Source organism: Centrocercus urophasianus, unplaced genomic scaffold (assembly GCF_019232065.1).
Source record: "Centrocercus urophasianus isolate 14NV4802_14NV808 unplaced genomic scaffold, USGS_Curo_1.0 seq_10, whole genome shotgun sequence".
NCBI classification, from domain to species: Eukaryota; Metazoa; Chordata; class Aves; order Galliformes; family Phasianidae; genus Centrocercus; species Centrocercus urophasianus.
The window spans coordinates 64137455-64203051 of record NW_024884142.1 but is presented as its reverse complement, the minus strand read 5'-3'; the positions used below and the strand labels follow the sequence as shown (position 1 = coordinate 64203051).

The 65597-nt window shown below is 44.0% G+C and overlaps 3 protein-coding genes across 4 annotated transcripts in view; 1 reads left to right on the top strand and 2 right to left on the bottom strand.

Moving 5' to 3' along the window:
• The window catches only part of ABCB10 (ATP binding cassette subfamily B member 10), a 26799-nt gene extending 26697 nt beyond the window's left edge, over positions 1-102 (bottom strand). The window contains exon 1 of the mRNA XM_042820844.1: positions 1-102. This exon is cut by the window's left edge and continues 262 nt beyond it. Within this exon, the coding sequence (XP_042676778.1) occupies positions 1-102 (102 nt within the window).
• Positions 103-4994: 4892 nt separating this feature from the next.
• TAF5L (TATA-box binding protein associated factor 5 like) lies at positions 4995-24319 on the bottom strand. Its single transcript, XM_042820033.1, has 5 exons — positions 24286-24319; positions 21001-21145; positions 16290-16394; positions 13828-14552; positions 4995-8280 (listed from the first exon to the last, which is right to left on the bottom strand). The coding sequence occupies exons 2-5, from the start codon at positions 21140-21142 to the stop codon at positions 7483-7485; spliced, it is 1770 nt and encodes a 589-aa protein (XP_042675967.1). The 5' UTR covers positions 21143-21145; positions 24286-24319; the 3' UTR covers positions 4995-7482.
• A 307-nt stretch (positions 24320-24626) lies between these two features.
• On the top strand, positions 24627-42959 carry URB2 (URB2 ribosome biogenesis homolog). 2 transcript variants are annotated; one of them, XM_042823002.1, is made up of 9 exons: positions 24627-24873; positions 25708-25884; positions 27771-31146; positions 32220-32380; positions 35428-35538; positions 36465-36707; positions 37361-37451; positions 38817-38956; positions 42338-42959. In XM_042823002.1, the coding sequence occupies exons 1-9, from the start codon at positions 24748-24750 to the stop codon at positions 42533-42535; spliced, it is 4623 nt and encodes a 1540-aa protein (XP_042678936.1). In that variant the 5' UTR covers positions 24627-24747; the 3' UTR covers positions 42536-42959. The 2 variants fall into 2 exon arrangements, with proteins under 2 accessions (XP_042678936.1, XP_042678945.1); XM_042823011.1 differs by lacking the exons at positions 35428-35538; positions 36465-36707; positions 37361-37451; positions 38817-38956; positions 42338-42959 and adding an exon at positions 33943-35418.
• Positions 42960-65597: the final 22638 nt, after the last annotated feature.

Genomic DNA, 65597 nt, shown 5'->3' with positions numbered 1-65597 from the left:
GCGGAGCCCGGCGGGCCCGCAGGCGGCCCGCACCCAGGGGGGCGGCACCGCACGGTGCAGCAGCGGCAGCAGCCAGGGCAGGCGCGGCGCGTAGCCCGCCATGCGGCCGGAGCGGCGAAGCCCAAGCGGCAGCGGAGCTGCTGCTGCGGCCGGTCCGCGCCGCGCGGCTGTGCGGCAGGAGGAGGCGCCTCAGAGCTGCCGCTGCCGCCGCCCATGAACCGACACCCAGGGCCCCGCGGCCGCCCGGGCAGCGGACAGCGTGCGGCGCACCGATAAGGCTGCGGGCGCCTCCTCCATTCGCCAGCAGCTTCTGCCACGGCCCGGCTCTGGGAGGGAGCTGGGGCCGGGTGAAATGGCGGCCGAGCCTGCCTTGCCTTGCCTTGCCCTGCGGCGGGGTCCCGCCTGAGAGAGCGGCCAGAGGATAAGAAGGAAAGTGGTTCTGCTCCGCTCGCCCAGGACCCACCTCGGGCACGGCGGCCCGGGGCAGGAGGACTGCCCCTCTTCGCTAGAACATCCCTATGGACAGGCGTCCCATGCCCGTACTAGAAGCTACGGGATCCATACAACGAAGCCTTCAATATCGTTATTTTATTACTGTTTTTGCTTATGGACGCCGCACCGCGTGGTACCGCCGATCAGCACGCACCGCTGCGGGGAGATGGACCCCGGGAGAGCTCCCGTCCGGGCCCGGCCCAGAGCCTGCGCGGCACGGCGCGACAGGCGCTTTTTCACGCCGCTTTTTCTCAACAGGCGCCCGGGTGACGTTTCTGGCGCTCGCGGTCTCCTCGCACAGAAAGGCACGACTAATCGATCCCGAGGAGAGGAGAGGCGGGCGGGACGGGGCGGGGCAGCGGGCCGCAATTCTGCCCTGCTCCCCAGTCGTGTGCTGTGCTGCCTGCCCCCGGGGCGGCCTGGGCCCTGCGTAGTGATGATCTTTCATGTTTCATGAGCATCTTTAACAACCTGAGCAATTCTGTGATTCTCCTGCTGTACAGAACCCCGCTGCCTCCATGAGCGGGAAATATTGACCTAACTGCCCTAATCACCAGTTTGGAGTGGAACCAGGCCTTTCTAATTCTTCTCCCCTGTGCACATTGCCTTAGGTGATAAGGCACGGCTGACGCCCTTGTCTCGAGGAGAAAACTCGGCTTCCTGAGCAAAAAGTGAAACAATGTACATCACCTTATAGCAGTGGGGGAAAGGCTCTGTTAAATAACACGCTCTTGTTAGCATGATGGAACCCACCACAGCCACCTGACCAGCAAAGTGTGTGGCAGGCTGTGGCCACCAGCCCAAAGGACTGCAGGCCAGAGAGGAAATACGGGGCCAGGGCTGCTCTTACAGCCCCATGGGGCTCTAGGGTGGGGAAATAGGAGACAGTGGTGACAGGGAGGTGATGTCTTGTTATACTGTTGCAGGTAAACACCATGTGCTTGCTCCCAATGTAGACAGAAGCAGTGCTTCAAGTATGCGGATTCTCTTCCTCTGTGTGCTAGCTGCAGCATGAAGGCTGTTGGAGCACTTCGGCTGCTTTCTCGAGAGACTTTGGAGAAGTAATTATCAGTTACAGCTAAGTGAGCACCAAACTGAAAAAAAGCACCCTCTGCCACCCACAGCAAGGAGATCTGATGGGCAAAGGTGACAGGAAGTTTAAAGCTATACTGCATCTATGTTTGAGTCTTCTTAGGCTTCAGTTCTAAAAACAGTGTTTAACAAAAACAAAACAAAACAAAAACAGCACAACAATCCCCAAGCTCACAGATGGTTACTCAGTCATCCTAAGCAGTCACATTTACTTTTGCTAGTGGAGTGGAATTGACAGAGGGAAAGAGAGCCTAAAATCTTGGTTATTCTTTTCCAGTTTACCACATACAGATTCCCCTGCTATTACCTTCAGCAAGAGTGGCAAAAGCAACAGCAGTCCAGCACATAAATCTCCAGCTAAGCTACTCATCAATACAAAAAAAAAAAAAAAAAAAAAAAAAAAAAAAAAAAAAAGAGCAAAAGCTGTGCAAATATGCCTTGGTTCAATGCCAGCAAGGAACTGAAGTTAGGGTTTAAACATCATAAGTACCACAAAGTTGGGTGCACTCACAACTCCAGATCTCAAGATGTCCAAGCTAATAGCTTGAGATGGTTGATTTCTACTTCTGAACTATGTGCAGCTCAGGAAGGATTTGTGTAAGTTCTAAGGAACAAATTATCATCATGTGGCTTCAGCTGTGCTTTCCTGGATGCTGGACAAACGGCCACTCTCTGCATGCAGTCAGCACCAGTTTTTGACTGAGTTTCTTATGGTGTGACTCCAGTTTCAGTTTCTGCACTTACTTGTACCATGGCTCCCTCTCTATTAACTACAGAGCAACACTGACTATTCCAAAGCTAGGTCTGGGGCTGGCCCAAGGCAGATATCAGAGGCTGTGACTGTGGATATGGTGAATGTTTGGGTGAACAATCCACCCTCTGCACACAGTGGTGGTGGAGCAGTAGGAGGAAGAACAACCTTTGGTCTCTGGTTCCTCAGAAGCTTAAAAGATCAGCTGCCTTTTATCTACTTCCCCTCTACCCATCACTTACAGGAATTTGCTGGGACACATGTTGACCCCAACCTCCGGATGCACCAGTGAGAGCAGTGCTGTGCCACTGAGCAGAAATAGCAAGCACTATGGATCTTGTCTAGGCAACTTGCTCAAGTGAGAAAGAAAAAAAGGAAGAGTCTGAAGTAAAGCTTTCCAAATTAAGTTTGGAGGGCTCAGGATATCCCCTGAATACCCCAAAGAATGCCACAAATCAAAGGCTTCTCTCAGCTGTAAACCAGGCATGTTACAGCCCATCCGTGTTAAACAATTTTAAGCCACTGGAAGAAAACAAAATACACTGTATTGCTTTAATCAAATGTATAAGAAAGAAAAAGGCTTGATTATTTCAGCAAGCTGCCTGACCAGCCCTGCTACACACCAAAGCTGCTGGAGTTGGCACTGCATGATGTGCAGTGGGCACAGAAGCACCACTGCTAGGTGGGGACAAGAAGCGATGGTAAAGAAACAGGAATGGACACCATGATGGTGCAAGTTTTGTTCCCTGCTACTCATATAGTTTGAACCTTCCTTCCCATTCTTGAGAGCTGTAGTGACACTTGCATACTCTCCTCTCCTTTGACAGGGATAGAGGAATTCAGGGTTCCTCCCTTCCATCAGAAAAGTGCTGCCCATGGCCTTGTTGAGTCCTGGGGAAGAGGCCAGCTGAGGTTGGTAGTGGCATGCTGGGCTCTCCTCCACAAAGCAGTTTCTCAGAGACCAGCTTCCCATAAAATTTGAGATCTACAGCAGGTAAAGGGCACAGAGAAAAGAGAGCCTGGGTCTCCCCGCTCATACATGCAAAACCTTGATAGCAATTCCAAAAACATCACAGCACTGTGAAAAAGTGAGGCAGTATTGCCTATTTGAAAGATAGTGTGAATTAGCCCATTCTTCTTCTTGTTGTTTTCTCTCCAATTCAATCCTGAAGCACACTGACAATGTGAGCTATTACATTCACCCCGCTGAGTTCTGCTCTTGGGAACCGTTGTAACCAACATGCTTATGCAGCACCAAGCATCATAAAGACCTGTTCTTAGTTGATGTCCCAGCTGTACACGCTAAAAGGAGTTTTGTCACCACTTCTTATAAATGGAGGCTCAGTGACTTCACAGAAGATTACAAACCCACACAAAGATAAGACAATTTTACTTCAAACTGAACCGTGAAGATCTAAACCAGACAAGAAAGCAGGGCTGCTGAAAACGAAAGTCTTCCTTGTCTAACTCTCAGCTTAAATGCAGCGTGGTGCGCATTGTGGAGTTATTTCAGTTAGTCTTGGCTCCTACCCAGTACTTAAAAAAAAATAATATAAATCATAGCTAACGTGCAGCATGATGGGATAGTCTTTGGCTAGGGACATTCAGGCTGTTAATTTAACTGTCACATCAGTGTCCTGTAATAGTACAGTTTTAGAGGCTGGCTCACTGCAAACAACTCGACACCACTCACAAGGAAAGCCATTTCAGGATTTAGCTGTAGAACATACTGAGCCTGGAGGACTAAGTCAGAAGCAGTTAAAACAAGGTTAGCAGAATCGCTTGAAGCCCTCTCTCATTTTTCTTGGCAAACCCAGAGGATCTGTTAATAGAAATATCATTTTGGCAAAATGTTCTTAGACTCAAAAGGCATTTATCAGACAGCTTATTAACAAAGGAAGCTGAATGGGGAGAAATGCAATGAATTTCTCTGTTAGGGAGGCTAAAACTTCTGAACGGTGTGCCAGCATGCTAATCAGGAGATGCAACTGTTAAAAATGGGAAGGGCAACTCTAACAGAGCTGTGAATGGGCACAGCACTTCGTTTACCAGAGCAAATACTCTTTTTCTTCATCAGCAGTGACTAAGCATGGACTTGTACCTCAGCTTTGTCTATATTTATTGTGGCCTGGACTACCTGACACCACTGTCAATAGCCTTTATTAGTTCAAAGGGCTAGTGAATAGAATGAAAACATCAATCAACAGAGGTTAAAAAAACAAACAGGGAAATAAATTGAGCCACCATCTGATACTGCACAGCGCCTCATGCACCATCCAGGCCACAAATGGAGAGGCACAAAACTTACACAGGCTCACAAGCAGCAGCAGTCCCTGCTATTTAACATCTGAGCACTTAACTGTGCTAGCTTAAGTGTCTTAATGTGTTCTACCGTATATTTAAAACGGAATAAGGAAGGGGTCTCTGCAAATGCACTTGAAATACACAGCTAACGAATTGCTATCCAAATTCTGCCAGACTTAACCAGTATTTCTTCCTTCCACTCATACTTTCTTTCCAGTTCTGCCCTGAAATTCATGCTGTCAATCAGTTGCAAACATTTCTTACAGTCTAGATTTTTTCCTGGCTTTCTAGCCTCAAAGATTTGCATTTTGTGAGCACCAAAACAAACACTATCCACACAGTACCCCAAAGTTGATGGTTTTGAAGCACCTTGTTAGTGGTATCATTTTATTAACACCTTAGAAAGACAGTTTTGCTTCTTTTGCATATACAATGATTATCTTTCTAAGCATCTTTACCTGCATATCTCTTTTGTAGGGAAAATACTTAGAATAACTAATCAAAAGCCCAATTCCATTAGAGAAGATGTTAAAATGAAGCTTTGTTTTGGTCACTGCCCACCTCACCTGCTTTTTTTTTTTTTTTTTGGTTGCTGTTCAACCTACTTCAGGACTCCAGTCCAACTGCTTTAAAACTCAACTCAGGATACAAGGCAACAAACAGCAAATGAATTCCAGTAAAGACTGATGAGCCTCATGCTTTTTAGGTATGCACGCAAGCATTGCAGCAAGCACTTTGACACTTCCCTAAGACACATTTAATAATGAGATGTTTGGACTGGAATCTACAGAATCTATCAAAAACGCTCAAAACCACTACTGAGATTTCTGCAGGTTCAAGAATAGAATGCATTTCATCTGGTGAGCAGCTCAGTAAATCTGAAAGAAACCCTTCTAAAAGACCTGTATTGCACAGCACACGAGCAATTTACCTGTCTCCCATGCTGTATTTTCAAAATGCCTGATCCTGGACTGGGATCCTCGAGCTACTTCATACTTGATTCACAACTAGAAGATTAGCAATGCCATTCAACTTGTGGTACACACAACTGTTTCTGGTCCTCTTCGAGCAGAGCTGCAGCACACAGTTACTCATCTCAGAAAGGTCAAACATATTTCTGATAGAAGGTTATGGTCATTTACCAATCTAAGTAGGTATGGAGAAAAGAAAGCAGTTGCGAGCTGTCCTGTCATCTCAACTCTTACTCTGCTTTGACGTTCTTGAAAGAATTCTCTCAGACAGGTCCAGAAAAGCCTGAGGGAAGCCAAAAGGGAATTATCATTTAATTCTGACAATCTGTCTGGAAGACATTAGGAATGTGCCTCCGCTCTAAAGAGGAATTTCAGAACGTTAAGCCAAGAACCAAAAATGCAGTCCTGTACAGTGAGACCTTCCAGTGCACAGTGTGCACCTTAAGCAGTACCTCAGTCCTTCGCTCACACTTCAGCTGGCCTACAAAATCAGTATGCTGTGCCATGACCTACTGGGTCACCTCTGTGGAAAGCAAACAGGAAGGTATCAATACAGTGAACTCCAAGCCACCAAACCACCATATTCAAACCCCGAGTGCCAAGCAGACCCTGGCTCAAGCAGTGTAGAAGCATGCTCCTGCCATCTCCTTCCCATGCAAGTTAGAGCAAGTTTCCCAGAAAGGGACCAAACCAATTTTATTTTATTTTTTTTTTAAACTAAATGCTTTTAATAGAAAACAAAATACAAAATAACTCTTTCCAGAAAGCAGAAATATTCAATCTCTCTAAGTGACAAATTAGAACGTGCTTTTTCTGCAGATCCTTGTTTTAAATGCTGATGATTTATTTCACAAAGTGTTCATGAAACTGATATTGCAACATTTGGAGAAAAATCCAACACTGGCAAAGCTGCCTCTGCGTCTGCACAATAATTTAGTAATACTATTTTTCCCTCTCGTCACTTTGTGTGTATGTCTCTCTCCCCGTCCCCTTCTTCCTAGATTGCCAACTTCCTTTTACGGAAATATTTCTGTGAGGTGCAGTGGTAGACTGACATGTCTTGCTTCAATTAGGAGTCCAAACATAGCCTCTTCAGTTCCATCGTGCCCTCCTCCAGCCAAAGCAAGTCTTGTATTACCCTTTAAGCCACCGCCCTCACTGTTCTCCCATCCTCAAAACACAGTGCAACCAGATTCAGAAAGATCCCTCATCATGGAACATAAATACAAATATCACAGCTAGTACCAGGAATCAAACTCAAACAACAATGCAGAGACAGGCCTCTACTAAGGTCAGACTTCCATCCTCTTATTAAAAAGAAAGAAGGTATTTTCTGCATAGCTAGTCCAAAATATTGCAGAAGTGCAATAAGGAGCTGTAATATTTGGGACCGCAATGAGTGTAGAAAATACATAATGTTCTTTTAATATAAGGGTCTTAAAATGCTGGTACTCTGCAATACCAAGAAAAGAAAACAAAACACACTGGGCCAGTAGTTCTCCACACGCTCAAGCCTCAGTTAGCAGTAGATAAGATGTGCCCATCAATCAACGCAGGACATTTAAGTGCAGGTCAGCAGCTTATCTGGCTGGCAGTTTCACTTGTCTGGATCACACTTTTGGTTTCCCCTTTTCCTCTCCTACAAATACAGGATTAGAACACACGTGTATTTTCATCACTCCTCCTTTTTCTTTACTCCATTTAACAGCACAGGCCTTTTTATGGGCATGAAATTTTAAAGCATTTGCATCGCTCTGAACGCGCCTTTCAAGGGGACAGAGGCAGAAAAGTGTTTCACAGTCAGTAATCTCAGCTTGTAATGGACTCTGGCATTCAACACCCCCACCCACTTCCCTAAGGAAAAGAAAAAAATTAATGTTCCTGATTTTCTTGTGCAATTCCAGTCACTAGAAGAAGATTACAGGCCATAAACTGTACGCTCAGTACATTATTCATTTGTCCGGTATATACACCAACCAGTTCACTGGAAGACCCATCGGCAGGGGCATTGCAGTACGTGTTACGGATGTCCCACACCCGGACAGAATTGTCCATCGAGGCTGAAGCAATTAAACTACTGTCAGGGCTAAAAGTAAGGCTGGTTATGTTGTCCGTGTGCCCCCTCAGTTCTTTGTAGAGAGTTCCTGAAGCCAAGTCCCACAGCTTTAGCCGCTGGTCTTCACCCGCCGAGGCCAGGTACTTACCATTGGGAGAAAATGCAAGTGCCAGCACGGGGCCACGATGCCCGGTGAACAGGCGCACCGAGTTGCCTTGCTGAGTGCTCCATAAGCGCACAGTCTTGTCTGTGGAGCCTGTCGCTAAGTAGTTGGAATTGGGGTGGAACTTGACACAGTCTACATCCAGTAAATGGCCTGCATATATTCGCAGAGGGTACGTCCGATCAAACGACCAGAGTCTTGCGGTGCGATCATGGGAGGCGCTGGCAAAGTACAGGCTGCAGGGACTGATGTCCAAATCCCAGACAGGGTAGGCATGTCCTTGGTACAACACAGTGTTTGTGAAACTTCCGAGGTCCCAGTATCTGATGGACATGTCCTCAGAACAAGACAAAAGTCCTGAGCTGTCTGAAAGGAACCTGGTGCTATACACAGGCCCACAGTGTCCTCTCAGGATTTTCATTTCTGTGCCTGCGCTGTCATCCTCTTCCTCCTGGTTGGGAAGAGGAAAAAAAAAAAACAACAACAAACAGAGAAAAGCATGTTTATCTGTTCAGCACATACAGGAAAATAAGCTGGCATTGACACAGAAGAATTTATTTCAGATGCAGCACATTCTGCACAACCCCAAGACACAAATGCTGCTAGTGCATTTGGTATCAGTGCTAAAAGAGCTGCTGAGATCAGACTTATGTAAGAGGTTTCACCCCTACTTTGCATAGCCTCACGCCTGCTCTAGAAGGCAGTTAACCCAGAATCATATGAAAAATAAAGAAAAAAATAAGCATTTTAGGAAAGCTTTCCAAATGCCTGTTGCTTTAAAATGCTTGTTAAAAACATCTGCTAATTCCCTCTCCACTCCCTGCTAAAATTTTGGCTAGATGTTAAAACAGATCTTGGCATCTGCTCTTTTGGTGTGGTCATTCTTGGAAGTAAAACTCTCAGTAGAGAAAAAGAAGCCCAGATGTCTTAAACAAAAGGCAGGAGGCAGAAGGACAAGGCCAATGTGACAAGCTGTGTACTGGACATTCCTTCTCAGCCCCACACTTTAGCAGAGATCCAGCAGAGATCATAGTATCTATTTTCCTGTGCCAGCACCATCAGGATGCTTTACACCCCCACCTTTCAAGACCAGCAAATGCATCTTATTTAGGCCAAATAATCTATTTTGGGGTAGGAGAAGATAAGTAATCACAAAAAGGATTGTAGTGGAAACCTTTTTATCCTGCAGTTCTCCAATTCAAGCACCACAGCAGATCATCAACAATTAAAGGCTTTTACATTTTAAAAACCTCAATGAGCTGTGCTAAAGGAATCCGAGCATTTTACTCCTTCTCAACGGAGGCCATCTACGGGAGTCCGCTCAAGCAGCGCCTCGATAACCAAAGGCTACAGACTGCACAGGCTGCAACAAATTTCAACTCCAAACAGTGTCCTTGTCCAGCAAGTTGCACTCTCGCCTCAGTGAGAGCACAAGAAGAGAACCACAGCTTGGGATGCATCTGCTTGAGACCATCCTTCCTTGGGATACTCTTGCAGATGCTTTCGATCACTAGTGAATCAGAAACGCTTGCCTATGGACAAGTCTGCATGTGCAATTCAACACGATGCCCCTTTGTTTGTGAGCAGCCTCATGTACTTTTATCACTGCACACCGGTTTCTGTTTCCTGCAGAACAAGCACTTCCTGCCCTGAGAGGAAACTCAGCTCCCCAGGGCTGTTGCTGACCAGCAGAAGCCAGCGCACAGCAAGCGGCTCTCAGCTCTCACAGTCACCTCTCAGGGCTGCAGGACCTCAGGAACCACAGTTTGGCAGCATTTACCTACAGCCCTCAAAGCCCTTCTCATCCAACAGTTTCAAATCCCACTCACAAAAGTGAGCACGCTGTAACTGCTGGCTTGCTGTCTTCCTCCATCCCGGCTTTGTGCTCAGTGGTAGGTGGCAAGCAATGTTTAATAATGCTAATTCTCTTCAGAGTAGTGGCGCCCATGGGAGTTTTATGATGTGGCTGGGAGCCAATCCCATCTCTCATGGAAGGTGAGGCACAAAGAAATTACAGGCTCTAGCAGGCAAAGCTCTGTTCGTATTCAAATTGCTTTTTCTACTTCAGACAGAGCACTGCTTGCTGGAATCCACAGCATCTCTTTTAATATGGTAACGGCCTAGAATGCTGATACCTACACTGTTTTACCCTATTTAATTATGACCAAAAGATCCCTAACAAATTTCCAACAGAAGTCTGCTCAAGTGCCCTATACTGCATTACAGTTTTGGTAAATTCTGCAAGTCCAGGTACTTAATTCTATGCTTTCAAATTCATACAGAGCTACTTCAGCTACCTGCAAGAGCGTGCACTTTTGCTATTACAAGCACATGCTCTTCTTCTCTTATACTAAAGCTGCAGCTGATTTGAAAATGCCTGCCTAAGAATTCAAAAACCACACTTCTGTATGAGCACAGGTAGCAATTATTATCTTCCTCTTCTGTTTGATACTCAGTGAAACAACTGCACATTTCTGTTACAGTTCACTGAAAATGGGATACCTGTAATGCTTCTGAGTCACTACATTCTTCCTTTTCCTCCCTGTAAGTTAGCCTGCTAGCCAGAGCGGGCTAAATTTACAAGCTATTTACATCTAATTTAAACAATACCCTACAGATACAGTAAAAGCTACCTTTTATTATTTGCACTCTCCATTTTCAAAAGAATAACTATCAAAATATTTACAGTAATGGGACAAAACTGGAAAATTGACACTACTGAACATTAAAAAAAAAAAAAAACAACAAAATAACTGCTCATCAATAGTGAGTAAGAAATCATCCTGAGCTAGTACAAGACACCCCAAAACTACTTTGTTTTGTTCTTTTCAGTTTGTTAATGTGTTGGCATGTTTTATTATATTGCACACCTTTCAAATGAGACACTTGTAGATAAGACTGCCCAACATTTCAGTTATTGCTTAAATCAATAAATGAGTTTGACAGGACAGTCATCTGAATTCAGAAAACGCAAATGTTTCACTGCATTTAACCTTGTGAGCAGCAAGCCTTACCTAGCCCTCTGTGCAGCATAAGCATCAACGGAATGTCTGACCCTCAAAAAACCAAACAGAACAAAAAGCCATCCTCCGCCACCCCAGAAAGACTTCCTTTTATCTAAGCACTATCAAGTTTCTCTATCATTCTTCTCTCTCATCCTGTCAGGATGGAAGATCTCTCATCTGCCTACAGTAGGGATCTCTAGCAGGGGAACTCAAGGAGGTAGACACCAAGGCTCTCCTTGCAGGACATTTTTACTGCTTCTTCCTGCACTGCCTCCTCTGTCTGCCACCCATCAAGGTGTCAGTGCCATCCCTGCTCACTGCCATCTCAAGGACCGCTGCCACTCACTGTCTTAAAAGTAGAGTCAAACAGGGTCAAGTCTTAGCCTTCACAGAATTTAAAGGCTTGTCACTCTTATGGCTATTTGGGATAAAGAGCATAATTTTCTGCTGATGATTGATGTAGCACCAGTGATGAGCATGGCAAACAGTAAGGCCATTCGCACTGCTGCAAAATTGCATTTTGTACAGGGACTACGGAGTGACATCTGTGAAACAACACTATAAATAAAATGGAATTTCTTTATCCCTAAATGCTGAGCCTCCCCTGTTTCCAAGAACCAAGCTGACACTGGCAAAGTGTATTCGGGCATCACACTGAGCAAAATTCACTAAAACTACAGCTAATAGAAAACTGACTTTAAAGCCTTTGTGTCGGTAAGAGACTTGGAAAAACTATTGATCTCTTCTGCCAAATGGCAACTTCACACATATACACACGCAAAAGGAGTTAATAAACCAGTAGTGTCACTTCAGTGCCATCCTGAAAGAGATCCACTGAAGCTATCACAGCCCCAGACCTCTATAACTTCTTAAACTGCACGACTAATGTGCTTGCAGCAGACCAGAAACCAAGCTGAAGGCTGATTATTTTGAGCACTACTTACATACAACAGTGCATCCCAGTCCAATTACTCTATACAGAAATCAAACAGAACAAAATGAAGAAACCCTACAAAAACCAGCCAAGTGTCACATCCTATACAGGTTACAGAACTCGATGCAGTAATGTCAGTGCACTTCAGCCTTTTCTGTTGCCAAAGTTTCCATCAGATTTATTGCTACGAACTCTTGCTGATCAGACTGCCATGACGGTCTGAAACACAGCTTCCACTCACTGAGCTACATGCTGGTGACTGCAGCCCAGCAAGGGTAGTCTCATTCAAGTTGGCTTGATATCTGTGCCTTCCACCTCAGTGGCACACATGTGGATAGTGGTCTGTTTTTACCTTTGATCCTGTCAGTACTTCTGTGGGCATGCACTTGCTGCTCTCTGACACAGGCATTTGCTTCCTTTGCAGTCCTTAGGCTTTCATTGGCATTCAAAGATATGGAACCAATGATCTGCTCAGGCTGATGTTTGCCCTCAACTCTGAACTCCAGATCAGGTCACTATTTGTTTTGTCAGTGATGAAATGATTCAGGGCAATGATGACTTTAATTTGTGCTGGTCTTTGACCAGTTTTTTAGACCTGTGCATAAATACTGCAGGATACACAAGATCTTAAAACAAACAATGCCATTTGTTTGTAATTAAGCTTCTGTGGCCATTTCATAATATATGTAAGAAAAAGCAAATACATGCCAACAAAAAGCTAACGTATACTCCTGACAGCTTGGCAATATACCACTTGTCTAAAGCCTGGAGTCAAAGAAGGTGATCTGCTAATTTACCAGATAAATTTTCCTCGTCACAGGCTATTTTCATTTATTTTTCCTGAAAGGCAATCCATAGCCAAATGTCCTAGGAACTTCTGCAGCTTATCATGACAACAAACCCACAGCTCCACCCTGGGTTAGTGTGACCTGCTCACTCAGCAGAATGGCTTAACCAGAGAAGTGGTGAACACACTGCTGTGCTATTTCACCTGGACACCTGCCTCTAGATCTCAAGCTAACTAACAAAGCAATCTTGACTCATACACCTCATCATATACCAAACTATGCACTCTTTAAAAATAAACAGAACCTTGCCACCAGGTATTTTTTTATGAGCAGAAAATAAAACAGCGGGGGAAAAGAAAAAAGGATGCTTCTGCTAAATGCACAACAGAAGAACAATTGAATGCTTCCCCCTCCCTGCCCCCCCTTCAAGAGGAGTGATTAAACAAAAGAAGAGTTACAAACTGATCTCTAACCAGATATAAGATGCTACAGGGGCAGTTGTGGTGAGAGGGGAGGGAGGGTGTGACTAGAAGTTAAAAGAAAAAGAAAAAAAAACTGGAAGACGTTATCTAGCCTGGCATGCAAAGGCACAGATATCCCAGTCCTCATCTTTAGCACTCCAGCACAAGTGAGAATTGTCTGAAGCTCCTACACTACTGATTCTTTAATGCAGACTCGCTGTATAATTTTTCAACTCCTCACCTCTTGCTAGAATGACTCTTTATTTTTTAAGTTTTTCACTTAAACATACTTTTCACATCTGAGGCCTCAGACCAACTTTCTCTGGTTCTTTTTTTACTTTATCCTTCCCAATTCTGCCTCCCTTTCACCACTTTTCTGATTGCATTTTGAACCACTTCTAGTTTTCACTACAGTGCGTTTTTACTTTCCGTATTTCCTCGTTTCATCTTCCCACCCACAGAAGAAGGCTCCGTGCTACACAGCAAAGAGCGTTCTCCAGTGACCTGTCTGTACCGGGCTGCCTCTGTACTGTGATCTCTTCAAGGACAATAAGAAGAGGGAGATCTGCACCTAGGACTCATGAACTGTGACCTGAGCACACTGTCATTACACCTCAGTGCAGCATTTCAGAAGCAAGGCAAGAAAGAACAGGGATAAGAGGAGGCTGTAAGAGGAAGTGAGTCAAGGCAGACAGGAGGCAAAGAGACTCACAGTTTCCTATAACACTATTAGATACTCAACATAAAGCCCGAATATACCTCAATAGAAAGGGTATTGAGGAGGGAAAAAAAAAAAAGAGGTATTCAAACCTCCTCATCCAGGATATCACAAGCCAGGCGGATGCGGGACACATCAACAAGATGGGGCTCAGATTTTAACTTCTTGGAACGCAGGCTCCACAGCTTAACGCATGAATTATCAAACCCAGCAGCAAGCAGCTTGCTATTTGGTGAAATCTCTGCCGTGTTCAGCAATTGCTCTGTGTTATAGAAGGCATAGAAGCAGATGGTTGTTAAGGAAGGGGGCCCATCCTTGACGCGTTTAATGCTGTCCTGCAGTAATTCCAGCGCTGCCTCATTCTGCAAGATGGAAGCTGGTACCTCGCTGGGCTCCAGCCCGTTGCTCTCATTACGCGAGGAGCTCCCACTGGCGTAGAGCTGGTAGTCGGTCCTCTTGGAGGGCTGCACATCCAGGTGGATGTGCAAGGTCAGGACTTTGCACAGGGCGTTGTTGTTGTCACTTTGGAGGTAGCGAAGAAGGTAGTTGTAGCTGTCCTCTTGAAGGCGGATGACGTACTTGTTGTCCAGAAAAGCCCGGAGCTTCAAGTTGGACAGGATATCTTGAATAGTCATGGTAGTCTGTAACTGCTCAATGATATCCTTCTGGCTGGCATTCTGCAAGAACATGCCATGGAAGCGGCTGTAAAAACTGTCCACTGTGCTTTTGAGGCCATTCTGGACCATGTTCAGATGGAGGTAGACAAAGAGGGGATACAGAAGAGGCATCACTTCATGGCTGTGCTGAGAATCTGAATCTACAGAGAAAAGAGCGACAAACTTTGAACAATTTCTCAATCCACTTTCTAAACGGAACAAAGCAGAGCAAGGACAACTATTGCAAAAAGCCTCAGGAATAGGACTCTGTTAGTTTCTGGCATTTAAGTGGACCTTTTCAGCCACTTAAAGGGGATACAGAGCATCTACTGAAGATTTAAGCAGAGATTTCAAGTTGATGAAGTATATTATCAGGAAAAAAAAAAAGGGCAGATTTCAAAACTCCTTTTAGGAGTGGTCAGTTATTAAAATACTACCTTGCTACATGACAGTCAGATTTTTTCACTCTGTATTTCAGAAAATACATACATTGTCCATTGAGATAAACTCTAAAATTTACTTGTTACATTTAAAATAACATTTAATACAGTTTCAGTAAAAAATATTTATGTAGTTTGTGTTGGCCTGAACTTAGTTGGCTTTTTTTAATTTCCCCCTAGGCTTCAATAAAACTTGTACATGATGCTTTGGGTGGAACTGATTTGATTTATCCCAAGCTACAGTTGTCAGAATGTACTGCAATATTCTGGGCTTGTTCCATTTCTGTGCCAGCTTGTGTGCATGCTTTCTGTCTCTCACCCTGACAAGGCAAATCCCAGCAGTAATTCCTAGTGCACTGTGCAAACAGCTCCCGATTAGGCTATGCTGTACCTTGCAGAGACTGATCTGTGCAGCAGCTTCTTGGAGCTGTGTCCCTCCCACCAGCTGCAGGGAGCTGTGAGGAGCAGAGCACTGCTACCGGGTATCAATAATCCCACGCAGGGCACAACAGTGACTTATTGGAGGCCCAAATGCATCTCCCACTGTGTACCACCCTTTCTAACTTCCCCTTCAATCACTACCAGTAATATCAACCAACATTGCACACTGGGATCAAGGCTCACTGGAAAAACGTAGACATGTCACAAAGTGGGGAGAGTGGCAACCTCCATCTTCAAGGCACTATTATAAAAGACCTTATCCATTTTTTGGCTTTTTGTTGTTGTTGTTGATGCTTTTTTCTTTTAAATCTCCCCACCTTTGGGACTCTAGGAGAAATATGAACCATTGCAGGAATACCTGGAATTATGGATGCCCTATGCACCCCACTATAGCATAAAAATATTTTTCCCATCATGTATTTGCAGTTTCTAAGTCCGTACAAGTAAATGAAAGGATATAAATTATCTCTTAGTAGCCTTGACGATTGAAAAAGAAATCAGTTATGAACAAAATTCAAAATTCCTAGGCTAGGGGACAGAAATTAGTGCAGTAATCTACTAAGCTATCTGCCATTCATATAAAGCATTGCCATCTTCCTTTTTGTCTTGTATACATACAATGCTTTTCAGAAGATCTACAGATATAGAGGTCAAATCTATATTAACAAGATAAGTTCAACAGACAGCTAACAGACAAAGCTACTCAGCCATCAGGTAAAAAAAAAAAAAAAATTTAAATATATATATATTTTTATATATATTTATATATATATATATATATATATATATATATATTCAGTTGTAGTAACTGAAATCTCATAGCTTGGAATCAAAAGATTCAGACAGAAACATAACTTGAAGTCCTAAGACTTTCTCTAGTCCACACCACGCCTCTCCCATTCCTGTACTAATTAACCACACTGTATGTCAGGATCTTGAATTTTGCTATACTGTCATTTATTTGTTGAAATGGCACAGATCCAGCTGGCTTCCTCTTCCTCGCTTCCTGATATTTACCTGTGAGAAAATTGCGTAGTCGTCCAAATTGTACTTCATATTGCTGTGGCTCCGGCAGGCAGGGAGCTGCAGACACAACGTTGGCACAACCAGATTCAGATTGGACTGTGAAGTAAAATAAATAAAATTAGGATTTAAGGAGTTTTGCATGTGTGCCTGGAAATAAAACTTCTCATAAGATCCAAGGTAATTCAGCCACCGGGGTGACATTTTTTACTTCATACTGTCCAGGGAGGACACTGTCTTAAGCACCAAAACAAGGCATTTATTAAATTTAATCTAAAGAGTTACACAACTGAGACAGATCATGAATGAAAAACTAAACTGATTTTTTTTAATTTAAAAAAAGCTTAGCAACTCTTCTGCTTGCTCTCCACCACCCCAAATACATTTTTAAGCTTTCAGATAGGTTGAGTTCAGAAGGAACAGTGTAATGTTGTCACAGATCCCTTTAGAGGTTTACAAGACACTGGATGGTTTTACAACTTTGCACTCAGAAAGAGGAAAGCAATTCCTAACTTTCTCCAAAACAAAGTCTCTCCATCTGCTAAAGCCAGCACCCTTCAAGACACGAGGCCTGCAGTAACCCTACCACAGAGCATCAAGGTCATCTCAGAGGGTATTAAACTGATTTTGGAATCAGCATCAGCTCTTATAAATGTGGTTCTCTTCCATCTAGAAAGGAAATGACTTATTTCTCTGGCACAAAACCCTTCCTCTTCTGCTAATGCCCTAGAATCTGCCTTGAGGCTTTGTGCAGGTTTATAGACATTCGCCTATATAACCTAGGCAAATAAAAATACTGGTAATTAGAAACAAAATCTGCATTCCTAAATTTTAACTGATGTATTTAATTCTTCTGTTCTTGCAAGAGCAGGACAAGTCAAAGAGCTTTGTTTTCCTCTTTATTTTTTTTTTTAAATAAACATTCATAACTGTTTTGCCCTCCATAATACTTATTCTCATTATTTTCCCTTTCAACTTCTTTTGGCCTTTCCGCCTCCCAGTCCCTTTCATTCCTGTCTCTTTTCCTTCCTGTCCTTGATCGATCACTTTTTTTGTTCAAGCATTTGGCTCACGCAGAGGCACAGATAGCCTTGGAAGTCTATAAACAACAACATCAAATTTTCACGTGCTCAAGAGAGAGGCCAGCCTGCAGCTCATCTCAATGCATCTAATTAGAAAGAGATCAGCTCATGGTATGCACACAGCCTGTCACTATTCCTCCCCTCACTCTGTATCCCTGGCTCTTAGAGAAATACAGAAGATGCATTTACTGCAGGGAAAGCTGAATTCACCTTCAGCAACAGAGAGTTAAGCAATGCTTGTCTTCTCCCCATGGGAAACACAACTAAAGACTCCAGTACCAATAGCCTATCTTCTAGCAAGTCAGTCTCAAAACAAACAAATACAAGCTGTTAACAGATACACAAACACTGTACTTTCTACAGCCTGGTTGCTTCACAGGCTCCATGTTGATAAGAATTCCAGGCTTAGAGCTTTGCATCAAAACTCAGAGCATCAGTTTATAAAGAAAACAACTTCAAAAACAAAGCAAAACATTTATGTAACGCTACTTATTGGTATTAAAGCCTAAATTAAAAAATACCTTCTACTTGGGCTCATAATTTAATATAATCAATATTAATCATGAGGAAATAAACTCACGCTTAACAATTCAGAAACAATCAGCAACAGTTTTCAGTGTCACCCATGCCACTTGTGGCAAAAGCAAAGGACACCAGAAAAATAGAAATAGGGCCTTTCTTTCAAATGTAAATCTGTGGCACTGCATAAGAGTCAGCTCTGCAGAGCTTCAGTGGCCTTGTTTCAGCAGGAAGGGGCATGACTTTTCATCCAGCTTGTGCCACAAAGCACAGTGTCTGTCCTCAGCTTAATGAAGCGCTCCCTCCATGTCACCTACTTAACTTTCTTTCTGTAAGTAACATAATTCCAAAATGAAGATGCCCTTCCTGCTTTAGAAAGGAGAAACTGATCTTCAGCTGCCTATTCTAAAGCAGGCTGACTGGATGACCATCAGGCTCTGCACTTCACTCAATAAAGATGCTAGAGCTTGATCCTACCAAGCACACAGCAAACAAGCCCTAACCTAGCAGCCAGTGACAGCAAGTTCTAATCTTTTTCCTTCTCCAAACTCTTGCCCAGTTAACGCTGCTAAAAGGGATCAAGAGCTCAACAGCTCCCAAAACAAAAAAGCAGATATTCAGGTATTTTTTTCTCCCGGTGGAAGAAAAATACATTAAGAGATCTACACTGTTTTCTTCTCCACTTTCCCGAGTGGCCGTAAGTGCAGCTATTGGAAACATCTGCTCCCTGCCTTCACTTCCTGTAATTGCAGCCAGTTAAGCAACCCGCCAGCAAATTCCAAGGAACCCATTCCTGTTTCAGGGACACCAGCAGCACCCCTCTGGTCTCCTGTTTCTGCTAAGAAGGAACAAATGCAGGGCCGTTTCATAGCAGCTGGTTCTCCTTCGATGAAAGTGCAATTAAGTACAATTTTACATTAATTCTGACAGTCTTAAGTATTGATAGGATACTGTGGACAATATTGGAGAAACCTGTTCTTCAGTTGCTTTTTCTATCCCTCAAACACTCTTCTAGTTCATTAAGAAATATGAAACAGTCAAAAGGAAGCTCTGAGCTGTATTTTAGTGCAAAAACCAGAACTGTGTAACTATAGCAAGTATGGAGAAAGGCTGAAGAGGCTCTGGAGGATGACAAAAAGAAACGTCAAGGCAAAACAGAGAAACAAAACTATTTAAAACCAAAACCAGTGGACACTTCACTCAGAAAGGAGAAATCAGAATTGAAGACAGCAGTAGGCAACTCTCCCATTTCTAGAGACCACCTAATTTACAATGCAAACAAAGGAAAGAGTTGAACAGAAAAAGTAAGGTGAGTTTTATTAAGGACGAAACAAAATCATCTCCAGAAAAAAATATTTTATTGCTTTCTCTGAAATAAAGCTGTGCTAGCTTCAGAACCTGGCCAGCTTTTATTCAGCTTACAAAACTAAAATGACTGTAGCAGAAGTATTTTGAGCTTGTTTTGTCAGGATAAATACATGCTAGGATTTTCTCTTTCAACAGTCATTTGCAGAACTGCAGCATATTCACTGATAGCTTACTACCAGCATGTTTGACATGGAGAAATAGTAAGCAGCAGAATACATGATAGCAGACCATTTTCAGTTCTAACGAAAATTGATGACTAAGTTCTGAATCATTAGCCACAAAACCCTTGCGCTGGCAAGAAGATACAAACTAGTAAGAAACTTAGTAATAATATTTGGTAGAAGATTAGTAAAGAGACAAAAAAAAAAAATCAATCACAGTCATGCTTTACTGAGGTCTTTTTGCATGATGCCATGTGGGAATGCAAGGACTTGCAGTCCAATTCAGCTCTGTTTGTCCTTCAGATACTCTGCACCCTCCCAGTATCAATTAGTTCCAACTTCTAATCCCATTCCAACCGACCTTTCTACTCTTCTTTTCCCTAAAACATCTCATCAAAACCAACCAAAACCAATTTGCATCTCACTTCGGTTTCATTTCTTCCCCATCCTTCCAGTATTACTTCAGAGAGTTGCAGCAAGCATCTGCCAACTTTAAAAACAGCAAGGAAATGAAAAATACTGAGAAGGTGCAAGTCCATTTTAATAACAAAGCATTACCCAATTTCCTTCAGGCTCCTACAAGAGTCAGCCTACACATTTACCCATACATCGCTCATCTTAGGACTAAAATAAATACAGCAAAATAGTTGAGAGGTGGAAAGAGCCATTTTGGCATTCATCTTTACCCAGGTACAAGCACAGAGTTATACAACAACCGATGTTTTGTCAAATTAAGCTGTATCACAAGTAAATTATACTCTTGCCACTCTCAGCTGGGAATATCATTACATCCTAAACAGATCAACTAAAAAAGACCCACTCTTCTACTTGTGCTTTCACCCCAAGTTCAACCTTGTATTTTTCATTACTTTTAAATGTAAATAAAGTGTTTACAACCTCCATATCACTTGCATCTTTTCAACATTTGTACCCGCACAAATACTAGCCAGTTTATTTTAACATAAAAAAAGATAAAAATATAAATAGTCTGCCTGGTCACAGAAAAGACTGGGAACAGCAAATAGCATAACAGAATCCAAAAGCCTTTAAGAAAAAGGAGACAGTTTATTTCTGTGCCTCATCAACTGAAGGGTTTCTTTCCCCTCTAAACCCCCCCCCCGCCCCCCCCAAGTGACACATAGGAGCTTTCACAGTTTGAAATACGACAAGGCCAGAGAGAAAAAACCAGCCTGTATCACTTCCATTTCACATGACATAGCCCTCCTGGAGTACAAAGGTACAATAGATTTTCCTACTCCAACTTAATCCCTCCTGCAGGCTCTTCTAATTTTGGTATCAAAGTACCACTACTCACCACACTTCATGTTTTCTAAGATACAGTGCATGTATTTACCACTATCCAAGCCCAATGCTCCACGGCCCATGCATCTCAATTTTTTATGCTTCTAACTATAGTTTCATTCTCTGAAATCACTTAACTCACTCCAGCTTCATACTGGCAAATTTCCTTCGAAAGGGCAGCTCTCCATACATACAGGTGAATTCATTTAGCTTTACCAAGATGCACGATCATGCGTGCTGGCAAGAAGCACTCATGGAAAATAGCAGGATTACCTGTGAGATTAGCTGCCATCTCTTCAGCAGTCTGACACAGCCTCAGCCCTTGTTTTAGGGGACCTTCTGAGTCCACATACTGACGGCGCTTGAGGTAGCAGGACACTGCCATCTGAATCTGTTCTGTGCGTACGCGTTTCATGACCTGGAAAGAAAAGAAAGATGATGGACTGCTACTGTGGAGGCATCTGCTGAGACCAACACGCACCATAGCTGTACTGCAAGTGATAGGGAACAAATGGCATTTTCATTGCTGAAGTTAAACAGCTCCATTACTGAAGCATGAAATAAAGCTTGTGGGCACCTGTCACAGTACCAAGGCATAACCTTCATGCTTTGAATCAGCTCCCTGAAGATATTTTGCTGCTCAATTCTACTGATTTCACTAGGAAATCCACAATACCATTGAGGAGTGCACACTGAAGCTGCAGTGATCAGTCAAAGTATTTGATTTTGTTAAAGTAACTCACAAAAAGGAAAAGTTTCTCCTCCTTGCTTTTTACAGTAACTCCAGTTGTGTGCTGATTCTTCTGCTTAAACAACCAACAAAATGATACCAGAAGAGTCAGGGGAATAAGAAATTAATATAAAAAGGTGGGAATTTCAGAATAGTCATGCTTTAAATAGCCTACCTGTCTCACTTATTTGGGGAATCAAAGAAACAACAGCTTATAGCCTGAATTTACAGGTCAGGGCCAGCGTTCTGGTGCCTCAGTCAGGTACGTTTCCAGAAAAAAAAAAAAAAAAAAAAAAAAAAGAAAAAGCCAAAGCCTTTTACACCTGCTCCCATCCACGTAGACTTACCACACAAATTAAAAAAAGATCCTCCGAAGTTTCCCCTAAGTAAATTTTGAAAGCCATCCTCACAAGCACTACCTGGTTGTATCTCGAACCCAAAAGGAGACTGATGCTCACTTTTAACCTCTGGCTTTTCACAAAAGCCTCAAGAAGGGGAATGGAACAGCTCACTTCTATCTGAGTAGTTACCAGCTGCCACCAACCTTTAGACAATAGCCACAGAGCAGCTAAATCTGATGAAACGCAGCTTTGCAGAGAGTCAGGCACATACGACCTTTCTTCCCAGTTCCAAGAACTGTGCTCCTAACAAAATGCCAACTCAAGAAGCAGGCCATAGCCCAGCCTTCTCAGTATCCACACACATCTGTGCTTATCGCAGCTGTCAGAGCAATGAGCTGAGAAGTCCCAAGTAGACAGAGATGCAAGGTTTTAGCATAAGTCACTTCAAACACATAGTGAAAGTGCATAGTGGAACTGCAAGCCCTAATGCTAGGGAGAAAACTTTAAAGGGATTTCCATTTGCTCTCAAAGGTGAAGTAACGGCTGATGGTGGGGAAGGGCCACTGACACCTGTAAGTTTTGAAAGCATTCTCAGATAGATCTATTAAAATCAACTACAACTTATTCCATGCCAAAAACAAATTTCCTTTTAACCTTCAATTAAATAAATCACCTTGATTTACGCTGCTACAAATGCACCCTCAGCAAGTCCACTGATGATATGAAGCTGGGAGGAGTGGCTGACGCACCAGAATGCTGTACTGCCATTCAATGAGATCCAGACAGGCTGGAGATATGGGAAGGGAAGAACCTGATGAGGTTAAACAAGGGCAAGTGCAAAGTCTTGCACCTCAAGAGGAACAATCACACTCATCAGTATAGTTAGGGGCTGAGCTGCTGGAGATCTGCTCTGCAGGGAAGGATCTGCCGGTGGACAGCAGGTTGGCCACGAGCCAGCAGAGAGCCCTTATGGCCAAGAAGGCCAATGGGATCCTGGGATGCATTATAAAGAGTGTGGTCAGCAGGTTGAGGGAGATGATCCTCCCCCACTGCTCTGCCTGGTGAGGCTCCTCAGTTCAAGAAAGACTGGGTCTTTCTTACTTTCAAGTGACAGTGCAGCAGGACAGAAGTCTTCCCCAGGAAACCCCTTCGGGCACCAAGCTCAGGCCTCTTACTTTGCCATCATCCCTCACCCTTAGCACCAGAAAAAGCAATGCCACAAGCAGGGAAAGCTTCATAGTGAAAAATGGATTGACAATGCAAGAAAAGAAAAACAACACTCCTATGAATATTCTTCTCCAAGCCCTAAAAAACAGGGTTTATCATAAAACAAACGTAAGAAAGGGCTGCCAAAATGCCTTGAGCTGGGCTCAAATTGAGCACATTCACAACAGGTCAATGATGCAGAACTGAAGGGCAAAAAGAACACATTTGTTCCCCCTGGACCTTCGCATCATGTCCTCGCCTGGCTCTCAGAGCTGAAGAGGATCTTCAGGACATGCACACATCAACCCTATGTTGCTTCCGTGCCTGCAGGAAGCCTGGAGCACTCTTTCATTAGTCTCAGCTGCCTTGCTCCACCCAAACACCCCAAGAACGATAAATACTAGTGCCATTAATTATTTTGACTGATAAGCAAAATACACAAGGAAAGAGAACGATCACCTCAGGAGCCTACACAGCTACAGTGCAGCCTCTTTTGCACAGTCACCAGTACGAGGGCACAAAAGAGACACTGAGCTGCTGCTCTTTGAGGAACCAGAACACAGAAACCCAGAGAATACATCGTAGGTTCCTCTTTCTTAGAAGAGCTGGAAGTTGGCTGTGTGTTGAGCACTGGGTCGGGAGAATTCACTTCCTCCCACCGAGGTGCAGGTTTAGGCAGATTCCGCAGCCCTTTAGTATCACAGCATGGACGGAGAGAAGCTGGAGGACTACCGCTGCTCTGCCCTCCGTCCTGCCCGGGGATGAGGCACCAAGGATCCAAAACACCTCCCACAAACTCTGAAGTATTCAACTCATCCAAGATTCACAAAAGTTTCAAAAGAAACAAGATAAAGGCCCACTTGGGGTAGGAAAACCGCGGCCCCAGGTGGCCGTGGGCAGGGCGCTGCGGGCAGAAAGCAGACAGCCGGGATGCTAAGCGGGGTGCAGGTCCGGCTCCCTCCCTGCCCGCGGGCTCACACCGCCAGCCCCACAGAGCTGCTTTCACTCCCCTCCCCGCCCCCACGGCACGATCCCCAGTCCCCACACTCACCCCTGGCGCCCGCCCCTCCTCTTGTGCCGGCCCCCGGCGCTCTCCCGCCGCAGCCCCGTCCGCGCCCGAGGGTCACCCCGCGGCCTCCCCGGGGCCTGCGGGGCCTCCGCCACGAGGCGGCCTCCCCACGCTCGCTCCCGCCGCCGGGCGGCGCCGCTCCGCTCCGCTCCGCTCCCGGCCCGCCCGCCCGCTCGCTCCCCCCCCCCGGCGCGGCGCGGGCCGCCACTTACTGAGCATCGCAGGCGGCGGAGGCGGGGGGAGGCGGGAGCCCGCCGGCGCCGCCGGGAACGCTGTCAGTGCGCCCAGCCGCACTGGGCGGGGGCACCGCCGCTGCCGCCTCCGCTGTGCGCCGCGGGCGCAGCGGCCGGGGTTGCCTGCGGGCCGGCGGCCGGCGGCGGCCTCTCCATGGCTGCCTGACACACGCCGCGGCGGGGTGGGGGCGAGCGGGGCCGGAGAGGCCCGCGCGCAGGCGCCCTCCGGCCGCCAATGGGAGCCGACCGCCCCGTGCCGCCTCCCCGCGCTCGGCGCTCGGCTAGCGGGGCCTGGAGGGCCGGAAGCGGCGTGGGTCCGCTGGCCGGCGGCGTGCGGTGTGGCGAGTGCCGGGCGGAGGTTGGGGGGCTCTTATCTCCGCCGGACGTTTCGCCCGGCCGCGTTTCTTTTCCGTTCAGCCTCGGGGCCCGTGAGGTGTCCTCATGGCGGCCATCTACTCCGGGGTTCACCTGAAGCTGAAGAGCGCCAGGACCCCATGGGAGGACAAGCTGAAGCTCGCTCGCTTCGCCTGGGTTTCCCACCAGTGCTTTCTCCCCAACAAGGAGCAAGTAAGCGTGGTTTGGTAGCAAACGCGGGCAGAACCAGCGTCCCCGGCGGTGATGGGGACGGAGCTGATCTTGAAGGTCTTTACAACTTCGGTGATTCTGTAGTTGTATGAGTCACTAAACCCAGAGCTCGCTGCTTAGAGTGCTCCTGAGTGGTAGTGCGGGCCTAGCTCTACGTGTCCCATGTGCAGAGACTTGCCCTCTCCTTAATTTTTTTTTCCCTTGGGCTGAAGTTCTGGTTTCCCTGTGTGAGGGCTGCCTCATGCTGCCCCTCCAGCGCAGAAGCTCGGTGGGAACTGTGCTTTGCACCGCCTGAGAGCAGCTTGAATTCTTTTTATTTCGATTCCTTATAAATTATGGTGTAGCCCTACACCACATTTTGAAATCAGCATTTTAAGTCAGTAGTCTTCAGCCTCTTCCAATTTGTAGATCCAAATTCCTAGGCTTCAGTTTTGATGTAGTAAATTTAAACCTGCCAGGAAGAGGATATCAAAGTTACCCCATGTATTATCTGTGTTTGCAAGTCTGTAGTTTAAAAGATTACCTTTGTTTCTTAGTGTCACCCGTTAGCATTGTTGTCTCAGTTGAAGAAGCTGATGAAAGGACTTCAGAGTGTTAACTGTCCCGTGAGCACAGGGCCAGCACTGGATTTAGAATTAAATGTCCTAGGATTTAGGTGGTGTCTGAAACCTTCAAAAATAGACTTTTCTGCCCATTCAAATTCTTTCTGCTTGGATATAGAGCTCTTCTCAGGGACTGAGTGCTGTAATTGTGATTAGATACTAGTTTTGTCATATTTTCACATTTGTGATTTTTTTTTTCTCCATTTGTTAACAGGTATTACTTGATTGGGTAAGCCATACGTTGGTTTCATACTACAATAAGAAACTTGAATTGGAGGATGAAGTTGTTGAGAAGCTTTGGGCATATCTAGACAATGTTATCCATAGTAGAAGGCTACAGAATCTTTTGAAGAGTGGGAAGACTATCACTCTCAGCTTTTCAATTGCACAGGTAATGAAAATGATGGGTATTTTGTAATGTACTGAATAGCAATGCCTGTCTTCTACAATATGTGACCTTTCCTCACGGGATAGAGTGTTACATGAAATAAATAATAATTAACCTGATGTTTTTTAGGACCTCTATTAAAAACTCTTCTATTTCTGTTCTGCAATATGGTTTGTATTTGTGTGGAACTAAGACTGAAAAAGGCAGGGGATTCTAATAATAACCTCCAAGTTAATCTGCTCCTCTGTCTTTCACGTCTTCAAACTGTCTGAGTGGGCACTGAATTAAGTATTTAATTCAGGTAAGTAAAGGTTTGTTTCTGTATGGTTTTCTTGTATGTTATTTAATGTTTATATTACCGTTTTGCCTAGGAGTCTTAGGAGTGATTTTCCCCTAAATGAGGGGCTCCTCTGTGCAATTGGCATGAGTACTCATGCACTGCTCTGTGCTGTTCAGCAGACCCAGTCTCAGATCTTGCAGCTTTTCGTGATGAATCTGAATGAGTTGTCCTTATGATTTCCCCTTCCACTGGGAGCTTAGGGCCCTCTCTCAGCCCAATAGACCAGCTTGCAGTGCTGTCATGTCCCTGTCTGTGCATCTCTGGGAGATCTATGTATGCCTGCAGGAGCTTTAACCAGCATTCTTTGGTGTCTGTCTCACCTGTGTTGTGCTTCTAGCCCAGTTCTCCCCAGTTTCTCTTCACTGGAGGAACCTTGCCTGCTAGATACATGAATCTGGATGCAAATTATTGTGCCGTGCTGTTTGTCTCACAGCTTTCCCAAATTAATTTTTAGTTTGCTCACTGTGAATTGCATTAAACCGATTTAGTGGTGGCATCAAATCATTATTTAACTTAATCACTTTGTTATTTTAGCCTCAGATGAAAATCTATGGAGGAGACTTCAGTTACAATTTAACTAAGTTCAGAACTGAACCAGAAAGTCTAACTTATTATTTCAGCATCCTGGTTACAAAAATGATAGAACTCATGGACGGCTGTAGGAGACAGTCAAAGTGGCTGAAAAAATGACCTCTTCAGTTGTACACTAGTTGGAAGGAAGCGTGGGAAAGCAGTCGTTACCTGCTGGAATTGAGTTGTGAAGTACAGAAAATTGTTTGAATGAGAGGGGGAGTGGAGAAAGTGTACTGATTTAACCATCTACTGAGTGTGAAGATGTCTGACTGAAGATTGGTTAAGAACTGTAGGCCAGGATGCTATTAAAACTATTTGGAGGTCACAAAAGCGAGCAGATATAAAGGGGAACAAAGGAGAAAACGGGGAGATCAACACAAAGTTTAAGAAAAGAAAGGGAAATGGAAGTTCAAGTTAAACTTGTTTAAGTAAACTTAAGTAAAGTTATTTGGAATTGTGTATCTCTTAAAGAAAAGAGAAGACACTTCTTCAGTTTCCAGGTATTAGCACTGGAAGCTTTGGCTTCTATTGCAATGCAATGATGATATTTAGTCATAGACATTTTTGCTTGTGGTAGACTTCTTGAACCGAAGAAAGTGTGTTATGTATGCTTTTTTGTTTGTTTGTTTGGAACATGATTTGGGGGACTTAGCAAGAAGAGAGGAAATTTTCTCTCCCCTCTCTTTCTGCAGGATTACTGTTAGGATGAAATAGTGTATAGCATAGTGTATGCTGTTTCTGGTAACATCTGTACTAAATGAGGGGTTCCTGTGTTGCAAACAAAGCTCACAGTTCTGGCTAGATGAGCTTCTAGTCTGAGACCTCTATGAGAGGCCCAGCAGCAGCTGTTGGCAAGTCCCTGTTCCTTTTTTCTTGCTTCCAGAGCTCACAGAAGAAGTTGTTGGTTTATTATGATGAGCTTTGTCTTTGTGTACAAAATTGATTGTTTTTTTTTTCTTTTTCTTTGAACATTCAGGTCATAAATGAAAGATTATCGGAGGCCTGCTCTCAAAAAAACCAGCAAAACCTTGGCTCGGTGCTGAGTTGCTCCAGCGGCATCCTTTCTACTCCTTCACTCTCCATCATTTACACAGCAAAGAGTGAGCTCTTAGTTGACCTCCTCAGCAAGCTCTCTGAGCTGGCATGTCAGCAGCTGGCTTCAGAAGATGCTGTGGGCTCCCAGTTGTTCAGCATCCTCCACCTTACCTTTGTACAGTACCTCCTGATCCAGAGGCAGCAAACCAACCCAAACCGTGTGTTTGGGCAGGTGACAAGCCACTTGTTCCAGCCATGTCTGCTACTGAGGCACTTGCTGACCACACGGAGCTGGACACAGTCAGATGACAACCACGTGCGTCAGTACTTGAGCAGGGAAATCCGAAATCAAGTAGAGACATTGTTGCAGGCTGGTTTATTCCAGCCTGAGCTCTTCTCCTCCTACAAAGAGGAGTTGCTGCCAGAAGGGGAACCTCAGGAGAAGAAGAAAGGAGCTTTGAAAAATCTCTTGCTTCCAGTAAACACTGTGCAGACCAAGTTGAGGAGTGGCTTTTGTGAACCTGCCATTCATGGACCAGTTGTGGCTAGTGCAGTGTCCCTGCTATATAAACTCTTTCTGGACTCATACTGCAAGGCAGAAAACCACCTTGTGTGTTTCCACATGCTTACCAGGCTTTTTGACTGTCTCAGGCTCTCTGGCCTACAGCAGAGCGTGGGACAGGACACGCTTTCCCCTGCAGACTGGAGCACAGAGCTCCTTGCTTTGGAACAGCTTCTGAACTTGGTGCTTAACAATGATATCTATAACATTGCCAGTGACCGCATACGGCACAAGGAGGTACAGTTTGGGTTTTACTGCAAGCTGGCGCAGATGTTGTTGAGTCACTCCCAGGCTTCCATCCCAGCTTGGTTCAGGTGCCTCAAAGTTTTACTGTCATTAAACCACCTTATAATAGAGCCCGACCTGCTTGATTTAGTGGCCTCTGCTTGGGTTGATGCAAAGGTGTCTGAGCAACGTGCAAAGAAGCCCCAGGAGGCTCTGATCAACACCATGTTTCAGACATACTCCAAGCTGCGGCAGTTCCCACGGCTTTTTGAGGAGGTTCTGACAGTCATTTGCTGGCCAGCTGTCGATGAGCTGAGGCTGCCTGTCTTGTCTGCTGGATTGACAGTGAAACTTCGCGAGTGCCTCCTTGAGCTGCCACCCAACCAGATTCTGGACATTGTGTGTCTCTTAGTGGAGAAATGCCAGCTCCTTATTCCTGCAGTTGAAAGGTCTGTTGACATGGCCTTGAAACTGATGTCATTGAGCTCAGTGCTGCACGCTTTTCTGTTCAACATGAGGAGTTTAGATGATGTCACTCCTTCCCCTGTGGTTCTTCGTATGCAGAATCTGCTGGCCAAGATGCAGCAAGAAGTAATTTGTCCGCTGATAGAGCTGCTGAAGGCTCCTAGGAGAGAGGAAGAAAAGTCAGACCTTTGGCTAAGAAAGGCCAGTGACTCTGCTCTCCTCCTTGTTTACACTTGGGTTGAGGTAGACACTTTGTTTAATATTAGCTGCTGTAAATATGTGTCTCCATCAGCTGAAACTGGTGGTGCTACTACTGCCTCTGCTGCAAAGCCCTGGGACATTTCGACTTTCATTCCTGGTGTGGAGGAGCAGTGTTGGGAGAGAGTCATGGAACTTGCAAGTAGTTTTACCTCCACTAGTAAATACTGCTTAGAACTGCTTGCACTTCAGAAAATGAAGATGATTCTAATGCAGACTCAGGCTGACGTACAGGCCCTGCAGCAAGCTGCAGCTTTCATCATAGAGTCTGGGAGAGCTAGCATGAGCAGAGGAGAATCTGAACCATGGGATGGAGATATCTGCGCAATAAATGATCTCACCTACCCCACGGCACACTGTCACCTCGTCATCTCCAACCTGACTATCCTGTTGCCATATATTTCCCTGAAAAATGTACAGGACATTGCAGATGTGCTTTTGGAGACGTTAGTATTGACCAGATCACAGGAAACTGCCACAGACCAGGAGCCTTCCATCAGCATTGGAAAGATCTGTCTCAGTTTGATGCGCAGTTCCTTTCTCCCTGAGATGAAGGTTCTACACTGTGCTTTTCTGACCAGCCTTATTCATCAGTTCGCGAAGGTGCTGCCCTCTGCTGCTCAGGATTCGGTAGATCTGCCGCTTCTGCAGCTGTCTGCAAATGATATCTCTTGGCATGAAGAAATTCTGGGTCCTTGCAAAACGACTGACGCACTGTCAGAAAACAAACAACCGAAAGATGAGCCCAGTTTATCTTGGAAAACTCTGGAGAAGGTTGCCCAGTGTATATTACTGTTAGCAAAAAATAGTTCCCCTGTCATCCTGAAGGAAAGTCAAGTAGAAAGCTTTCTGACTTTGCTGGAAATTACTTCTCTTCTGAAATTAGACAGTCTTCTTCCCTCTGACTGTATCCGGTGTTTTTTATTGTTGCTGTCCCTGATAGCAAATACCAGGACTAGTGCCTCCTGCAGCAAGCTGTTATCACTGAAGTTTTTAAGTACCTGCTTCCATCTCCTCAGATGTCTGCAAGCTGGCAGGAATGCCAGCTCTGTTTTTAAAGTTTTTCATGCCAGTGATATTCTTGAGGCCATCTTAATGTCCCAGCTTACAGCTAGTAAATCCTTTACTGATACTTTGACTGTTCCTGTTTGGACAGAATATCTCCAGGAAGTCCAAGCCTCTTTGGAACACTTTCTTCAGATGATTGTTGAGAGAAGGCAAAGTGTGAGGCTTAACTTGGAAAAGTTTGTCTCTTTCCTCTCAAGCTGCAAGCCAGATGTTGGTGCAGTGAAAAGCAAATGCAGGAAAAACTGGAATCCCGCAGCTGAGCAATTACTGCTCTTGTCATTCACCACACTGTGTCACGTCCTCACGCTCTATCTTCAGCAGCAACCAGAAAAGAAGCTGCAGTCTACAGACATACTGTCTGCTTTGTTGGAGCCAGTAGTTCAGCAGATGGGGAAAGCTATTGAGCATGGTCTTCAGAGTAACACCCCAAACCACCATTTGCCTGTAGCGTTTATACCATCTGTCATGACTCTTCTCAAGGCAGATTTGAGCCACGCTGTCAGAAAGGGCTGGCAAAAGAATCCTGAGGAGTCCTGTGCATTTTTGGAGCAATCTCGTGTTAAACTGTACCGAAAGTTTTACTCTCAGATACTGAGAGAGCTGCCCTCTGCAGGAGGTCATCTGCAGTTCCTTCAGTCTGCCTTGCGGTTTTTAGCAGTCTTCTGCTCAGTGCCAGAGCTGTATCCTGGAAAAGAAAATGCAGTCACTGTTGTTTTTGCTATCCAAAAGCTTCTCACTGGTATGAAATCTCCCTTTCTTCGCTTCCCTCACTAATTTTGCATGGCAGAAGCAAGTTTAAAGCTGCTTATGTAAAATACACAGCTTTTTAAAAAATTCTGTACCTGTTTACGTGAGTGAAAGCAGTAGGCTATCCTTTTTTAAAAATGCTGAGTAGAAAAATTATCAGGAAGGCCATGTTGTGGTACCTGGACCACAACAGCCGTCTGATCTGATAAGGATCTTCTGGAAATTGTAAACACCTATGGCTTATTCATCTTTTAGTTCTTTATTGCATATTGCACCGAAAGGGAGTATAGCTTATTTGAAAATGTTGTGGAGTTGAGTGCAGGGCACTGTGAGGGCGGGGATTTCATGTTAGGACTAGGAACTATCAGGAGATGGCTATCATTATAACTTTTTTGCTGACTTCTCCTCAATCTGTGCCTAGCTTTCCTAGTGTTAGATTGCTGAAGTGCTTTAACCTGAGGAGATGATTAATCACTGTAAAAAGCTTTTTTTTCTCTCATTTTTTTTAATGAATAGATAAGGTATTACATAAATTGAAATATAGATTCCTGTTAAGGAAGACTTTTTTGTCATTGACACAAATCCAGTGGATACTTGTGGAACTGAGAAGCAAGCCTTCACAGTAGTCTAAGATGTAAACTCAGGACTGTCTATGTAGTAATAATTGAGCAAGTGAAGAGTATGACTGGTGATCAGTAGAGATCTGAACTTTCTCAGCTTAATGCCCTTGACTTGTGATGGCTTTTTGCCCAACACTTGTAGTACAGCCTGACAGCTTGTGTAGCCCATTTTCTTGGCTTCTGCACAAGCTTTATTGTAGCATTTCCATGTTTCTGAGAGCTTTTTATCAGTATGGTGACTGCTCTGTAAACTCTAGGGTAGTGAATACTTGAGAACAGCAATTCATTGCAATAATGGTGGTGGTGGGGATAAAGGGAATACTTGGGGCCCATTATAAATGGGTTGAAAAAGTACCCACATTGCTGTTTGAAGTTTTGATTCACCTTGTTTCTCCCTGTGGAAGTCTCTGTCTTAGAAACTGAAACTTGCTTGTTCAACGTGCAGGTCCTGTGATCACAATTCAGGTGATTCAAAGTATAGAGGTGGAGCTGACAGAGGTGGTTGTACAGCTACTGGGAAACTGCTCTGCTGAAGAATTTTATGCCATAATGAGGCTTTTGCTGCAGGGACTTGAAATGAGGAACACTTGGCAACAGAAGGCTAAAGTAAGGAATGAGCTCAGTTTATTGTCAAGTTCTTTCTTCAGTTTTCTATAACTTGAAAAAATGTGTTAACTGGATGGCATCTGCTTAAATATTTTTTCCTCTTTCTGCTTTATGGTTTGGTCAAATTAATTTGTGTGGTTAAAGAGTTTGGTAACTGTGTTGAGGTATGTTATGGACGTGAACTGAGAGAGGTGGAGTGTTCATGGAAACTTACTGGAAAAACTTTCTGACCATTTTCATAGAACTATAGAATACTTTGGATTGGAAGGGTCTTTAAAGATCTTCTAGTTCCAACCCACTTCATGGGCAGGGCTGCCACCCACCAGCTCAGGCTGCCCAAAGCCCCATCCAACCTGGCCTTGAATGCCTCTAGGGATGGGGCATCCACAACTTCTCTGGGCATCCTGTTCTAGTACTTCACATTTCCCCCCTATCATCTTACCTAAATCTCTTTTAGTTTAAAACCATTCCCCTTGTCCTGTCATTATCCATCCATGTAAAAAGTTGGTGTTTCTCCTGTTTATAAGCTCCCCTGAAGTACTGGGAGATTGCAATGTGGTCTCCCCAGAGCCTTCTTTTCTCTAAACTGAACAAGCTCAGCTTTCTCAACCTTTCTACATAGGAGGGGTGTTCCAGCCGTCTGATAATCTTCATGGCCCTTCTCTGGACCTTCCTACAGCTCATATGTTTCTTGTATCTGGGGCCCTGTACTCCTGATGGGGCCTCATGAGGGCAGAGTAGAAGGGGATAATCCCCTCCCTCTCTCTTCTGGCCACTCTGGATGCAGCCCAGGATACTGTTGCTTTTCTGGGCTGCACACTGTTGGCTTATGACAAACTTTCCATCCACCAAGTTCTTCTCTGCAGGGCTGCTGTCTATGAATTCTTTTCCCAGTCTGTATACGTATCTGGGATTGCTTCAACCCAAGTGCAATACCTTGCACTTCACCCTGTTGAATCTCATTAGATTCACATAGGCCCGCTTCTCAGGTTTGTCCAGGTCCCTCTGGATGGCATTCCTTAGTTCTGTTGTGTCAACTGCACCACTCAGCTTGGTGTCGAGAGTACACTCAATCCCACTGTCTCTATCATTGATAAAGAACACTTGTGTGTTGAAGAACACTTGTGCCAAGATGGACTCATGGAGGGCACCACTTGTGACTGGCCTCCAGATAAACATAGAGCTGTTGACCACAAGCTTCTGGCTGCAACAATCCAATCTTTATCCACTGAATAGTACAGCCTTCAAATCTATCTCTCTACAATTTAGAGAGAAGGTGCGGGATGACGTCAAAGGCAGATGATATCAGGTGCCCTTCCTTTGTCTGCTACTACCATAATTTCATTAAAGGAGACTACTAGATTGATCAGGTATGATCTCCCTTTGTGAAGCTATGCTGGCTGTCTTGGATCACCTCTTCATCTTGTGTATGCCATTATCTCTCTTCTAGGAGGATCTGCTCCATGATTTTCCCAGACACAGACATGAGGTTCACCAGCCAGTAGTTTCCTGGGTCTTTTCTCCCTTTCTTAAAAATGGGAGTGTTATTTCCTTTTTTCCAGTCACTGGGGACTTCACCTGGCAACCATGACTCCCAAATATGACGGAGAGTGACTCGGTGTCCATATCAGCCAGCTCCTTCAGGACTTTGGGGTGCATGTCATCCAGACTCATATGGACTTGTTCATGTTCAGCCTCAACAGGTGGTCTTGAACTTGCTCTTTGCTTACATTAGGAAGGATTTTTCTCCTCCAGCTGCTGCCTAGAAGTTCAGGGACACAAGAAATTTGGGTAGCCTGACTGCCAGGAGTGACTGAGGCAAAGAACTCGTTGAGTCCCTCAGCCTTCTCCATATCTGTTGTAACAAATTCTCCCTTGTCATTTATCAGAGAGGGTACGCTCTCCTTGGACTGACTCTTCTGATCAGTGTACCTGTAGAATCCCTACTTGTTATTTTTTTCCTTGCTTAAGTGTGGTTCCACTTTAACGACTCAGTAGCCTTAATTCCATGTATTGTCAACAGAAATCACGTCTGTGATGCTGAAGATTTCTGCCATGCTGAATCTTTTCTTTTACTTGCTGATTAGAGCTCTTCTAGAACAGGCATTTAGCAGTCCGTGAGGTTAACTACTGCTTGTCTGTGATTCTCCTTAACAGGTTTAAAGACATTATTTTTTGAAATGATAGTAGTTTTAAATAAAACAAAGGCTGCGCTCATGCCTTTGGTATTTGTCTCTAAAATGACTTTTACTTTGTAATAGTAATATTACTACTCAAAAAATACTACTCAGTAGCTTTTTACTGTGCCTTTCTCCACAAAAGCTTAAGCAGCAGTGGTAACACATGGAATACTTCAGGCTAAAAAGCCAGCTGCACCCTCCATAGAAAGCTCAGTGATTTGAGATGAAGACTTGAATTAAACTTGGGAGTTATCTGATTGTCTTTTTTCTCAGAAGTAGACATGAATATGCCACTTCAATTCTTGATGGCTGTTTGAAAGTACATCTGGAATTATATGGATGTGAGTCTACCCACCTGAGTGCATATAAGCACTGGAATACATATGTAAGTGCTCCAAGGTTGATATACAGTGATAAGGCCATTTTGGTTTGTAGTGTGTTTCTTCATTCAGTTTGTCAAAACCAGATTTCTTTTTTTTACACAAACAAAAGTCTTGCTGTGAAATGCAGCATTCTTGGTATATCTTAGTATACCATTGTCCCTATACTCCTCTGGCTTCCTTCTGCTATGTAGTCGCTGCTAAGAAAGACTTTCCTTTCATAAAAATCACTTCAACCTTTTCATATAGTAAGTTGATTCTGAATGTAGTAGGCTGTACATTTGGGCTTGTGCTGCTCAGCACACTGAATTTCATTGAGCTGGTAATTATTTTGCTATTTCCAGAGGGCTGTGCTGGTGGAAGGACTTCCATGTGTCAAGGCTCTGGTGATGCTCAAAACTGTCACAGCCCTTGAAAGAGCTCTTTTGTGCTTGAAAGGAACCAGTGCACCTTGTACCATGACTGATTGTCAATCTGCTTTCTGCAGGAAGTATTGTCAGCTATTACGCTAATCAAATTGTTGCTGAGCTGCCCATTAAGTGGAGACAAAGAGAAAGCTTTCTGGTTTGCCAGCCCACAGATAATCACAGCTTTAGCCGTAAGTATCTATTTATTGTAACTTCATTACCTATCCCTTTTATTTGTTGGAGTCCATAGTAATTGCATCTGTAACATGCACAAAGGAATACTGGAACAAAAAGGTATTCATACCACATTCGCTGGTACTGTCTTGTGTAAATCTTTTCTCACTGCTGTCTGGTAAACCTCCTCCTGTGTGTAAGTCATCCACTTCTTATTTTTAATAATTTTCCTGGGACTGCAGTGTGTAATCTGGAGCTTGGAAGATGCTTGTTAGGCTGCAGAGAGAGACTCTGGATCTCCTGTCCTCCTCCTTCCTGTATAAAGGAGGAGGAAACCATCAGCTGTATGTCACAGAAAAAGCTAACAGCAGCAAAACAAACAGACAAAAGAATGAGTATGCTTATATTAAAAAATTCACTGATTTTAGAATAGGAAACTTAACTGACAGTAATAAAATTCAGGCTTTATGTCCTTGACTGTGCAGCATCCAAACCTAGTTATATAGGTATTTTTTCTTCTATGGTGATTATGTGTCTCTATCTGGACCACTATTTGTCAGATGCTGGCTCTACAGTGCTGGGAAACAGAACTTGCAATTTCTGCTCTTCCTCTGCATGCTTGCAGAAGAGAGAACTGGATCAGTGCACTCATGTGAGGAAGTGTAAAGAAATGCTGGCTACTGTAGTGTAGAGTAGTCCACTTTATCAGGAGGCTGGGAAATAGTTACAATTCCACATTATAGCAGTGCTCACCTGAAAAACATCACATGCATCCTCTGTTCAGGATGCAGTTGCAGCGAAATTGCTGAAAATGAAGGAGTCTCTCTGCAATCTAGCTTGCACCAGTCTAGTTCTAATGACTCAAGTCAAAGTACTGTGGTTCTCTGTTTTTTGAATGCTTATGAAAGGTGGCTGACACATTCTTTCTTTGTTTCTTGTGTAGCTGCAAACCAAAGAGGCCTGTCAGGACCTGTCATTGACTTCCAACGTAGTTGTACCTATTCTAAAGACTGCAGCAGCTCTACTAAGGCAAGGAGAAAGGGTTCTCTTGAATCCGCACCATGTGGCGTTGGCATTCAGCATCCTCCTAACAGTCCCTCTGGATCATCTGAAGATAGAGGACTATGAGAATGTCTTTCTGGGAGTCCATGAAGTGCTGTTTTCTATTGTGCAGTGTCACCCAAAGGTATATCTCTGAGGTGGTGGGAGAAGGAAGGAAAAAGCAGAAAGAACTAAGACAGAAGCTGATGATCAGAAACTTTTAAGAGTTGTCTTGATATTATTTGTCCTGCTTGAGTGAAAGTGCTTTGTACCACTTTTCATGTAAGAACCTCAAAATCACATCACTTCAATTACTACTCTGCCATCTTATGCTTGCTTTGTGAGCTGTCAGCAGCAGATTGCTTTTCCAGCAAGGTGATGTGCCTTTGCTAAAAGCCTGTGGTAAAAGCTGCCTATCCAGACTCTTTTCAGTGTTCCTGAACCCTGCATTCTCTGAGTATGACTACACAGCTTCTCCACCAGCAAGTGCAAATTCCCTACGCATGGGAGTACAAATTCAAATGTTGCTTTACGGGAGATGGAGTAACTCTAATGTGATGTTTGCTCATTATTTATATTTGAATATGCTCTTGATTGTAGACCTGCTCTAGGATTCTCATCTGCTGGAGTCTACTGATGAAGAATGTGAAGATAGTCTTTGCTCCTGATATCTGTATAAGCCACATAGATTCCTTCTCAGGAGTTAATTTCCCTCTTACTATGGAATGCTATACATATCTGTCCTTGCCACACGCTTTACCACATAATCACAGGTGTTTTTACTTCATGTCTTTGCAGGTGATGTTGAAAGCTGCACCATCGTTTCTGAACAGTTTTCATCGTCTGGTTGCTTCTGTCATGGTTGAAGGACGTCAGAGAGGGGACAGAGGTGTCATATCTCTTCTACTTCCATACTGTATATGTGCACTATAATTGTGTATATGCTGCGAGAGGAGATGCAGGACAGGGCAGTCTGGCAACAGATGAAAAGTCCTCTAAACCTACTCATGACATTGAAACCATTAGCCCTGTCTGTCCTGTACGTAAATTTGAGGATTAGTTTTATAGTGTACTGCACACGTAAAGATAAATGGAGCTCCTGTGAAGCTGCATCCAGACAGTACTTTTGGGGGAATAAGGTGTTCCTCTCTGTCTGGCAGGTGATCAGCGTGCAGTAAGACTTGCTTTACGCAATTTCTGCTCTTCCTATTAAGTGATACAAACACTTTATAGGAAGGGGCTGTGAACCCAGCTGATACATACTAGCACACTTGAATAAGAGTCCTGAACTGGTCCTGCTGAATGTAGCTTCTTGAGGCTGAAACTGTTTACTATGGACCTAAATATTTAGCGGTTTATGTTAAGCGTGCAGCCAAGACATTCAAGTTACTGGGGCTGAGTATCTTAAAATTAAGTAAAATATAGACACTTTACTGGAAATTGTTGAAGAATTCACATTGGCCATAAAGCATGAGTGTCAAAGTAACTTAGTGAAGGATGTTCACAGTCCTGTATTTTTGTGCTGGCCAGAACATAAATACCCTGTCATTAATCATGGTAATGCTTTGAAGCAAATTGACTTGATGGCTGGCAACTTACCATGTCACAGCTCTCTACTGATGTCCTATAAGTTGTTCCATGTTCGGTTTTATCTCAGCTGATGTGTGTTGCCCACAACTATGTGTGTCTGTATGTTAATACTCATATGTATGTATGATGTCTAGATTTCCCTTCTTCCTTGTTTGTACTGGTTCTTCTCATTCACTGCCTACTGAAAGAGTGAACTCTCAGGTGATCTCTCCAGTCTCACTTTAATATCTCCAGTGCTGTGGCTTCTGCTCTTATATTTCACCTAATAAATGTCATCAGAGAGCTTTCTTACTGTGCTATTTCTAAGAGATGTCTTCTGATTTTCTACCAGGTAGAGAATATCGCTTCCTAATCTCCTTATTTTCCCTGGTGTTCACTGGGTTTGAATCATGGCAGGGACGATAGCTGCTGCTTTCAACTCTTCGGCATATCTGACAGATACCTCTTATATTGCAGTGTGTGTGGAGTTAGAATTAGTGTGCTCTTACAAATCTGCCATTGTAAGAGATGTATGTGGTGTGTTGTGAGGGTGTGGGGGGACCTCTGAGCTGTGGCTTTTCAAAAAAAGATAAAATGAATAAGCTGGCGTTGGCTTTGTGCGTGAGTTTGTTTTTTTAAAGGAATTTTTTACACTTGAATAACAGATTGCAACTTTCTTTTTTAGGCAACACAGATGAATTTGAAGTTATACTGAAATGTGCACACCTTGTGGAACGGATGTATAGCCACATTGCTGCAAAAACAGAGGAATTCACTTTGTTTTCTGCTTTCATTGTGGCTCAGTATGTGACAGAATTGCAGAAGGTAACATGTTCTGTTTTGAAAGTGCCATGGTATTGGCATATGCCTTGTACCGATGCAGTTCTGATCCAGACTTATTTTGAGCAAGAGTTCCTGAGAATCTTTCTTACCCAACTCCTAACAACTTTATAAAAGGGTGGGGTCTAGCTTCTCACAAGACCTACATTCAGATTGCTATTCTCTCCAACATAATGAATTTCACCAGGATTTGAATGCTGCATGCATTGTCAGTACCTGCTAATTATTTGTGGCTCTAGTCTGGACATGGAGAAAAATACACAGATTAATTTTATTACATTTTTTTCTGTGGTAAGAAGACTATCTGATGCTATGACCACTTCAGGACTCATAAAAAAAACCAAAGCATATTACTAAGGGCATTATCCAAATGCCATTTGAACACTGACAGGCATGGGGCATCAACCATTTTGTTAGGAAAGCTGTTCCAGTGTTTTACCCTCCTCCCCCTACCATGATAAAGAACTTTTTCCTAGTAGCTGATCTGAACCTCCTCTAAAACCTGATACCTCATCTAAACCTCACATTCTTTGGAAAGCCAGTTTTGCCATAAAAAATTTATGGTCAGAGGACCTGCACGAGAGATGCTGTTTTTGTGCACAGTCCCTCAACGGGGAGCTTATAAACAGGAGAGCAACCAACTTTTTATGTGGGCGGGTAGTCGTAGGAGAAGGGAGAATGGCTTTAAATAAAAGGGGAGGTTTAGATTAGATGTTGGGGTAAATTTTTCACTTATAGGGTGCTGAGGCATGGGCACAGGCTGCCCAGAGAAGCTGTGGATGCCCCATTCCTGGAGGCATTCAAGGTTAGATTGTATTGGGTCCTGGACAGCCTGATCTATTAGAAGATTTGGGGGGACTGGAACCAGATGATCTTTAAATTCCCTTCCAACCTAAGCCACTCTGTGAAAAAACTAGGGATGAATTAAGACTAGTTCTGTTCTATTGAACTAGCTCTGAGCTTCACTGAATTTTGTTCACCACTGGATGTAGAGCCTTTACTCAGAGGGAAGCCTGGCTTAAACTATCAAATGACCTTTCAAGTTAGAAGCTTGAGTACAGTCTTGTGAGACTTCTAGGAAAGTTTTGTGTAAATCCTTTCACTGATGAATGAGAAGTGGTAGATGATAGTTGAAGCTGCAGATTGGAATACATGCATGGAACCTATGGATGTGGAAAAGTGAATTTGTGTAGTGAACTACAGGAAGCTGTGACAAAGGAGTCTTTTCAGTCTCTGACAGAACAAGTAGGTGATGATTTGTTTCACCATTAAACTGGTGAGAATTGATGGATATCAGAGGAAAGGGAAGACTCAGCATGCTAGTCTAGAAGAAATGCATAGATATATTTTATGTTGCTCTGCAGAGGGAGAGAAAAAAATACTTTAACTGTTTATCTCATCAAAGTCTATTTGAGTGGCTTTTAGCCTATATCTGAAGACCTTGAGTGGTCTATGAAAGGTAAATGAGAAAAACATATTAAATTTAAGTTCTTATGTGGGTATCTGCACACTGACTTGAACCCTTTTAAAAATGTGCAAGCTAAAACTACAATAGCTACTGGCCCAAACACTTTTTCCCAATATAGTTGTGTAGTAGTTCCCTCAGTGCTTCCTTTATACCAGGAAATAAATACCCTAGTGAATTGTTTTGCTATAACCTAAAATGTTTCCTTGCTAGAGTGGTTGGCATCAATAGCCACTTACACACTGTTGACCATGCTTTTCCCTTTTTGTGTATAAACTCTTGCTTGAGTCAGCAACAGTGAAAAGCCTCTTCACGCTCTTAATGTCTCACATCAGGTGCTCTGTAATGCTTGACAAATTGGTTGTGCTAACTATATAGACCATAAAACACTTACAAGCGTAATTAACTGCCAGTTAGTAGTGGCATCTGTTTAAATCTTTGCTTCTGCTTCCCACAGCGTCATTGGAGGGTGTTTATAGGAAACTGCACTGCAAAGCAAGAATGGTCCAAATAAGCCATGGGTACAGCCTAATGATGTGAAGGATGTAAACTCTGGGGTACCTGCTTGTCCCAAGAGGCACGTCTCATCTACAGTGCCAGTATCTGTGGGTTTCCCTGTCCTCCTCAGCTCTAGGAAGGAAAAGATAAATCCAATGCATTCACTGGGAGCTGCAGTGCACAACTGTTCTGTTATTTCTCTTTATCATACACTGAAGTAACATCCTTTACAAACCTCCTAGTAGATCAGCTGTCAAACTTTTGGATGTGCAAACTCTTCGGGGTCATAGGTCAAAAGAAAGACATATGTGCTTTAATGCCCACTGTATGTTTTTTCCCAGCTATGCTGGCAGCTCTAATAAGATGTATTAGCTGTTTTGTGTTTAGGGCAGAAAGAGCAGGATCCTGTCACAGTGATTAGGAGTGCACTTCATTAGTGGAAAGTTTATTAGTTGCCTCAGGAAGAAAGAAGTCTGAATTTTAATGACAGCCTTTATGTAATTTTCATTAGGCCTGGAGTGCAGAGGCTTAGGTCTGGAGGCATAAAGCTAATTTTAGGATTCAGCAAAGATAAGATACAATTCTGTGGCAAAAATAATGTGGTTATGCCAGAGGCCAGCACTGCAGAAGGCAGCGAGGCATTTAGCAAGTGATTTGTGAGCACAGGACAAATTCCAGTTTGCCTGAAGCACCAGAGGGCTCTGGAGTTGTCCTCTTCGTAGTGCGTTGTTCTGCTGGCTGTGGCGTTAAGCAGAAGGAATGTCAAAAGCAGGGCACTGAATCCTTGCTTGTATTTCCAGTTCTCCCTTCAGCTTCCTGCATGATGAGGTACTTGATTTCCAATATTAGATCAAGGAAATTCATGTGTCACGAGCTTTTGGAGGACTCCTTTTATTAAAGCTTATATCTTGAAATCCTCAGATACAAATTGCTAGAGTATATCCAGTTGGTAAGTTATGGCTACCCAACATGAATCATAGAGTAGCCTAAAGTTGGTGCTTGTTTGATACTGGAATATACTAGCATACAGCCAATAAGATGTACAGAACCTATTGAAATATGTAATCCAGAGCAAATATTTTAGGGTTTTCTCATTAAACTTTTTCTGCTGAGGAGTTTTCATATGATTCCAGAGATGATCAATGTCTTTGCCGCTGCAGCAGTGCATATAGTAGCAGTCGTATGCATTTTACTGCAAAGGGCATGCTTGTTCTGCAAAACATATTTGCAAAAATCAGGAAAATATTGAATAAGATGACCCTTCAGATTGTATTTAATGGACTATTCCAGATGGTCAGATGCATTGAATAAGATGTTGTCAGCACTTAATGTACACCCACAATGGGAAGGGTGTTTTCTTGCCTTTTTGTCCTTAAGTCTAATGCATTTTTTTCCTCTTGTAGGTAACTTTGCACCCGGCTGTGAAGAAACATCTCACAGAGGGGATATATCACATCCTTGACCTTTGCATTGATCAGGACATCAAATTCTTAAATGCGTCGCTGCCAGCAGGTGTAAGGGAGGTCTTTAAGGATCTGTACAATGATTACAACCACTACCACAAAGCAAAAAAACAGGGGGAGGAAAAGTTCACCGCATGATAAATTCTGTCCAGTGCCGCATAATCAGTTATGAAGTGATCTTGCAATGTGCAGAAAATCCTGTTTTTTGTGACCAACCTTTGTAAGGGGGCATGGGGGGGGAAAATAGTCCCACTCTGCATGAGTAGCAGAACTGCTGCACCTGTGCAGGCCCCATGTGAACCTGCTGGGAGAATGCTGCAGACTGGCTGCAGATGTCAGGTTTCAGGCTTTGACATATCATGCAACTTTTCTGTGGAAGCAACAGTCTGGTGTAAAAGCCCACGAGGGCTATAATTCACAAATATGGTAAGCAGAATTAAAGCAGTTAGAATACATATTTTTATATGCTGTAACTTTACATTTTTTTACTGAAGAACTTTGTGAATGCTATATAGCTGTTGAAATACTGTGGAAATACATGTTTTCAAAATTCTTTACTGTATCTTCTTACTTGGTTGGTTTTGCGTTGAGTCCAGCCCTGAGCAGCCTTGTCTGACCTACTGAGATTCCTTCCCATCAGAATCACCTTGTGATCCTCTTGATAATCAGAAAGACTGACAACTTAGGGCTTTGGTCAATTTACTATCATAAAGCAGTTAACAGCTATCTGAGCTGTGGTGGCCCTCACTGTGCATTATTATCTTGTGACAAACTCTACATATCAAGACCTATCTGAGACCTCTTTGGTCTAAGCTGAGCCCTGTTGCTTTGCTTTCACTCAATGATAAAAGCAAGCCCTTATTGCAACTCAGCTGACACTAATGAGCTGTGGTAAATTAATCATAATCGAGCTTGTAGGAAGATTTATCAAATAAATTTCATTAGCCAAACTACAGAATTTTATTACGTTGAAAATGGTGCAGACTAAAATCTGAACTTTTTCGTACAACAGGCTTCACATATGTATACAGAAAGAACTCATTACTCAGAAATGATAATCTCCCTTAGATTATAGGGTGGACAGGGGAGGAATGGAATGTACTTGGCTGGGCTGGGAATGTTCTTCATAGCAGCTCCTGTGATGCTGGGCTTCACATTTTTGTTTAGAAGTGTTGGTAACATGCTGCTATTTTGGATGTTACTGAATGGTGCTTGCAAGCATTCAAGGCTTTCTCTCCAGGCTTCTTACTGGGAATGGAAGGAGCACTAGCTCTGGTCCAGAGGATGACATTTAGGTGGCACAGGAGGGTCTGTGTGGCAAAAATGGAGAACGTGAGCAGGGCTGAGGGGCAGCTGAAGGAGTTGGAAGGGCGGTTACTGCTGCATTAAACTCCTGGGGCTGTGGGACAGTAAAGTGGTTTCAGAAGGGAAATGTGTTTGAGCTGGGCTGAGCTGAATAGGCTCTGAGGGAGGAGGGCTGCTAGTAAAAAGGGGGTGGTTATGGACAGTGGGAGAGGATCTGGAAAGAGTGGTGAAAAAAAGGAGAACTATGTTTCAAGCGGGGGAGGAAGGAAGTGAGGTAGCAGCTCTGGTTTGCAAGTGTCAGGGCTCCCTTGATGTAGCCATATGGTTGCAAGCCACGCATGCAACTTAAAAGCTCCTGAGTGCAGACCACAGAGTAAATAACATCTTACTCATCACTGTACAGGAGGTAAACTACTTGGTATCAGTTTTATTTCAGCAATATTAACTCTTCAATTATTCTAAATTCTATCTTGGCTTGGAAATGAAAATGTGTAACTGCCTTATGTGGGCACTGGTGACGAAAATAGCAGTCTTGCTATCAAAAGGACACAGGGCTTGAATGAATGCAAAATGAAACCCTGCCACAATTAAACCTTTATTTCAAGTGTGCTATGTGATCACAGCTTATCCCACAGTCTTCTTCCTTCTCCAGCCTGACCATCAAAATTCTCAAACACAAAGCAGTATTGCAGTGTAGGAGTTACAAAGGGGTTAAAAATAAGACAGTATTTCATTTGCCAATCCCATCTCTTTGTCCAAGAGCTGCTCTGGGTTTTTTAGCTGGCATAAATTAAATAATTGGCATAGGACCACGTGCTGAGAAAGCAGGCTTTGTTGCACAGTACGCTCCCGTTGGGGTGCAGTGTTCCTCTTTTGTCACACGATGGAGCCATCCTGCAGAGATACAAAGATACCACAGGAAATCCTATAGTTTCAAAGTCATCTTTCTTCTAGACTGCTAGCTCTGAGCACCAGGCAGCTGGAGGACTTGCAAGAAGCAAACTAAAGGACTGGATATCATCCTTCCTTCCAGCCAAGCGTTAATTGCATGGTCTTTGCAGTTACCGTGGACAGATTTCTAACTGTTGATGCAGTGCATCTTTTCCGAGGGCTTCTCTCAGTGCTGCTTTGCTAACAGGAATCCTTCCTGTAGGCAGGCTGGTACATCAGGTCCCAGTGGCTGTGCCACATGCACAGTGTGTGCCTTGGTGCCTTGGTTGTGGTGGTGGTCATTTTGCCCCGCGTTTGTCATTTGTACTTGAGCATGGCTCTGCTATGCCAAAACTAACTCAAATGTGAAATAAGAGACACAACGGACAAGAAAAACAGCTATGACTGTCAAAGATTATGCTGGTTTTATATATCCCATATTTTTATGTAGCTGCTGTGAAATTCAGCAGATTTTTCTGCTTATCAGAGGGTAGTGCTTGATGCTTAATTTATCTTGCTATATAGGATAGAAATGACAAAAAATGGTGCAGGAGGGCAGAAATTATTCTGCTGGTTCAGAAAAAAATGACTTCTTTCTTACCTTTTGATGGGAGACAATGTCCTGAGCACTTTCCTTTGAGTTTGAAACGGATCAGTAACTTTGATTTATTTATCTCCTTAACATGACTCTGTGGTTTGGCAAACAGAGGGCTCCTCCCAAAGCTTCCTTTTTGGCTAAAACGTAATAGTGCAAGTAAAGGACTACTTTGAGTGATTCTCACGTCATTATTATTGAACCACTGGATGCCTGCAGTGATAATTGCTATACTGGGGCTGTACAGTCTTTTGTGTTGGACTGACTTATAAGGGCTCTTGCCTTGAGGTACAGTAATTGCTTTTTTGCTTGAAATAGATTCTAACCATTCGGATGGAGAACTGCATTTTTGTGTTAAGCAGTATTTGCAACTATGGCATTTTTAAAAAAAAAATTATTTTCAGCAAAAAAAGCTTGATTTACTTTTTTAAATAGTAAACATAAGTGTGCCATTGTATTGCTTATTGCCTGTTTTACCACTGCAGGATAATTAGTGATTTGTTCTGCAAATGGTTAACACTTCTGAAAAGAAAGATGCTTGTGTTAATGTATCTACACTGTAAGATTCATCAGCTGTGAATAGAAGTGAAACCTGACTTGCTAAGGAGTAATACTGATTTTATATTCACTTTTTTAAAGTACGGAGGATGAGGAGTGCTGGCAGTTTTAAAGCCTGGAAAATTTGTGAAAGAGAGCATGTCCTTGTGACCATTTCAGAGCTTTTAGTCTAGGAGAGCCCTCAAGCAAACCCTTCAACAGTTCTTCATGAGAATTTGGAAGAATAAATTAAGTACCCCAGGTGCTTAAACTTCGATCCCTTTATTCTTGAAGAAGGATGCTGACTTTGTCTACCTATTTCTAAAGACAGTAAGGAGAGAAGATGTCAAAATACACATTGTCTTTTGTAGGTAACTTCTAATCCAAGGGTGAAGGCAAGGGGTACAAGCTTGCAACAGTTTGTCAGCAGTGGCTGCCTCATCCTTGTTTGGTATAGCTTTTATGTCAGACAAGCCTTATTCTGACACATAAGTCTGGCATTTTTAAGTTTGGTGGAGATAAACTTCTGCCCCAAAGCAGTTGGTGTTGGTTTGATTGCTTCCTGTTGAAGTTAGATTCACAACTGCTTCCAAGAGGGAATATTTCATGAATCTCTTGCCTGCAGCTGGATGTCTCATGGCAGATGCCAGAGTCTGGGTCAGCAGAGAAATCTTTGTAATGCCTTTTCAACTCTTTCCCACTGCCAGAGGACAGGAATCTTTCAACTGATAGCTGTGGAGTAGATTTGGAAAGCAAGCAATGAATAAAAGAAGGGAGAAGTCAAGGATGTGTCCCTTGTTAGTTCATTAAGCAACTGAGTTTTCTGTTAGGTTCAGGAACCCCTTGCTTTATTCCTGTAGCCCTCTTGTGGAGTTGGTTCTTCAGGCTTTCACAGAGCTGTGTTGCAACTTTGCAGAAAGAGGGACATAACTGAGCATCACTGTCCTGAGGATTGAGGGTCATTGGACGGCTGCTTTTGTGGGGAAGAAGGGAAGAAAGAAGTGGAGACTTGGAGTGCAGTTACATTATTCCAAGGTTCTTTGTTGTTGAGATAACCTTTTAAATAATCTGATTTGGGGTAGAAATCAGCAGTTCAGAAGAATGAAAGAAGCTCCTGGTAGCTGAAAGCAGAGCAGCATAGAAAACCAGGCTGCTTCTGGTTGTCAGTGCGTCTTGAATTTCCTCTGCTTTTGCCTAGAATCCTCTTTTGATTGCAGGCACCTTGTTGTGTGCTGCAGTGTGAACTGTGAGTGGGCACTCGCTGTCCTTACACACGACCAGGTGTGAGAGACAGTGGGTGGGAGAAGAAACAGTACTGCAGCGAGAAGTGACTAGTTTATGTTTAGTTTTTCATGCCAGTTTTACAGAAGCATGTGGGAGTTCCCTTCAGTAACCCCAGGGAGCAGTATTGCTGGGTTTAGCTTTTGTTAATTCCCCAAGAAACAAAGTGAAGAGTAAATGCCCACGGTACAAAGCAATCAGATTTTCATGTTGTGATACAAACAGACAAATCCATAAAAACAAATTTGATCAATTATGCTTTTGGTGAATTACATGGCCTGCACAAACAAGGCCTCAGCTTTATCAGATTGTGCATTAACAGGGAGGAAGAAGGATTTATTATTCTTCATCCAGTCAGTAACTGTCAGTTCATAATCCCCACAGGGGAAGTAACCATCCATGCTTATCACTTGAGAAAAGACACTTGAGCAAACGGCTACTGATGTTAACCTTGTAAAGTTGAACACAGGCTGTCTGTCCAAACACAAGTGACCGCTGGTTGTTCCTGTCAATGGCTCACAGTGATGCAATGGATTCCAGCATTCACTGCTCAGGGATTTCATCTGGATTTACTCTTGGATCTGCTGCAGGTCACCTTGGTGCCTAGGCCATGATTTCTTTGGCCCTTGCACAGTTACAAGTTTTCCCCTGGAAGGACTTGTGAGGTTCGCAGGATGTGTGGTGCTCTGTGGGTAGCTGGCTAAACTAAGGGTTTTGGTTTTCAGAGCTAGAGAGGTAAGTAATAGAGCATCATTGCATTTATTCACAAAATCCTAAGTGATTGTTGGAAAACATGTAGACTGACAGCATAATTCCCGTCCCTTTTGTCCTCCCACTAGACGTGCATGAGACTTGCTGTTCTTTTAATGTGCATTTTAATGTGCATGTTACTTTCTTTTCTAAGACTTGTCAAGACTGCTCAGTATTTTCAGGAGACAGCTATGCAAATGTGTGCTTCTAGTACCTGATTTCTTCAAACTGACAATTTAAATTATGCTCATTAATGTTTTCATAACCCAAGTCCATAACAGGGAGAGCTGAGAGTGTGTGCTTCTTGGTAGCGCATCCAAAGGAAATGTGTGTCTAAGAAACCTGTTATTAACACCTCATATTTTGTTGTGCAGTGACATCTAGGAGACTTTCTAAGCTACTTATTTTCCCTTGCTGTAAAGACAGACTTCGTACTGCTGCAAGGGGCACATGTGTTCTTCAGATCTCAACATGTGCTGCATTGTCTGGGTGAGGAGAAAACTGGGGAGGAGAGATAGCTTCGTTCCTGAACCATGGAAACTTCACCAGCTGGAAATCTTTGACCCAAGAGTTCTTTTTGTGCAATAGCCGGGGATTATCATCTGCTGTTCTATTGCCTTCACTTTTGCCCTAAACTGCTACTACTGTAAGAACATCACCAGATCTTTCACATCTCCTTTATTAGCAAGGGCCCCTGTTTGAGGGGAGAGGAAGCATACTAAGAGCTGGGCAAAATCTGTTAGTGTGAATGGCATGAGATGGTGGTGTTAAACTTTCTTCCAATGCCTTGAAGTTTCAATCTGTTCTTTCAAGGCAAGTACAATGGTATCACAGCTAGGCCGTATATACACACAGTGTGGACAACTTGCATTAAGTGGTACCTCTTAGCATTCTTCTGTTCCTGTTTTTAGAGAAGAATATGTAGTGATGTTGTCTCAACACAGAAGCAGTTCCTGGAAGATGTAGGCCCAGGCGCTGAGAAGCAGTTGTGCGTCTTTTTTCCTGCCACCCTGTGGTAGTGGTAATGTTTAGAATTAACTTCTGCACACAGTTTCTAGGGACTTCTGAGGGCAGAAGTATGCCCTTAGAGCTCATGGCACTTCTCATCTTCAAAGTGCATTATAATCATTAATACATTAATTAGGCATTCTCCGCTTCCTTCCTGCTAACAAGGTTTATTAAGCTGAATGTATTTATCTTTGCGCAGCTTCTGCAAGCAATTGAATGAATAATTTTCCTAATAGTCTTAATAGCAAAGACTTGAAAGGGAATAGGGATGATGAGAAGAACAAGGTACAGAGGTAAATAAAGCTGCAGTATGAAAAGAGGAGCAATTTCATTCTAGGTGCAGTTCCACCTACCCCTGCAACTCCCACCTGGCATCTGTGCAGCCTTTGTTGCTTCTGTCTCCCCTAACCTACATGTCACTGCATCTCAACCCTATGTTTATGCTAGCACAGGCAATTGCAAAAAAGGAGGTCGTGGTTGGCTGAGACCTGCAGCAGGAAAGAGGAACGTAAAAATAGCTTGCAATTGCAAGGTGAAGAAAAGCCTATTTGAAAGCTTGAATTTACATACACTTAAGGTTTTTATGGGAACCAGTGTAATCCGGCACATCATTTCACAGTGAATGAGTTGCAGGACTCAGGAGGTGGAGAAAGGTCATGAAAGATTCTGGCAGGAAGGCTCGGGTGTTAAAAACTTTAAAATAATCTAAACCAAATGTACTCCCGCTTCCCTCCTTCATCTTTATCTCCCCAACGCTGTCTGTTGTGCCCTCAAAGTGCACACAAGTACACAGTATATGGATGTAACCTACTGATTTAGTGGGTTGAGTGCTGTGCTCTCAGTTCACCGATCTGCATATGGGGCAGTTCTCTGCTGCTTGCTAAATGATTTCACCTCTATCTTCTTCCTGTCCTGTTTATTTAGATTCATGACTTTGGAAACAGGAGGGACTAGTAGATCATTGAACCAGACCTCCTTTGTATCACATTACAGATATTGAGCTTAATATAGTTGCTGCTGGAGGAAGCCCAATAACCTGTGGGTGCCTGCAGCATATCTTCCACAAAGCCAAATGTTTGACATTAAGTTCTTCAAGTCGGGAGATGCGTTCTGTCTGTTTTTTGAGTGGAGCTTCTCAGGGGTGCTATTAAACATCAACACCCAGAACAGCAACAAGGGTGATAACAATAATGTTAATTAAGAATTCTATTAATATTTTATTGGTTGAGTTCACAGAGACTTTTAAACTGTGAATCCAGCTATTATAGGTATAAGCTGTAGTCTTAGAATTATAAACTGAATTGCTTAGTAAAGGAGACTGGGGGGAAAAAGAAAAAACAACCAAAAAAAAACCCCAAACCAACACACACAAACATAGCTAGGAGCTATATTCCACCAAATGCAAATTTAAGTAAGGTGCAAATATCTATCGAGCTCCATAAGGCAATAAAGGAATGAAATGCTACAGCAGGTGTCATCCAGGATAAATGCCATCAGTCCGAAATGTAGATTTTATTAAACTACACAGATGATCTACACAGCTTTATATATTTTAATTCCTAATTTAAGGTCAAGTAGACCACCTGTGCTTCTCTGACAGAAAGTGGCTTGCCAAATAGAGCAATTGTGGGGTTGATTTTTTTTTTTTTTTTTAAAGAATTCATTCAACTAATGTGAATTTGACACTTTGAGAGCTTTACCTGAACTTCATCAGACCAAGAGGCTGTTTGTCATTGTTCTCTTTTGGTAAACTAGTCTGAAATCTTGAAGAAAGAAAATACTGGCTTAAAATAGAAGTACTTGTGTCAGGATGGGAATGGAAGGATCCTTCTTTACCACCTGCCTGGTTGTAACAGGAGCTCATCTCTTTCTTTATGCACTTCTGGCTGTGTAGTTTGCCAGTGAAAGGAATTGAGAAGACAAAGCTAGTACACGGAGAAGTGGCCAGAGTTTATCTGCTACAATAGGAGCAGCCCCCACTGATGCTGCTTCTTACAGCCCTCTGATAGAGTAGCATCAATTGCTTTCACAGGAGCACTTTTTCCTCTGAAGCCCCAGGAGGCTGCTCCAGGTGTGGCTCAGCCCTGTGTGGAACCTTCTGCTCTGCTCACTGGCATGGCTGTGCTGCAGGTGGAGGCATTCAGCACCAGCAGCTCTCAGATGCCTTCTAACAGGTGCAAGAGCTCCAAAATCAGCCCTTAATCCTGGTCACCTTGTTGCTACAGCTGGGGCTGTACTCTTCCCTTTGGTCTTAATTACTGTAGCTCCATCACCAGGTGCAGCCATCACAGTTACCTTGATTAGAGCTGGCCCAAGAACAGCTAGAAGCACTGCAGTCACACCTCTGGTGGCAGAGCAGGTTTATGTTGGCTTTAATACCTTGCCTTGGAATAAGAATGGATTCTCTTGCAGCAGTACTGTGGGAGGATTAAGTTTATGGTTGTATAGCTTGTTATGTAGTTTTCTCTCTGTAACAAGAACTGAGCTTTCAGCTCAGTGAATGAGAAGGAGATGAGCCACTGAGGCATCCTTATGTAATGCTGTGCTTTTTGGGATCCAAGTAGGGTGAGAAGCTGTCCTTTCAAGACCATCTTAAAATGGAACATACAGAGATCCAAATGCAGGTATGTTTTGAGAGTTGCTTCAAAGCCAGTAGAAAGTGCTCAAGTGGAAAGCATACAGAGAGACAGCAGGAGTAGATATTCCCGAGGCAGCTTGGTTCAAAGCAAGGTCTGCCCTGATTTTCTATTTATACGACTTGAAGAATGTGTTTATTTTGTTATTATGAGATGGCTGGAATGGGAGTTGCGCTGAGGAATGGGACAGATTAAAACAAATGAGTGTTTCAGTAGTAGCCCCTTCTTGCTTTTTCTCTTAGAGCCAATGTAGAACACAGGTGAACAGTATCACAGAGACTAATTCCTTGCAGCTGTTAGATGTTAGCTAGGGTTGTGGCTTCCAGAGCCTTGAAAAGTTGGTCTTGAAAACTACATAATATGCATTACAGAGTGGGTGGTTCCATTCCCCTTGCCTTGAATTCCCTCAAAACATATTGCTCTTCACCATCAAGATGTTTAGCACTGGATGTGAGCTGTACTCAACTGCAGGCTGTTAGTAACAGTAGTACAAGCTGGGATATGATGAGTGTGAGCTCCATGTACTGCACCAGTACATAAGGTAATGCCTTCTACTGCTCTTCAGTTGAAGTATGAGATGGTTTTGTGCTCAGCTTTTGTGGATGTCTTGGTTTGTGAGCCTTCATCTTGTCTTGCTTCTCTTTTTCAGTGCTGGGCTTGACCATCTCTGACAGGCTGCTTATCTTATATGCTGAGCACTGTTTCCCAGTGTCTGCAGTATTTCACCTTTTATGCATTTCTTCTGTTTGCATAGTGATTGTGGAAATAATTTTTTGCCTGCAGTACAGCATTCCTTGGGCTCCAGAAATGCAGGCTACTTTATTTGCTAAAGCAAAGCTACAGCTCAGCACTTAGTGTGAGATATTCCCTGGTCAGGCGTGGTAACTGTGTTGTTAACTTTCAGGCTTCTGAGATGTTAAACCAAGTGGTTAATGGGGCACGTCACACCGCTTGGGGGGAAGGCAGGCTGTATAAATGACTGCTCAGCAGCTCAACCTTCTCTAAATGCACTATCTTTTTCAACTGCATTTCCAATACACGCCTTCATGTTCTCTGATTCCTCTAACAGTTTCTAGGGGTCTCCAGCAACAGCGTGGAAAGCTGAAGCCTTGCTGCTTTCAGTCTGCTGGCTGCTTTTCTGTCATGTACCAGCTGTCTGAAGCCACGTTGCTCCTCCTGCCTTGGGTTGGGTTTTCCTGCTAAGAAGTGAACAAATGTGCTAATTCATGTTTTGGAGGCCACGGAAAGATTTTCAGCATCTGCAAGAACCCTGCCCAATCCTTAAGGGGAAGAATAATGGAACCCAATGGTTTGATGCCATATGGTTTTGTCTGATTTGTGTCTTTAATCATTTTCTTTTGGCAAGGGACTATCGAGCTCTGTGTGCTCTCCCTACAGGAACTGACTTGTGCAAATGGAGTTTTCCCCCAGTGTGCTGGGAGAGCGCATCTCTGTGTGTAAGCAAGCTTATTAGCTAATGTACAGATGATGAAGATCCTAACTGTAGGGAAAACACATATGTGGCTACTTTAAATGAAGCTCACTTAATGCGTCAGCCAGCTGCAGGTTCATCTATCCTAAATCAGATATTTATCTGCCTCATTGCTCACAAACTGCATAGCCGGTGACCTGGATGCTGGTGCTTCAGAGTTACCTGGTGGCTGGTAGTGGATAGGACTGATCAGATACCACAGTGATAACCTCAATATAGAAATACATGCTGTGGACTAACTACCAGGTCTGTGCAGATCACGGGTGTTGGTGAAACATCATAACCTTCAACAATGTCATGCCTAGGCTTGAACCTGGGATTTGTGAATCTAAAAGCACAAACTGTTACAAACTGGGGGCTCAGACAGGCAAGTGCGTTGTGACCAAATACAAGGTAAAGTGTATTTGCTTAAGCCTCAGTGAAAATGGTTTAAGCAAATATGTTAGATCTCGCTTCTGTGATAGGCTAAGCGTGTGTACAGTCAGCCACTGCAGCTCAGCAGATACACAGTGTCTTTTGAGCTATAGCAACTCAAGTGTCTGAACTGAAAGCTGAGGGGCCCATCCTCATTACTGCAAAACTGTCTCCATGCTATTTATGATCCAGCCACAGAGTGAGTGTTACATAGGGTGTCAGCAGGTTGTGTGCAGGAAACCAAGCTGATCATAAAGAATCATAGAATGGCTTGGGTTGGAAAGGGCCTCAAAGACCATCTAGTTCTAGCCCCTTGCCGGCCGTAGTAGAGCTCTGTGTGGGTGCAGGGAAGGGTGTGTTTAAGGTCCTTGTGGGATGAGTGCCTCCGGTGTGTCAAGTGTTTTTGCACAATGACTAGTGACCCACCTGTGCTGTCAAAAAGATTTTTCTTTCTCTGTTCTGTTTGTTTTCCTCAAACAAACAATGGAGCATTCTCAGTGTCCTCAGGAAGTTATTTCCTACCTTTGAAGATTAATGTCATGGAAAATTTTCTTTGATCTCCAGCCTGCCTTTCATTGGATCAACTCTATCTTCTTATTCCCAGGACTGTGGCAGGAGATGTAGGGTTTCTTGCATCAAGATTTGGAGGAACAATATCACTACTGCCCAGCTTGGGGTGGTTGTGGATGGCTAGGCTTTGAAACAGCACTGCCTTTCCCCTGAGAACTGAAAGCCTCCTGTGTGTAGCTGTGTTGCCTCCTGACCAACCGACTGATCCCTGGTTTTGGAATGTTCCTGTTGTATGTGATATCTGTGTAGCTACACCCCTAAAAGTTTATCTGTGTGCTGTTGCACATCACCAGGCTGTGCTGTGGCTAAATCCCCTGGCATAGCAGGGCATTAGCTGACAAGCAGGTGATAGGCAGAGAACAAATGGGGAGCACAAGGGGTGTTTGTTAGGCTCCTGGGGCTGAAGAAATGTGGATCTGTGTTTGGAAGCAGAGACAATTTGCATTTAATTTCTCTGGGCTGCAGTACTGGTAACAGTGGTGGATGTTCATCTGCAGCATGAAACTGCTGTGTGGCCAGGGCTGAATGGCTTCTTTGTACTGGGTTGCAGGAACACTGCAGAGTAGCACCCCAGCGCTGCAACACAGCTTAGCCACAAGCATGGGGGGGGGGGGGGGGGGGAAATGCATGCTATAAAGCCTCTTTAAGTCTCCTTCAACCCAGGGGATGTGCATGGTGACTCTGGGGAGCCTCACCATCCTTGAGTGACTCTGCTGGGGCCTACAGTCAGTGCCCACGATGATGGGAGTCGCCTGTGCTCTGTGATGTGAAGGGAAGAAGCTGGCTACTGCTCAGAGGAAATTGTGGAGAGGGTCAGGCAGAGTGAGCCAGCCTGGTGAGAGGTAAGTTTTGCATCTAGCTGGGACTCTATTTAACAGGTTGAGCAGCCTGAGCTGTTATACCTGAGGTCTGTTCCCTTCATGAGGCATTCATGAGGCAGTAAAGAGGGGTGGGAGGGAGGGAGGAGGAGTGGGAAGGATTGGTGCAGAGCCCCATGAAAGGAAGGCACTTGAACTCAGCCAGGGGTTACGTGGTGGCTCATGTTCCTCTCTGAGTTTGGCTGGGGCAGGCTCAGTGCTGAGCCCGATATTGGGTCAGATCTGCTCTCTTGCCCCTTAGGGAAAGGTGAGCTCCTTCTGCCTTGCCTATCCTGTTGTACTGCGCTTACCCTGCCAGCCACATTAGAAGTAGTGTTAATTGCTCTCTGTGCTCCTAAGCTTCTTTCTGTGGCTTTCTGGAAGCTGATTATGAAACAGAAAGTAAAGTGGGGATTTGGGGGATCCTGGTGGGCTAGTGAGGGGCAAAAAAAAAGAAAAAAAGGAAATTCCTTGGAGGGGAGAAAAGAGGGATTTGCACAGCTGATGGCAAGCCTCTGCAAACAGACAGGGAGTGAGGCGGCAGATGGACTCACGATTGCTGGGCTGATGCCAATGCATCAGATTGATTTTAAAGATGAAGCACCCACTGCCTGGGAAAGAAAGCCAGAGTAGGAGCACTTCCTGGCAGCTGTTCAAACACCGACTGCTTTACAGTTCACTTTCAGTGCACCAGGTGCACTGGGGGCTTGGGATGTGAAATATGACCACTGGGGACTACAGACCAATAAAGAGATATTTTTTTGTATGGGAGATTGCATGGAAAATAATGTTCATTTTTCTCAGGAAAACCAGAAACTTGCAGTGCACAATTAAAGTACCAGAAGAGAACGAAGGGCTACTGAGTTGAGGTCTTTGTCCCCTAGCAGGGTTAGTGCTGAACATTTCAAGCAAAGGTGCAGACTTCCTTGTAGTTTGATTTCAGAGGCAGTTTTTTACTGGATCTTGGCTATAGACCTTGCTGTATATGAGCTTATGTTCTAAGATACGACATTAACACTGTCACGGATGCCTGCTACAGTGTGTTTGAGCTGTACTCACAGGGCTGAGTATCCTGGCAATGGGTTTGGATACATCCCCTGACAAATACCTCTTTATCCCATCTCATCCATTTTCTTCTACAGAAACAACATGGGCTGAAGTAGTTTATTATTCCCTCCTGCATTTTTCTCAAACTGAAATGAAAAATCCTCCATTGATGAAATAGGACTACTGAATAATAAAACACATGAAGTCCATGTTCAGTAAAATAAGCATTTTCACAGCAGTTCATTCTACCACATTCTATATATGTATATGTAATATGGCCTGATGGTCCATCTAATTTATGAAGGCTATTCCATCTTAATTTCCCATTATGTACAATTTGGTTCTCGATTAAGTATGCCACGCACTGTTTTTATGGTACCTTCAGCACAGAGACACCAGCTCAGGCCCTGAACTGCTGCCAGCTCCCACATCTTGAGTTGCCCCTTGAGCATAAGCTTACGTAAAAGTTAATCAGTTTTTGGGCTGATTGTACAACATGTGCAGTTATGATTAGAGTCTATATTTAAGACTTGGCTGCCAAAAAGATTTCAGCAATGGCAGGCTTGGAAGTCTTTCAGCAAAAAGCTCATGCAAACAAGGGGTGGGCCAGGAGTGCCACGCAGTTTTTGCTCTGCTGTGAGGAAATGTCACCCTCCAGTCAGGGTGCTCATGTTTGCCACTACCACCCCCTCCATTTTCAGATTTCTGATTCAATCGGGCCCAGAGTGAAAAAGCAAATATGATGCAGTAGGCTTGGGGAAACACAGCAAAAAGCCAGCAGAGGTGTGATATTGAGGAAGTCAAGGGTGGAGGTGGGAAAAAACTGAAGAAGGAGCTGTTGGCTCCCATCACTGAGGAGTTCCCATGTCCCCATGTGTGCTGACCTGGCTGTTTGCGGGCAGGGAGGGCTGGAGGAGCAAATACCCAGATGTCACTCAGCATTCAGACTGAGTTCTGTCTGTGTTGGAGCAGGGCATTACGACTTCTGAATAGCAGTGGCATTGCTGAAGCCAGAGAACCTGACCGGAGAGGATTTTCAGTCAGATTGTCAGCTTGCAGTTGACTAAGAGTCTTATCTGCTTGCTTTGCTGTGACAACTGTCGGTGCAGGGCTGGGTGGCAGGGCTGGGTGGCACAGCCTTTCCCTGCTGGGGTGCTTGCTCAGATGGGAGTGATGTGAGCGGTCTGACTGCGCTGCCAGCTGCTTGGCCACTTGGTGCCTGGTGGAAAATAGATGTGGCGATCCACAGAAAGCCAGCAGGAATTTGACGCAGGGACCATAGGCCCAGATGAATGTCACTTAAGCATTCACTGAATGACAGTGTATCCAGAGGTACCCAGCCCAATGGGAGATCCCTTTTCTGCTTCCCCAATATAGCATTCCATTAACTGCAGCTCTGTCTTGATCTGCTTTACTAAAAGACTGTAATTAAAATGTTAAAGCAAAAGTTCCTTCCTCCTGTCCCTCAGAGAGAGGCTGTGCAGCCCTTACCAGGCTGAGCTGTTCTACCCAGAACACACAGTCTTTCCCTTGGGCTCCAACCCCATCTTACTGTTACTGAATGTGGTGTTATCTCCTTGTTCTGCAGACCAGCTGTGGCTGGTCCTTGTACCAAACACAGTACCTCAGCCTTGTCCTGTTTGGTTCCAGACATGGCTTTGGCATGATTCCTCTCCAAGTTTACTCTGAACTCAGTTTCTGACTCCAGTTGGGAAGATATGGAATCTGGAGGCAGGTTTTTGTCCTCTGGCAGCAGTATTTATGCTTCATCCCAGGCACCTGGGCCACTAGGACGCAAAGTCTGCACTGTGTAATTCAGGCAACCTGAAGCAACCTGAAGGGGCCATGCACGCTGGGATGCATGTGACATGAATGTAGTCCCCTGTTATATCTCACCAGTTCCATACCACTGCCTTCAGCTAGGGGCAACATCAGTGTAGGACTGTGAGGGCATGGTGGTTTGAGTTCAGTCCTGGGTTTGCTTCAGCAAACTAATTTGAAGAGTTTCTAGAAGCAGGAACATCATGGTAACTGATGAGAAATTTGTCAGGTAAGAAGTGACAGGTGACTGATAGCCAGGCATGTTAAAGATATGGTATTTACTTCTAGAGAGAGGTATTGGGGCAAAATATTTTATGATTCAAGGAAAAGAAATGTAAACATATAATTATTTTGTTTTATTTTCTCCTCTCCTGGTCACTGAGGATGCTTGATTTAAAATGTTACCTACCTGATTAGAGAGCAGAAATATTTTCTGGGCTGATTCTGAGGTGTAACACCAAAGTAAACCTGGAGTCATGCCCCAGTGCTGCCTGTGAAGTTTCTCTGCCTTTACACCAATGCTGTGGATCAGCTTCTGGCTCACCAGAGCAATCAAGGCTAATCGACGTGGCTAGAATCAGAAATTTCAAATGCTTCCACTGAATGGTTCATGAGCAATCTACTGGCTAGAAATTATTTCCAGAAAGTATCCAGCAGTTAATTTCAAATCCCGTATACATTTGAGATGTTCATAAGCTACTTGCAGACAATTTGCAAACAGAAAAAGAGGCTAAAATTCATCAAAATAAATGATCAGGCATGAATTATTCATTTGGCTCCCATCAATCATACCAAACGTCTCCCTTGCTGTTAGTCTCTGCAAAGAGATCAGGGATTGAATTTAGCTTAGAGACAGAAGTATGCTTTCACCCCTAGAGGTGCCTCTTCAAAGCAGACTAGTGGCATGTAGGTGATGAGAATAAGAAAGCTTCCACAGCACAGACCGTTCCTGCTCTGCTGATAAACAGCAGATTTTAGCCAGAAAGGCTGTCAGGCAGGCTGCTTCCACAAGGAACATTGTTACAGCAACAAAACAAAACAAAAAGCACAGAAGGAATCAACCCAAAAACCAAGCCCCAAACTTGAAAGGGTAGAAGAGAGATTTTGGGGTGTTTGTGAATGTGATGTATCTGGATGTTTGTTCTGAGCTGGACAGGTTTCTTTCAGCCCATCCTCACAGTGGGGTGTGGGTAGCTCTACGTTTGAAGGTAGAACGGAAGAGCACAGGTGAAGTATAGCCTGGGTTACTGGGAAATCCAAGAAGGGATCGGACTGCAGAGTGCATCAGGCACCAATATCACATCTCTTTCTTGTGTGAGCAATTGGGCTGTAGTCATGGGCATGCTGCAGTGACAAGCAGCAGGTGGGCAGCTGAAGGTGGCTGAGTGGTGGCCATACAGCATCAGCAGGGAGGCACTGCAGAAGAAAGCTCTGCAGCTTGGTCAGTAGAGGGAAAACCATTTCCAGACAGCATTTATGGGAGCAAAGGTGGCTAATTAGAGGGAAAGGAACTGATTCTCTGCTGTTTACTCAGGTTGACATCAGAGAAATACAGCTGACACCAGCTGCATTTTGATAGATGATGGTGGCATTAGCACACATAAAAGCACTAAGAATAAATAAGCTGTCTAATATTTTAAAAAAAGCTGGATTTGATTCAAAGGCAATACAAATAGCACTGTGTGTCCTCAACAATTAGAAGGTCCTCATACGAGGATCTCATAAGCTGGCTTTAGTTGCATATGCATGTATTATCCCTGATTTTTGGATAAAGGCATTGCTGTGGCTGCATGTGCTGTGACAAGTCAGACCCAGCTCTTCAAAGCCTCAGCCCATTGCCCGAGGTGCTAGGTTATGGCTTTTAAAATTCAGTAAATGGAAATAAATAGAGTGTGATGGAATTTAGGGAACAAAAATGCCATGTAGCTGAAAGACAGGCAACTAATAGCAAAACTAATCAGACTGTGTATTGAAGTAATCTCTTTGCAGTTCCACTGACATCTTGTTTCTCTTGCAGTCTGGTTCTGCAGAGAAATGATGCTGGTATTTCTTGTGCAAGCCGAGCCCTGGCCTGATTGCTGTTCCCTCCTGCAGCCACCTCTGTGCCCTGTGCACCTAAGAAGTCCCAAGAACTTCCCTTTCCCGTCGCTTTCCTCCTCTCAAGATCTCTGTTCCAAAAGGCTTCCACAAAGGTATGGGGCAGCTCTTCCCTAAGATAACCTGACTCTTTGTTAGTCCCCTCCCCACATTTGCACATTTCTGCCAAAAATGGTGCTGAGAGATGGTTAGTGATGCCCTAGGGGAATCTATTACTGAGGCTGACTCATCCTAAAAGGGGCCATGCGGACAGACTGGAGCTGCTGAGTTGACCCCTCCATTACACATGGCACGTGAGAAAGGCTTCTGTGGGTCTCCAGAGCTATACATTTTTTGGAAAGGAGTGGGGACGGGGCAGGGTGGCTTTTTTTCTGGCTGGAGGAGTGGCCCCACACCTCACTCAATGCTGGAGCCCAACTGGGCAGGGCAAGAGCTGAGGGCTGGCAGCAGTGCTCTTGTGTTGCATCTGGTGGGGAGGGCTGGGAACACGGGAGGCTTAGCAACGCCAAATTACTTTGCTATTAGTGACACAAGCTCTGTTACCTCAGTTACCTCGTGTTTCATTTTAAATACGTTTTCTTGCAGACAGCAGTTTTGCAGTCTCACTTACATTGCCATAGAAACAATCTTTTGCATTCCTCTATTTGTTGTGCATTTTTGTTAAAGGCTCTTTCTTCTTTACTTATCTGCTCCATCTTTTCATTTGCCACCGCTCTCTTCATTATGTTGTTCCAATTCCCTCACCTTCTATCTTAATGTGCTGCAGTTAAATATTTTCTCCATAAAGATACTCAGCTCACAGCCCCTACCTGCCTAGCTGTAAAAACACAGTGGTGATAAATCACGTAGATAAGGAAGTTGGGCTAAGTTAGTGCGTGTGTGAGAGTGAGTATGCATGTGTATGCACACCCGCAAGTGGCAGGATGTAGAGAGAAGAGGGAAGTGAGAAGGAGCCTTGTAATCTGGCATCAGGCTGTTTACCCTTGGTAGTAATGACATCAATTTAATTTCAGTTTTGTGACTAGAGAATGGGGCTGCCCATCAGATAAGGGCTGTGGGACTCCAAGGGATTCCTCACCTGGTTCACTTACACTGGAAAGGAGCACAGCATACATAGTCTGTGCTCCACATAATTATAAGAAGACAAACATCTTCTTGGGCATGCTGATTAAACAGAGAGATTTGATGGTGAATCATTCTCCCTGGTGGATTGCATTCAATTGTTTTAGAAAAGGAAGAGAAGGGAAAAGGATGATGTTTATAGCATTTTTGATTGCAGAGGGTGACTTTTGTTAACACCTGGATTGTATTTTATTTCTCTCCTCCTCTGCTCTAGTTGGCAGGAAGTACCCCAGAAGATATAAAAAGCCATTCACAAGAAAAGAAAACAGCAAATACATTCAGTAACTGATCACACGTAAACAAATATGGCTCTTCCGCCCCCCCCTTACTCATGGGTGGCTGGCTGCTCTACTGCCAGCAGCACAGGCACCCAGATTACCTTGCACTGCAAGGGAGAGAGAGCAGCCCAGCACTGGGTGTGTTGGGACAGTGAAACCATGTTAAGTGGACAGAACATTCAGGAGTCCTGTGTCTTGCTTGCCTTTGTGGCAAGGCAAACAGGGCAGGAGAAGAATAAGCAGCTGTAACTAGGTTTGGATTCACTTTCAGGAAGCCACACAGACAAGTTCTCTTCCTTCCTTTCCTTGCCTTAGTGGATCTTTTAGGTGCAGCAACGACAGGGGTGGATGGAGATAAAAAGGGGTGAACAGGATAGGACTTAGCTTAGTTCTTCCCACCCATCAAAAGTCTTCTCTCAAGAAGAGTGTGCTCAGGGAAGCTTGGTTCTTGCTTTATACAGATACACTGAGCTTCTCTTTGTTTTATTTTTATTTTTGCTTGTATTTCCCCTTGAAGAAGCTATGCACCAAAATCTGTTTATAGTACATAATTATTAAGACCAAATGTAACAGTAATAGCACATGACAGTCTTCTCTTTTCCGAATCAATTTGTACCATGCATGAATCTTAGTCCTGTCAGATGAAGTGAAGTGTGACACCGTCTATCCATCTATCAGGACAAATTGAGCTCTACATACATTTACTCCCAAGGCAGCTTACTGCACTTAAGATTTATCCCTGTGGCAGAGTTTCTCTGTTTTCGAGGGCCAAGTGTAAGAACTGTAGGGTCAGTAGGTCTTTTCAAATTGAGAGAGCTGCACTGGCTGCTTTAGTGTTATCTTATTTGGCTTCCCTCCAACGTTGTCTGATCTTTCACTTTTTTTTTTCTCTTTAATTTTATTTACAGGGACCTTTATTTACAGGACCATCCATGTCTGGATGTCATTTGCACAAACTCAGAGTTGACCCACAGAGATGATTCAGACACTACTAGCTCATGGCAGCAATTAGTACTGCTGGGCTGCTTGTGTGGCAAGGCAGGGTTTGTGAGGATAAACACACACACACAGATCTTCAGCCTGATAATGATGCAATAGATATTCATTGCTAAAAGTGAGTTACGGTACTGGAAAACTGAGAGAAGCTTGGGAATTTCATTGTGCTTGAAATGTGTACAGCACAGGAGCAGAGCCCCTTTGCCCTCCCAGAAGAGGAGGGCCAGCCATGTTCTGCCGCTTCATGTGGTGAAATTTAAGTATTTTCCCAGCAGAACCCAGCATTTCTGAGGATATGTCAAAAGCCTGACCTCCAGGGTATGAATTCCTCTCTTGTACAGTTTTATTTGAAGTGGCAGGTACCATAATCTGACCCTTAGTTGTTGGTTCTTTTGTGTAAGTGTCTGTTTCCCTATTAGAGAGGCTCATGGTGCTTGTTCCAGCATCCCAAATCCTTAAAACTCTGTAGCTTCTCAGCTGTGGCTACTGATACTTTTCCTAAGTTATTTTTCTCACCTGTCTTCTCTGGGGACTTAATTACACAAGAAATAGCTATAGGAAGGGTCCAGAAATGATGCGGAGCGAGCAATGCTTCCATGCAGCGATGCTGCCTTGACTTCAGTGCTCTTTGGTGCTCAGACTGTATAGGGGAGCATCCTGGCCAGCTCTGACCTCCATTTCCATCTGCACTGACCCTCCATGAGCACAATAGCCTCGTCTAGAGGTTTATTGACATGGTGAACCATGTTCCACTTCTGCTCTACACATCCTTTATTGGCATGGTGAACCATGGCCTGCTCCTGCTCTATGCATCCTTCATGGTGTGGCAGCAGTGAAAGGGCCCTACAGTGAGACCCGTCACTGCCAGTAAGATGATTAATGCCGCATACTGGAGAAGACATGCAGTAGATTTCTAGATGAACATAGAATCATTTGAGTTGAAAGTGACCCTTAAAGGTCATCTAGTCCAACTCTCCTGCAATGAATAGTGTCATCTACAGCTAAATCATATTGCTCAGAGTCCCATTCAGCCTGACCTTGAGTGTCTCTGGGGATGGGAATAACCTACCTGTACAGTGGCAACATTTGTTGCTATTTTAATTATTATTATTATTATTATTACTATTATTGTGAAAGAGGTTCCATTGCTCAGACTGCAGACAGAGTGGCTCCTTAACACAGCAGTGTTGCCTTGGCCAACATAGTACTGCCCTTGAAGGATCCAGCCCTGTGGCCAGAGATTTCTGATGGAACCTCTTGGAGGCAGCATCTGTGGCCTGGGTTTGTAGCTGGGTAATAAAATAGAGAAGACAGCAGAGCCACTAAGTACTGTGGTGCATAGAAGTATGGGCTCACTCTCTTACACTCATTTAAAATGTTCTGCCACCACCCAAACTCAGCAGTGAGCCATGGTAAATCACCCTTTTATATCCTGACGCTTCAGTTAAAATGTTTCATTAAGCAGCTCCAGTTGAATGTCTGGAAAAGTTTACACCTCCCACAAATTCTCCTCTGCTAATGGAAAAGTCATGTAAACAAGTATCGTTTTATTATAGCCATTGTTCCAGTAATGACCCTTTCCAAGTGGGAAAGGCTTAAATCAAAACAATTCAGTCCTTGTTTTAACGTAGCTGCTCTTCTGGCCAGTTTTACTGATGAGGAAAAAACAAACCTCCATGAAAATACATCCACAGTTGCATGTCAGCAGGGAAAAACCGTACCAGCTCACCCGCTGTGTGCTCTGGGGAAGCCTTCTGTACAACATGCTTAAACCCAGCTGCAGAGCACGCATTGCTCCTTGGGGTGCAGGCACCCGCAGGGCTCCCTGTCCTGCAGCTCTCAGCCAGGCACGGCCTGAGCGCTGCAACTGGCTGTGGTCAGTGCCCAGTGCTGAGTGAGGCAGCATCAGCCCAGGCTGCCCACCTTTAGATACTTTGGCCACACGCTGCCTAAAGACTTGCTGCTAACCAGCCCCTGCTTTTTGCTGCAGAGCTCTTGAGTGCGAGGTGAGAGCAGGTCTCCAGCCCAACTGCTGTCTCTCATGCTTTCCCTCCCACCTTCTCTTCAGAGCAGCCTTTGTACTTCTTACACTGCCAGAGGGAATGCTCCAGCACATCTCTGTAGGAGCTGCGCTCGGGCTGCAGGGCAGGACCAAAGACACAGATCCTTCCTCATGTGCCAAGGAAGGGCAAAAGGCTCCAGCAAGCATCACTTTCCCTTCAGTTGTCTGAACAGTGAAAACTTGCAGGTAATTTCCCAGCGAGGGTTTGCACTCAGAGCTTTTAAACTCCATCCCCAGCTCTGCTCTTCAGTTTTCTCAGTGACCTTGCAAGGTCTACTGTGCTTCCTCGGTTCTTCAGCAACCTTGCTATGTAAGCAGCATCATGCTGACCCTGCTTGGCAGCCAGGAGGGAGACTGCAGGGTGCCTGGCCTCACACACCTTATCTCTTCCTACAGATCACCAAGCAAAGCTTTTGCGAAAGACAGTGTTAGTGCAGCACCCCATTCTGAGCCTTTGATCACTTTCTGACATGAAATAAGGAGAACCAGATGCTGTACTGTATAGGATACTTTGAATTCCCTGCTCTGTTTTGGGGAGGGAAGGGGAAAATAAGATCAAGACAGTTACTGGAAGGCAAGCCAAGCGCAGACGATAACCGTGCTATGTATAAAATATTTAATTCCACAGTATGAGTCACTCTGACTAGGCTGCTATTGACCTGGGTAACCTTAGTGAATATTGCATAAAAGGCCCTCTCGTTTTGTCACTATAAATAAAATCTGTGATTATTCATGGGGAATGCTGGGTTTCTGTTACCATAAGCAGTTTCACAATGGCATTACACTTGAAGATCGGGTTGCGTTCGCAGAGCTGTGGGTCACCTAGGGCTGCCACTGTGGGTTGGAGCACTTCTGCCCTCGAGCATCTCCAGGAAGAGAGGGTTTCACCCACCAAGAAGCACCAACACTGTAAATATTCAGCTGCAAAGAGAGGGTGTGATGATGGAGAAGTAAAGAAAGAACCTGAAGAAAAGAAAGGGAAAGGAACTAAACATAGGAAATGGGAAAAAGCAAAAGAAGAGTTAAAATCTCTCCTCCACATTCCCTATCAGCAGGATAAGTTTAATTACTGGCTACTGTTTTGAGGCACAGTCACCTCCTGCTCCGTGTATTGTAATTGGTCTGCCACTAACTACACAGACCCTAAGGGAAGGTAACAATTATTTGGTGGATAACCATAAAGTCAGTGTGTTGGCTGGTGTTTGTGATGAGCCCTGTGTCACCACCTGGCCCTGAAGGAGGCCGGTTCTACACCAAACCTGTGATCCTGAGCAGTCTCATGCAGCCTCATCCCTGCACAGGGCATGGACGGAGCTTTGCCTGTTAGATGCTGCAGGGAGAGATTTCAGTGAGCCCAGCAATGCTGTGGGCTGTCACCTGTGGCAATTGTTGTACAGACCAG

Bases quoted from the DNA above. Each gene is read 5' to 3' on its own strand.
- URB2 (XM_042823002.1), top strand. From the start codon at position 24,748: ATGGCGGCCATCTACTCCGGGGTTCACCTGAAGCTGAAGAGCGCCAGG. The intron at 25,885-27,770 runs GTAATGAAAATG...TTGAACATTCAG, and splicing joins TCAGCTTTTCAATTGCACAG to GTCATAAATGAAAGATTATC. The intron at 37,452-38,816 runs GTGTCATATCTC...TTTCTTTTTTAG, and splicing joins ACGTCAGAGAGGGGACAGAG to GCAACACAGATGAATTTGAA.
- TAF5L (XM_042820033.1), bottom strand. From the start codon at position 21,142: ATGAAACGCGTACGCACAGAACAGATTCAGATGGCAGTGTCCTGCTAC. The intron at 16,395-21,000 runs GTAATCCTGCTA...TTTACTTCACAG, and splicing joins GATGGCAGCTAATCTCACAG to TCCAATCTGAATCTGGTTGT. The intron at 8,281-13,827 runs GTTTGAATACCT...CTTCCCAACCAG, and splicing joins GTGATATCCTGGATGAGGAG to GAGGAAGAGGATGACAGCGC.